Source organism: Chiloscyllium punctatum, chromosome 11, assembly GCF_047496795.1.
Source record: "Chiloscyllium punctatum isolate Juve2018m chromosome 11, sChiPun1.3, whole genome shotgun sequence".
NCBI classification, from domain to species: domain Eukaryota; kingdom Metazoa; phylum Chordata; class Chondrichthyes; order Orectolobiformes; family Hemiscylliidae; genus Chiloscyllium; species Chiloscyllium punctatum.
The window spans coordinates 74161492-74233580 of NC_092749.1; the positions used below are offsets into that span (position 1 = coordinate 74161492).

Below are 72089 nucleotides of genomic sequence, written 5' to 3' on the forward strand. Positions count from 1 at the left end.
TTTAAGAGTAAGAGACAACGTTTTAAATAGACCACCAAAGTCATTTTAGGCCAGATATGGGTCCAACCCATGGCAATATGGTTGACTCTCAACTGGCCTCAGGCCAACTAGGGGTAGGCAATAAATGCTGCCCAGCCAGTGATGCCCACATCCCATGAATGAATAAAAAAAGAACAGCAACAGCTGCTGCACAGCCTCCAGAAGCAGGAGATGATGATCCACCAAGGAGATGGTAGAGAAGGATGAGTCAGAGTATCCACATATCCCATCCTAGTGACTGTAAAAGTCACAATATCCCTAAATACTTATACCAGCAACTCTTTTCAAGGATCAGCTGGGAATCTCTGTGTGGTACCTCCCAATCCTTGACTCATAAATGCATCTGGAATCTAACTAATGCCATTTAATTTTCCATATGGTGGTTATTCATTTCCTTGACCCTTGATGAGGAAAGTTAAGCAGTCTGTTCAGTAGGGATCTCTACTGACTTTCCTCAGGTGTAAAATGCTAAAGACTGCACTAACATTGCTTTGACAGCCACCTAGCATCAACGTATAGTGTTCATCAAAGTGAAAGGCGTCCACTCCATCAATGTTCAATTTATATTTCACCATTGATGCTAAATCTTTATGACATCTGTATCAGACAGGTGCAGCAACAGTGAAGAAGTCAAATGGTATGTTGGTCTTTATAATGAGAGGATTCAAATGCAGAATCAGGGATGTCTTGTTGCAATTATACAGGATCTTGGTGAGACCACACGTGGAATATTGTGTGCAATTTGGTTACCTTATCTGAGGAAGGATATTTTCGGTATGAAGAGGGTCCTACAAAGGTTTAGCAGACCAGTTCGTGGAATGGTAAGACTAATGTATGAAAACAGGCTGGGTTGGTTAGAACTGTATCACTAGAGTTTAGAAGAATGAGTAAATTCTCATAGAAACCTATAAAAGTATAACATGACTGGACAGCATAAATGCAGGAAAATTGTTCCAGAACTATCAATCACATCTAATGTTATGGAGTCGGCCATTTAAGACTAAAATAAGGAGAAATGTGAGTGATGAGCCCATAGAATTCTCTGCCACAGAAAGTGCTTGAGGCCAAAACTTTGAATGTTTTCAAGAAAAAGGGACCAAAGGATATGGGGAGAAAGCAGGAACAGGGTCCTGAGTTGGATGATTAGCCATGATCATGTTGAATAGCGGTGCAGGCTCAAGGGGCTGAATGGCTACTCTTGCTCTTATTTTCTATGTTTCTATATACTGGGAGCATGACTATTTTAGACTAGAAAATTGATAGGTTTCGGCATCTTAGTCACACAGAGATAAAAACCTCAGACTGACACCAATTAAAAATAAAATCCTGCTCACTCTTCCTGGGCTCTAGTGGAACAGACTTCTTTAGGTGTGGCTATGATACCTGGACTGGTCCAGCATGACGTTGTAGTTTAGCTCAAAACAGTGTACTGCATCATCATGGGTGTGCCATTTATAGCTAGAGCTGACAAAGAGAAGGTAGGGGGGACTTTTCTGGATGCAGAAGAAATGGGGGATCAAGATAAATCTGAGGATGAAGATTAGGATCAGAACGTTTACAAGTATGACAGACCAACACATCATTGAATTTGAAAAGCCTTACAGATTTTCATTGAAACCTGCTTCTGGAATAAATGAACTGGGTGTGAACTTGGTTTAATTGTTGAAACGTCTGTTAAGAATCTGGGAAGCAGCCCTTGCTTAGTGCAAAGGACATGCAGTTCTTTTTATTGTTATGCATCTTGTTGGTCCAGTGCTTGAACTTTTCTGTTCTCAACAAGTGTCTATTTATCATTCTGACAATGTACTTAATATCTTTGGATGATACCAGTTTCAAGTATCAATTACAAATTCTGCTGACCAGAAAGGACTAAACAACAGTCACTAAGAGGGTGAACTCACATGTGGTGCTAATGTTAGGTAGTACACTAAGGCTTCAGTGAGCATACCAAATCTGAGTATTGCACATTGAAGTCTCTCATAATACTTAACAGATTGAGAGGAATCCTGAGGGATCTTCTTTTGTCATTTCTATAATTGGTAACCCCTCAATGTTTGGCATGCTTTCTTTGTATGTTCCTGTAAATTTGATGACTTTTGGGTAAAGTGACTTTGGTCAATTAAAATGTTGTGTCATTCTTAAATCATTTTTATTTCAACTCTAATGTTCAAGACTTTTAGGTTAGTCAATGATATTTTAAAGAAAATAGTCTACATTTTATACCAATAGTGACATAAGGCATTTATAAATGGTGAAATGTGAACCCAACTCAGATTCTTTGAGGGTGCTACTAATCACAAAATGATAATAATCGCAAATTGACAATTATCCTAAATGATTCTGTATCCATGTCAAAGATTATCTTCAATTGTACACCCTTTTTTTTAAAGTTTCATATTGTCTCTTAGTTTTTTTGTTGACCCAAGCTTGTTCGGTACTCAAGTACATTCCCTGGAGGTGAATACAGATTCTAAATAAAATCCTTATTTGAATACCTCACACTCTTCATCTATGTTTTCATCTATTATCATTTCTCCTTAGTTAAGTGCCTCATTCCTGAAAATGTAAGCATTCCTCAATTCAAAACTTTTGTTCATGCCTCACCTTTTGCCCTCTCAGATCTAATATTGATGTTAGGAATCTAGATCATGTCTGCAAAGAAGCTACCCTGCCCATTGATTTGAGAATCTCTCATAATAAACACTTACATTTTCTTAATTCCTGTATTATTTCCTAAAATGACAATCACTTTCTTTTGCGTGCTTTGCAGTTCCTGGTGCGAGCTTCAACTCATTTATCAAGATAATGTCTTGAGCTAAGCAGGACACTTCAGAGGTTTGCTAGTTCCCAAATGTGTAGCCAAAAATTACCAAAATTATCTGTGATAAGATTTAAAGCGCATGTTTCAATTTTTTTCTAAATGTTATTCTTACAAATATTTCACACATTTGTAAGGCAATTTATGTGCAAGTAGTGAAGTTGTAACTTTTGCTCTGTGAATTGATTTGGAAAATTAACTTTGGATTTGAATATTCAAATAAAACTTTATTTTCAATACAGCATCTTTTTGTTGCAGACACGATTGGTTAATCATGATGATGGTTATGATGTTTCTAAATTTTATCATCATTCCACTTGGAATCAGCTTCTTCAGTGAACCAATCTACACAGGAGGCATCTGGATCTCATACATTGTATTAAGTGATGTTATATCTATAGTCGATCTGATGTTAAATTTCTACATTGGATATGTAGATGAAAAGGAGGAGGTACGAATGAATTTATTTCTAAAATGTTTCTAGAAATGTCCATACAGGCAAAGAATCATTCACGTCTACAGCACAGAAAAAGGCCCTTCAGGCCATCAATTCTACATTGGTCAAAAATAAGCACTTACTGTTCTAATCCAATTTTCCAGCAGTTGATCCACAACCTTGTCTGGCTTGGTGACCACCCTTACAAGCAGTGAGTTCCAAACTTTAAGGCTTATTTTCAAAGTGGAAATCATAGCTTAAAATGCATTTGGCAAATCGGACTGACAGGCAACTCGATAGCCACATCAGCCAAAGTTTCAAGTGAAGCTTATTATTACGACTATGGTTCACAAACAAGAAGAGGTTATGGAAGCAAAGTAGAGCCAGGTAATTATGGAACCTGGCAGTAAACACCAGAAATGGAGTGAAGGCTGTGTCTGAGTAAATTAACAGATAGATATTCTCTCATTGAATTGGGTAGCAAGACTTTCAGAGATTTATAATGATTTTGTTGTAAATATACAGATGAACAAAAAGACCAGTTTCCACCTTTCCAATCTGATCCTTTCCCTTGATCACAGCCAACTGCTCAATAGGAAGAGTCAAGCTTTTTTTTTAGTTTTAATACCTTCCACCAAATTATCTACTTGGAGTGGGCCCACAGGTGGTTCACAAGGATGATCCCAGGATTGAAAGGATTCTGTACTATACTCGATGAAGTTTAGAAGGATGAGGGGGAGTATGATTAAAACCTATAGAATACTGAACCGCCTGGACAGATTGGACATTGGAAAGATGTTTCCATTGGCAGGAGAGACAAGGATCTGAGGGCACAGCTTTAGAGTAAAGGGAAGACTCTTTACCACGGAGACAAGGAGGAACTTCTTTAGTCAGAGAGTGGTGAATCTTTGGAATTCATTGCCACAAAGGACTGTGGAGGCCAGATAATTGAATATATTTAAAACAGAGTTCTTGATTTCCAATGGGACCAAAGTTTATGGGGCAAAAACAGGACATTGGGATTGAAAAGCCTATCAGTCATGATCAAAAATGGACTGAAAGGCCTAATTTCTGCTACTGTGGTCTTAATTACCTAATTAAACAAATAACAAATGAAAGCACTGGCCATGGGGACATTTTAACAATAATGAAAGTCAAGGAAGAGAAAGAAGGAGGGACTAAATCAAAACATAGTTGGTAAGGGTGATAGTGCACCCCAATCATGGAGTAAGAACCTAGCTCTTTTTTTTGATCCAAAGATGCTATATCGTACTTCTGTATGTTTTTCTTTTTAATCACTACCGAATAATGTGTCATAGAGTCACAAAGATGTACAGCACGGACACAGACCTTTGGTCCAACTTGTCCATGCCGACCAGATATTCTAACCTAATCTAATCCCATTTGCCAGCACTTGGCCCATATCCCTCTAAGTCCTTCCTATTCATATACCCATCCATATGCCTTTTAAATTTGTAATTGTACCGGCCTCCACCACTTCCCCTGCCAGCTCATTCCATACAGGTACCATACTTTACTTGAAAAAGTTGCCCCTTAGGTGCTTTCTAAATTTTTTCCCTCTGACCTTAAGCCAATGTCCTCTAGTTCTGGGCTCCCCCACCCCAAGAAAAAGATATTGTCTATTTATCCTATCCAAGCCCCTTATGATCTTATAAACCTCTATAAGGTCACCCCTCAGCCTCTGGTGTTCCAGGGAAAACAGCCTCTCCCCATAGTTCAAACCCTCCAACCCTTGCAACATTCTTGTAAATCTTTTCTGAACCCTTTCACGTTTCACAACATCCTTCCTAAAGGAGGGAAACCAGAATTGCAAATATTCCAAAAGTGGCCGAACCAATTCCCATACCTCTGCAATATGACCTCTCAACTTTTATACTTGATGCTCTGACCAATAAAGGAAAGCATACCAAACACCTTATTTTTGTTTTGTAAATATATTTATTAGCAAATTTTTTTTAACTTTACAAACGTATAAAATTATTGAAAAATACAATCAATAACAAATATCAGTATAATAAAAAGAAAAAAAGCACGAATTACAGTACAACTATTGCCTCCTAACTATTAACCTTCCCTCTAATACAAAACAAACCCTAACATTGTGCAAAGCAACACCAAAAAAAAAGAAAGAAAAGCAAAAAAACCCCACAAAATACAGAACAGCTATGCTCGGCACAAAGCTCCCAAACAAAGGAACAGGAGCATTGTATATATACCTGTATTAACTCAGGAGACCCCCTCCAGGGCCCAGGGCTTGACAAATCTAACCATCCTGGTTAAACAAACGCCCTAGTTAAGACAACTGACAAATCTATTTCCAAATAACTCAAGTAGGGCTATCATGTTTTATAAAAATAGTCTGTTGTGTGGTGCACCATGTTTGTAAAAAAAATCCAAGGGAATGTGCTCCATAATTAATTTCTACCATCCCAGCAAGCCTGGCAGGTTCTCAGACACCCAATTCATCAGAATATTCTTCCGTGTACAGTATGCAAGAATATTAAATAGTTTCTTCCCATGCCAGTCTAAAGATGGTAAATTTGATAAACCTAAGAGAGAGATATCAGATCTACTTTGACTTCAGTCCTCAATACCCTCCCTATCTCTCCTGCCACAGCGCTGCAGCAAAAAACAGAGCTTGTGGCATGTCCAGAAGCAATGGGTAAGAGTACCTACACTTATTTTACATTTGGGGCACATTGAAGATGCCCCTTTTTTAAACTTCGCCTGACGGTCTGGTGCCAGATGAGCCCTGTGCAGAACTTTTAACTGCGTAATGCATGTCCTATTACAGATTGAGATCTTTCGAGTATTCTCCCATGTTTCAGAAGAAATCTCCACTCCTAGCTCTTGCTCCCAAAGCAACAACCTCTCTGTATTGGGCTTATAGGACTTAGTGAGAAGTGTAGTCTTCTTCTGGATAGAATCCAGGTTAGGTGAATTGACCATGCTAAATTGCCTGAAGTGTTAGGTGCAGGGGTAAATGTAAGGGAATGGGTCTGGGTGGGTTGCTCTTTGGAGAGTCGGTGTGGACTTGTTGGGCTGAAGGGCCTGTTTCCACACTGGAGGGAATCTAAGAAAAACATACTGGATAAAGAGCAGTTATCATTTTGTGGGTGGCACAGTGGTTAGCATTGCTGCCTCGCAGCGCTAGAGACCCGGGTTCAATTCCCATCTCAGGCAACTGTTTGGAGTTTTCTGTGTGGGTTTCCTCCGGGTGGTCCGGTTTCCTCCCACAGTCCAAAAAATGTGCAGGTCAGGTGAATTTGCCATGCTAAATTGCCCACAATGTTAGGTGAATGGGTAAATGTAGGGGAATGGGTCTGGGTGGGTTGCTTTTCGGAAAATGCCTCGGTATCGGAACCCTGCCCGTGACCACTTAAAAGGGAACTTAGGGCCACCTTCAACTTCTGGCACATCCTTAAGGTTAGGCATAGCCTCCAATTTTGCAAAGTTAATCTTATATCCTGAAATAGTCCCAAATGAATTGATACATTGTATCAAATAGGGTATGGAGATTATTGGGTTCGATAAAAACAGAAGGACATCATTCGGACTTGGTGGGCCGAAGGGCCTGTTTCCCTGCTGTGGCACGGTGGCACAGTGGTTAGCACTGCTGCCTCACAGCGCCAGAGATCCGGGTTCATTTCCCGCCTCAGGCGACTCTCTGTGTGGAGTTTGCACGTTCTCCCCGTGTCTGCGTGGGTTTCCTCCGGGTGCTCCGGTTTCCTCCCACACTCCAAAGATGTGCTGGTCAGGTGAATTGGCCATGCTAAATTGCCCGTAGTGTTAGGTAAGGGGTAAATGTAGGGGTATGGGTGGGTTGCGCTTCGGCGGGTGCGGTGTGGACTTGTTGGGCCGAAGGGCCTGTTTCCACACTGTAAATAATCTAATCTAATCTAATCTAATCTAAAATCCCTAACCTGAAAAAAACGGAAAAGATCACTGGGTAACCCATATTTGCAGCTCAGTTGCTCAAAAGACATCATAACCTCCCCTTCAAACAAGTCTCCCAAACTAGAAAGTCCTCTTGCTGCCCATAGTTTGAACCCTGAGTCCATCATCTCTGGTCGGAACCCTGGCATGTCAACTATAGATGTAAGTGGCGAAGTCTTGGATAAACAACCCTCACTCTGACGCATAGTCCTCCAAGCCTTGACTGTACTAATGATAATGGGGTTCCGGCAGTGGTCCATAACTGTCCTCATCTTATCCATGAACAACAGGTTAATAAAAGGGCACTTTGCTTGGGAGGCCTCAATATCCAGCCATATTGAGTTTGGATCGTTACCTACCCAATCGCAGACAAAGGACAGCAGGGAACTCAATTGATACCATCTGATGTCTGGGAAATCAACTCCTCCCCCTCCTTGAGGCAACTGCAATTTAGTAAGCTTGATGAGGGGCCACCCACAATGCCAGACAAAGGAACCAAACCATCCCATAAGCTTCCGCAGTGTTGACCTGGGAAACATCATAGGGGGCATACGCATGGGATAAAGCAAACGAGGAAGTACATTCATCTTAATGAGAAATATTTGGCCCAGCCATGAAATTGGAAGAGCCTCCCATCTCTGGAGATCTCTAATATTGTCGAGCAAGTGAGCAAAGTTAGTCCAAAATAACATATCAAACTTGGGGGTAATGAAAATGCCTCGGTATCGGAACCCTGCCCGTGACCACTTAAAAGGGAACTTAGGGCCACCTTCAACTTCTGGCACATCCTTAAGGTTAGGCATAGCCTCCAATTTTGCAAAGTTAATCTTATATCCTGAAATAGTCCCAAATGAATTGATACATTGTATCAAATAGGGTATGGAGATTATTGGGTTCGATAAAAACAGAAGGACATCATCCGCATACAGTGTAATCTTGTGTGCCCTCGATCCCACTTCCGGAGCAGTTATGTGGACGTTCTGACGAATAGCCTCTGCCAGCAGCACTATCACCAACATAAACAACAACGGTGAGAGGGGGCAGCCTTACCTATTACCCCTACCAATCGTAAACTTGTTGTGGTTCTGTTCGCCGAGCTGGGAATTTGTGTTGCAGACGTTTCGTCCCCTGTCTAGGTGACATCCTCAGTGCTTGGGAGCCTCCTGTGAAGCGCTTCTGTGATGTTTCCTCTGGCATTTATAGTGGCTTGTCTCTGCCGCTTCCGGTTGTCAGTTCCAGCTGTCCGCTGCAGTAGCCGGTATATTGGGTCAAGGTCGATGTGCTTATTGATTGAATCTGTGGATGAGTGCCATGCCTCTAGGAATTCCCTGGCTGTTCTTTGTTTGGCTTGCCCTATAATAGTAGTGTTGTCCCAGTTGAATTCATGTTGCTTGTCATCTGCATGTGTGGCTACTAAGGATAGCTGGTCATGTCGTTTTGTGGCTAGTTGATGTTCATGGATGTGGATCGTTAGCTGTCTTCCTGTTTGTCCTATGTAGTGTTTTGTGCAGTCCTTGCACAAACACATTGACCTGGACCCAATATACCAGCCACTACAGCGGACAGCTGGAACTAACAACTGGAAGCGGCAGAGACAGGCCACTATAAATGCCGGAGGAAAGATCACAGAAGCGCTTCACAGGAGGGTCCCAAGCACTGAGGATGTCACCTAGACAGGGGACGAAACATTTGCAACACAAATTCTAAGCTCGGCGAACAGAACTACAACAACGACCACCCGAGCTACAAATCTTCTCCCAAACTTTGAATTGTAAACTTCTCAGACTTCACCCCGTTGGTGATGACCAAGGCCAGAGGGTGGTGATATAAAACCTCCACCCACCTAGCAAAGGCTCCACCTAACCCAAACTGTTCTGAGACATAAAAAAAGATATGGCCATTCCACCTGGTCAAATGCTTTCTCTGCTTCTAAGGAAATCATCAAGCCCTGAATTGATCGTTGCTGACAAACCTGGAACATTCAGCAGCCTTCTAATATTATTAGAGGACCTACGGCCCCTTATGAAGCCTGTCTGGTCCTCTTTAATAATATAGGGAAACACCCTTTCTAGTCTCAGTGCCAGGATCTTAGAAAGAGTCTTGAAATCTGAATTTAATAGAGAGATGGGCTGTATGAGGCAGGAACCTTCCCCTTAAGAATTAAGGAAATATTAGCTTCTCTCAAAGATGGTGGTAGGCATTCATGCATTTGGAGTGATTGTACATCTCCAACATTGGCCCTGACAGAATCCCTATAAACTCCTGATAAAACTCATCCGGAGTGCTTTCAGGGCCAGGTGCTTTCCCACTCTGAAGTTGCCTAGCTGCCTCCTGTATTTCCTGAACTATTATGGGGACCTTAAGGAGAGAGGCCTGTTCCAAGGTTACCCCTGGGAGGTCCAGGTTCTTAAAAAAGGTCTCCATTTTAGCCCTCCTGTTTTCGCAACCTTCAGACCGATACAATTCAAAGTAAAAACTCCGAAAAGCCTCTTTAATCTTTTTAGCATTGTATATAAGGATCCCAGCGCTGTCTCTGATTGATTGCAGTAATGGATTGGGGAGCACAGTTTTTCCTAGTCAGGTACGCTAAATACTTCTCTGACCTATCCCCATATTCGAACAGCCTTTGTCTCGCAAAAGCAAGTTCTTTCTTTGTGTTTTGTGACCAAACACCTTCTTGACTATCCTATCCACTTGCGACTCCACTTTAGAACTGTGAACCTGTACTCCAAAGTCTCTTTGTTCAGCAACACTCCCCAGGACCTTACCTTAAACGTATAAGTCATGCCCTGATTTGCCTTTCCAAATGCAGCACCTCAGATTTATCTAAATTAAACTCCATCTGCCACTCCTCGGCTCTTGGCCCATCTGATCAAGATCCCATTATACACTGCAGTAACCTTGTTCACTGTCCACTACACTTCCAATTTTGATGTTATCTGCAAACTTACTAACTATACTTCTTATGTTCGAATCTAAATCATTTACATTAATGACAAAAAGCAGTGGACCCAGCAGTGATCCTTGTGGCACACCACTAGTCACAGGCCTCCAGTCTGAAAGGCAACCCTCCACCACCACCCTCTGTCTTCTATCTTCGAGCCAGTTTTGCATCCAAATGGCTAGTTCTCCCTGTATTCCATGTGATCTAACCTTGCTAACCAGTCTCCCATGAGGAACCTTGTCGAACGCCTTACTGAAGTCCATATAGATCACATCTACTGCTCTGCCCTCATCAACCCTCTTTATTACTTCTTCAAAAAACTCAGTCGAGTTAATGAGACATGATGTTCCACTGTGTTTCTAGATAAATTACCAATTTATATTGACAGACTGGGATACTAACCATTATATTAATGAGGAACTCGCATGAAGAACCTGAAATAACTCCGCAGAGGCCAGTATCCCAACATCAAGTCACCACTTATTTACACATGGAAAGTTCTTGACTCTGGAAATGATCTCATCAGAGTCAGCACCCAGAATTTCAGAGTGTTTTACACTCCTCTTTTTTATCTGTCAGTCAGTGTTCCCTGATTGGACTACATTAACAACTCAAGTCAGGGAATTCATATTGTATGCAATCCAGCTAACTGACCATGTTACAGTCACTGCAGAAGACAGCTTCTTAATGGTTCTCACCACCATCAAATCACCTGTGTTTCTAATTGGATGAAAACTTTGAGAACTGCCCAACAAGGGCAGCACAACAGCAATAAAAGTGAGGAAAGGTAGGTAGAGAGGGAGGAGCCAAAATTAAAATAGAGTTGGAGGGGGAAATAAGGCACTCCACCCCTCATGGTGCCCACCTCCCTCTGAAAGCTTCAAGAGTATTCATGGACACCATGTGCTCCCTCTCTAAGAATATCCTAGTAGGATCATAGCCATGGAAGAGAGGCAGGCAGGAAATATGACCCCTTCCACTGCTTGCGGCCTAGACCTGTTGATGACAACTTTAGCCAGGTCCAGGAGCATGCCCGCAAGAGATCCTATAGTCTTTCTTTTCATCAGGAAGTACTATCACATTCAACCAAAGGGCTTTGACTACCACCAAATCATCTATGGCCCTTTTTCTTTAGATTAGATTCCCTACAGTATGGAGACAGGCCCTTTGGCCCAACAAGTCCATACCGACCTACCAAAGAGCGACCCACCCAGACCCATTTCCCTACCCTACACTTACCCCTGACTAATGCACCTAACACTATGGGCAATTTAACATGGCCAATTCACCTGACCTGGATTGTGGGAGGAAACTGGAGCACCCGGAGGAAACCCACGCAGACAAGGGGAGAATGTGCAAACTCCACACAGTCACCCAAGGTGGGAATTGAATCTGGGTCCCTGGCACTGTGAGGCAGCAGTGCTAACCACTCAGCCACTGCGCCGCTCCTTTTTTAAGTAAAGAAAGATCAGATAGGGAACAAGACATGTTTTTATACACGTGTATCTGTGTGGGAATTCAATCAGTTCCATCCAACACCGTGTCTTGTACTCCCTCTAGTGGAAATTCCCCACACTCACTCTGTCCCCTCAGTTCTGCATTTCTCTCTGATCCTTATCTCTCCATCATCTTTTCTCGATGATTATATCAAATATTGCAGTGATTGTAGTGACTAGTTCAATCACAATAATTTTCATCTATTAACTACCACCAGTAAATCATCCATGTTTCCAATTCCCCAATTTATATTCAGAGCCCATTAAGGGCAATACAATAACACCAAAGATTAAGCAGGAACAGGGAGAGGGATGGAATTGAAAGGGAAAGAACGCAGCTTTTTTTTTCCCCTTTTATATCCAGAAATGCTCTTACACATAACTGAACAGTTGTTCAGAATCTAGCTCCTTTTTAAAACTTTTCTAATCAACCTGTTCACAGATATTATCATATGCTCTGAAGTAGATGGTTCCTGCACTTTCTGGTCCAGAGCTAAGGACACTGCCAATGTGCCACATGGGCCACTTTAAGAACCTAGCTCTTTTTGTTTTCATATCCAGATGTGTTTTTAATATTTTTTTTCCCATTATCAAATTACCCATGGAACTTTCTATCTATTAACCTGACCAGTAATTCCCCTGTTTTCCAAATGGGAAATTTACATACAAATCCCGTTAAGGGTAATGCAGACCATCAAAGGTGAGGGAGAGGTAGAAAGAAAGGGAGGTATAGAACTCAACATTTTCTTTACGCCCGGAACTGCTTTCACACACAAATGGCTTTTGCACCAACAAAATGCCTAGGTATTTAGACTGTAAGACCATAGGAAGTAGGAACAGGTGTAGGGCCTGGTCTGCCATTCAAAGTCTGGAAAAGATGTCTTCACCATCAGCATCACCTTGAAGCAGGCTGGACAGAGTATCCATGCAGTCAGTACCACAGTAAAGCAGTGTGGGAAGGATGTCCTCATACTCAGTGCCACATTGAAGCAGTGTGGGAAAGATCAAAGAATGTGTCCAGACTCCTGAGTGAGGAAAAAGCAGTGACAGTGGTGAAGTTGAATCACAGAAAAGCTGTGATCTGATTGGTTGTAAGAGACCTACATTAGGGACCACTTTAATTATTAGTAGATTCTGAAAGGAGTATAACAGTTTAGGAACTGAGAATAAGGTTTTTAAACAATAAATAAGATCTAATGAACTATATCAGAAGTAGCAGTACAGGTGATATGTTGTTCTTGTATGATATGGGAGCTGGTGGATCCTGTTATAAGACATTCTGACCATATCTGCACTAAATGTCTGCAGCTCGAGGAACTCTGGTTCCGAGTTATTGAACTGGAAGATAAACTTCAGACAATGCAGCACATTTAGGAGAGGGATAATTGCATTGATATGGTGTTCCCTGTCACACCCTGTATCTTAAATATTTCAAATTTAGCCACTGGTCAGAGGCAGGATGATGTAACAATCAGTGAGGCAGGTAGAAGGATCCTGAACTTAGCATTGGAGGAGCCTCAGCTCTTGACATTGTCCAACAGATATGCGGTACTTGCTCCAAGTTTGGTTGAGGAAAGAGTCTGCAGGGAGGATGGTTCAGAAGTCTATTCATAGACTCAGTGTTGTACAGCATAAAATCAGACTGTTTTGGTCCAACTTGTCCATGCTGACCAGAAATTAATTTAATCTAATAAATAATAATGTAATAGTAATAAATAGATTAATAAATTAATCTAGAGACATTTGCCAGCATTTGACCCTCTAAATCCTTCCAATTAATGTACCGTCCAGATGCCTTTTAAATGTTGTTATTGTACCAGCCTCAACCACCTCTTCTGGCAGCATTACTGCATTACATGCATTACTCTCTGTGTGAAGACGTTCCCTCTTATGCCCCTTTTTTATCTTTCCTCTCTCACCTTAAACCTATGCCTTCTAGTTTTGGACTCCCCAATCCTGGGGAAAAGACCTTGACTATTCGTCCATGCCCCTCATGGTTTTATAAACCTCTATAAGACCATAAGACATAGGAGTGGAAGTAAGGCCATTCAGTCCATCGAGTCCACTATAAGATCACCCCTCGGTCTCTGACGGTCCAGGGAAAATAGCCCCAGTCCTATTCAGCCTCTCCCTGTAGCTCAAACCCTCCAGCCCTGGCAACATCCTTGTAAATCTTTTCAGACCCTTCTCAAGTTTAACAACATCCTTCCAATAGTAAGGAGACCAGAATTGAATGCAGTATTCCAAAAGGGGCCTGACCAATGCTCTATATAGCCACAACATGACATCCCAATTCCTATACTTAATGCATTGATTAATAAAGGAGAAAGTGACGACTGCAGGTGCTGAATCCCGATGAAGGGCTTATGCCTGAAATGTCGACTCTCCTGCTCCTTGGATGCTGCCTGATCTGCTGTGCTTTTCCAGCGCCACACTTTTTGAATGCAATGACCAAAAAAGGCAAGTGTACCACACACCTTCTTCACTACCTTTTCTACCTGTGACTCCACCTTCAAGGAACTATGTGAGCATAAAGAAAAGTGATAGTGGTAGGGGGTCCTATAATTAGAGAGGCAGATAGATAGCATCCTTTGTTACCAGGATTGTGAGTCCCACATAGTGTCTTGCCTACTTGCTCCCAAAGTGAAGGACATTTCAAGTGAGCTTGAAAGGATCCTGGAGAGGGAAGAGTAGGATTCATTTGTTGTGGTCCATATTGGCACCAACATAGGCAAGAGGTCCTGTTTGGGGAAAATCAGGAGTTAAGAACAAAACTAAAAACAATTCAAAGGTTGTAATCTCTAAATTACTATCTGAGCCATAGGCAAATTGGCAAACAAGGAAGATGATTGGGGAAGTAAACATGTGGCTAAAGGAGTGGTGTGAGAAAGAGATGTTCCATTTTGTTGGGCACTGGCTTCAATATTGGGACAAGAGGGAACTGAACCATTGGTGTAGATTCAACCTGCACTAATCTGGTACCAGGACCTGGTGAAAAGGCTAAATAGGATGGTCACAGGGCTTTAGATTAGTTAACGGTGGGGGCAAGATTCAAGAGAGGTTATTAAAGTTTCCAGAACAAGTAATAGGCAAGAAAATATGGAAACAATGATGAGTACAACTTCAGGTATAACAGATAAGGGGCAACTATGAGAAGGGTATGGTCAATGCAGGACTGAGAGTGTTGTATGTAAATGTGTACAGTATTTGAAATAAGGTAAATGAGATTGTTGAGTAGATTGAAATTGGCAGGTATGATGTTGTGGGCTTTGCAGAGACATGCTGCAAGTGCCTCAGGACTGGGAACTAAATATCCAAGGACGCGCATCCTATTGAAGGACAAGCACATAGACAGACAGGTTGGGGTTACCTTGTTCATAAGATGAGGAGGTAACAAGCAAGTTAGATAAAGAAGAGTGAATGGATGTGATCTACTTGGATTTTCATAAGGCCTCTGACAAAGTGCCGCACAGGAGGCTGCTAAAAAAGACCAGTCCATGGTGTTAGGAGCAAAGAACTGGCATGGATAAAGAATTGACTGAATGGCTGAAAGCAGAGAGTGGAGATAAAGGGGTCTTTTTCAGGATGGCAGCTGGTGACTAGTGGAGTCCCACAGGGGTCAGTGTTGGGACCACAACATTATACATTAACAATCTGGATGAAGGAACTAAGAGCAATGTTGCTATGTTTGCAGAACACACAAACATAGGATGAGGGATAGGTATTGTTGAGGAAGCAGGGAGGCTGCAGAAGGACTTGGACAAGCTGGGAGAGTAGGTAAAGAGGTGTGTGCTGGAATACAATGTAAGAAAGATTAAAGACATAGACTATTTTCTGAATAGAAAAAGCTTCAGAAATCTGAAGTTCAGAGGGGCTTAGGTGTCCTAGTTTAGCAAGGCAAATGCAATGGTAGAGGGCCGGAATAAAATAAAACAAGGGTGTACTTTTGAGGGTGTATAAGGCTCTGGTCTGACTGCATTTGAAAAATGTGAGCAGTTTTGGCCCCATATTTAAGGAAGGATATACTGGCCTTGGGATCCGGAGCACATTCAAAAGAATGATCCCATGAATGTCAAAGGAGTGGTTGAGGACTCTAGATGGATGAAGGGGCGATCTGATTGAATTTAACAAAAAGCTAAGAGCCCTAGATAGAGTGGATGTGGAAAAGATGTTTCCACTAGTAGGACAGACTAGGATCAGAAGGCACATTAGGATTAGGAACTGAGGTGGTGAGGAATTTCTTCAGCCAAAGGGTGGTGAATACATTGCCTCACATGGCTATGGAAGCAAAGTCATTGAGCTTATTTAAGACAGAGATAGCTAGATATCAGCCATGATTGACTGGTAGAGCAGACTCAGTTGGACAAATGCCCTAATTCTGCTTCCATATCTTATGGTCTTATTTGGATCATGGCTGATCTGATCCTCACATCCATTTTTCTGCCCTTTCCCCACAATCCTTGATTCCTTGTGCATACTTAAGACTGAGATAGGTAGATTCTTGATCAATAGGAGACTCTAATCCACAGCTGTCTGTAGCAAGGAGTTCGAAAGACCTAGAACCCTCTGACAGAATAAATTCCTCTTCATCTCAGTCTTAAATTGGCACCCTTTAATCTGAGAGTATGCTCTCTAGTTCTAGACTCTCCCATAAGGACAAACATCCTCTCAACTTTTATTTTGTCAAGCCTCTTAAGAATCCTAAATGTCTCAATGTGATCACCTCTCATTCTTCTAAATTCCTATGAGTAGAGCTCCAACCTATTTAGCCTTGGCTCGTAAGACAATCCCTACAATATCAAGGATCACCTTAGTAAAATTTCTCTGAACTGCCTCCAATGAAATAATGTGTTCCTTCAATAAGGGTACCCAAACTGCTCACAGTACTCTATATGTGGTCTTACCACCAACTTGCACAGTTGCAGTCAGACTTCTCTACTCTTATACTTCAATCCCCTTGAAATAATGACCACCATTCCATTAACCTTCATGATTACCAGTTGCATCTGTGTGCTAGCTTTCTGTGTTTTGTGCACCAGTTTCTCAAAGTCTCTTTGTATTGTAGCTTTCTGAAGTTTTTTTCTATTTAACTAATATGCTATACTTTTTCTTTCTCTCTTTCAAATTTCCACAACTTTGCGTTTTCCCACCTCACACTCCATTTCTTAACTTTTTTGCCCACTTGTTTATCCTATCAATATCATTTTATAATCTGGTTGTCTTTCCACCTGGCATTTTTGTGTCAGCTACAGATTTGGCTATAGTATATCTGCTCCCTTCCTCCGAATCATTACTATATCGTAAGCTGTTGTGTTCCCAGCGCTGGTCCCTGTGGAACCCCACTAGTCATAGGTCGCATATGTGAAAAAGAACCCCTGAGCCCCACTTACTGTTTCCTGCCCATTTTCCATATCTCTATCCATGCCAATATACTACTTCAGCTTTTATTTTATGACTTAGCCTTTTGTGAGATACTTGTCAAATGTCTTTTGGAAGTCCAAATGCAATACATCTACAGGTTCCCCTCTATCTGCTTGAGACTTCCTCAAAGAACTCTAATAAATTACTCAGACACAATTTCCCTTTCATGAAGCTATGCTGACTGCTCAATTAGATCATGATTTTCCAAATGTATTATTAATTGCTTAATAATTGATTCAAATGGTTTTCCAACAATAGATGTTAGCTAATTGGTCTATACTTAACCACTTTTTGCCTCCTTCCCATCTTGAATAAATGTGTCTCATTGACAGTTTTCCAATCCTTTGGTACTTCTCCAGAATCCAAGTAATTTTGGAAAATTACAACCAATGCAATTATTGTCTCTTTTGCTCCCTCTTAGAATGCAAGCCATCAAGGCCAGGGGTCTTATCTGCCTTTAGCCTCAGTACTTTATCTAAGACTACTTCTTTCATGATGGTGATGGGTATATTGTTCCTCCCCCATATTCTCTAGTGTTAATAGCATGTTTGATGTATCTTCTACCATAAAGACTGATGCAAAATATCTGTTTAACTCCTCTGCTATTTTCTCATTCCCTGTAATCATCTCCCCAAATTCATTTTATAAGGGGCTAACATTCACTTTGAACTTGCTCTTCCTTTTTATATATTTGAAAAAGTTCTTCTTTTCAGTTTTTATATTCCTCACTAGTTTGTCCTCATAGTTTATTTTCTCTCTGTTTATTATCTTTTTAGCCTTCCTTTGTTGGATTCTAAATTTATCCTCGTCTTTGGGGCTATCATTGAATTTTGCTTCATTAGATATGTTATCTTTCAACTTAATACCTCCTTAACTTCCTTGGTCAGCTTGGTTGGTCTATCCCTCACGTAGAATCTTTCCTCCTTACTGAGATGTATTTTTGCTGAAAGTCATGAACTACCTCCTTAAATATTAGCCACTGTTTGCTTACTGTCATTCCTGGTAATATACTGCCCAATTCACCTTATTAGCTGTATCCTCATTTCATTGTAATTCTCTTTATTTAAATTAAACAAATTGTTTCTGAGGCATGTTTTTCACTTAATCTGAATATTAAATTCAATCATGTTATGATTACTGCATCCTAGGGGAGCTTTTATTCAGAGGTCATTTCAGAGTGGCATGATGGCTCAGTGGTTAGCACTGCAGCCTCACAATGCCAAGGACCTGGGTCTAATTCCACTCAGGTGACTGTCTGTGTGGAGTTTACACATTCTCCCTATGTTTGCGTGGGTTTCCTCCCAAAGTCCAAAGATGTATAGGTTAGGTGGATTGGCCTTACTAAATTGCCCATAGTGTTTAGGAATGTGCAGGCTAGATGGGTTAGCCATGGGAAATGCAGGTTTATAGGGTAGGAGGGGTGGGTCTGGATGGGATGCTGTTTGGAGGGATGGTGCGAACGCAAATGGCCTGCTTCCACACTGTTGGGATTTTATGATTTACTAAACCAGCTTCATTACCCATCACCAGAATGAAGGTGGCCTAACGTCTGGTTGGCTCCATGACATATTACTTTAGGAGACTATTTCTTATGCACTCTATGAATTCATGATCATAGCTATCCTTTCCAATTTGATTAACCCAATCAACATGAAGCTTAAAGTCACCCATAGTTGTTGCTCTACTGTTTTTACATGTTCCTATTATTTATTGATTTATAGCCTTTCCTAAAGAGTAATTACTGTTTGTGCTCTGTACTTTACTCCTACCGATGTATTTGTTCTCTTGTTGTCTTTTTTATCTCCGCCCAAATGGAGTGTACGTTATCCGAACCTCAGTCATCTGTCACAGCTGTCCTCATTTCATTTCTTATTAACACTGCTACCCCAACACATTCTTCAACTCTCCTTTTTCTCCATAATGGTCAAATATCCCTGAATATTAAGTTCCCAGTTGGATCTTCTTGTAACCATGTTTCCATAACGGCTATGACATCATATTCATTTTCCTCACTTTGCACATCATTTCATCTACCTGTTAAGGGCCAGGCCAGAACCCCTTAAATCATTTCAAGAAAGTAGCCCGAACCCTTACTTTGCTAATCATTTTAAGCCGGTGTAAACTGAATATTTCAGGAGAGGTGCAACTGATCAAACCACTTAGTTGTAAACAAAACAGAATTTATTTACAAGATTACCGAATGAAACACAAACAAAAGAGAATAGAATACTGAATAACTTAACCTATCCAAAAGCCTAACTGATTATTCCAACTTAATGATGCTGTTCCAAATTCCTGCAACAACCCCAAAATCCCTTGGCAAAAAAGGGTCAAATCAAACACCGGGTATTATAGGAGAGAAAGAGAGAGATGACAGAGACTCAGTGTGGCAAACTTTCTTCCTAGTAGTTGTTTCTTCAACCTGCAGCCTCAAACTAACTGACTGCCTGTTTTCAGTGAACAGCCAGACTCTAAAAACCAAACCAGAGAAAAGCTGAGTAGGGAGAACTGGCCACTCCTGTTTCATTGTACAAGTTTTTTTTTAAACTTGAAAGTATTCTCAAGTAGATCAACCCCAGATGTTTCGGAGTCTGTGTCTTTATGACATTTTGGAAAAAACCTAACCTTGTTAAAGGAGCAGCAGCATCACATACCTTATTCCAAATGTTTCATGCATTAAGATACAAAGCCTTTAAGTTTGTTCTGCTATCAAATTTCATGCACTCTGTCCTTACCTTTTATTTTCTGGTAACAATCAATTCCATCACTAACTTGCAATCCTATCTTCTCCTTTGTCTGTGATTTTCTAATCTTCCATGCAACATTACCATTATTTAGTTTAAAAATCTAGCCAGAGCCCTATTTATATGATTCACAAGTATTCTGGTCCCAGTATGATTTTGGTAGAGCCCACTTCATTGGAACACCCCTGTCTTCCCCCGATACTGATGCAAATGTTGCGTGAATTTGAACACATTTCTTCCACACCAATCTTTGAGCCACACGTTTACCTCTTTAGTCTTGTTGATTCCTGGAGATTACTACCTTTTTGGTTCTGATTTCTAATTTAGCCCTTAGCTGCTCATATTCCCTCAGCAGAATCTTCTTCCTTTTTTTACCTGTGTTGTAAAACAGGGCAACAACATAGTCAATTTCTCCCATCCAACTCCAAATTTTCTGCAGCTAAGGTGAGATATCCTGAATCTAAGCACTAGGTAGTCAAAACAGCCTTTGTGACTCTTAATATTCCACAGGGAATAGTACCTATTCTCTTGACTATATTATCCCCATACCATGGTGCTACTGGACAGTTTACTCATCATGTTGGAAAAGCACAGCAGGCTAGGCAGCCTCCAAGGAGCAGGAGAATCGACGTTTCAGGCATGAGCCCTCCTTCATTTACTATAAACCGACTGACTCCCACAGCTACCTAGACTACACCTCCTCCCACCCTGCCCCTTGTAAAAATGCCATCCCAAAAAAAAACAAATTTTCAGCTCTGATCTCCAGCATCTGCCACCCTCACTTTCTCCTAGTTTGCTCATCATCCCTAGGACACCTCCTTTCTCATCCGTACAAGGAGCAAGAATGTCAAACCTGTTAGTCAAGCTCAAGGGTTGAGGCTCCTTCAGCACTCCGACCAAGATTCCTCTATCTGCCTCACTTGTAGTCACACCCTCCTGTTCCTGACCATGGCCAAATTCGAGGTTGTTCATTTCCAGAGTGTGACTGCCTCCTGAATCCAATTCACAGAATCCAGTTAACTCTCCCCCTGCCTGATGTGTCACATTTGTAGTTATTGTCGTGGTGAAAATGTAGAGAATCACTAGGAGATGCAGACAGTTCTTCAAGGAGAAGGTCTTTTATTTGCAAACAAAAACCTGTGACACTCCGAAAGCAGATTCTTGAATGCCCACAAACCTCAGGGTCTGTGCTTCTTTATATCTTTTTATCATATTTTTGTTAGCTTATCAGCATGTCCAACTGTGTTAATCAAAATTACCTCACTCCAGCTATACAATAAACCAGTGATGTTAGTTTCCATTATCTCTTCAGTTGTGCCAATATAGTTTTTCCTACATTCTACTTAAGGTTATTCTAATGTCATGATTAGATATTTAGTATCAGCTCTACAGCAATGGTCTTTCATCCCAGACCCCACTTAATGTTTCTAATGCCATGATTAGATATTTTACCGTCAAGGGTCTCAAGCAGACTGACTCTACTAATTATTAATTAGATATTTAATGTCATGTCCCAAAAATTTATTATTACAACCTGTTTCAAACCTGCCACGATGATCTTTAGCAGGCCAGGCTGACTTTACTAACTGTGTTATTTCATCCTGCCATCGTGACCTTTCAGCCTCAACTTTACTTTACTGATTGGCGTAAAAGCATTCCACTATTCTTATCCCATTCTGCCACAGTGACCTTTTGACTAGTGTAGCATTCCACAGACCCCTTGCAACAGATCGCCAGTGGTCTTCATGCTTTAACCCTTCCAACGCTTTCATGCTCTTTATAGATTAGATTAGATTACTTACAGTGTGGAAACAGGCCCTTCGGCCCAACAAGTCCACACCGACCCGCCGAAGCGCAACCCACCCATACCCCTCCATCTACCCCTTACCTAACACTACGGGCAATTTATCATGGCCAATTCACCTGACCTGCACATTTTTGGACTGTGGGAGGAAACCGGAGCACCCGAAGGAAACCCACGCAGACACGGGGAGAACGTGCAAACTCCACACAGTCAGTCGCCTGAGGCGGGAATTGAACCCGGGTCTCTGGCGCTGTGAGGCAGCAGTGCTAACCACTGTGCCACCGTGCCGCCCACTATTTTCCATATTATGTCAAGTCATATATGATGTTATGTAATTTGAACTCAGTGACCAAATAGCTTATAAGAATAGATTCAGGAATGAGGAAGTTCAGCTTTGGAAAGATTTTATTTGATTGCCATTTTAAATTTCAGACTAGAGACCCCTGTTTCCCATACCTTAGAAAACCTGTTTAAGATTAAGGAAAGATGAAGGTTGCTCAATCAAGCAGCCAAATGCCTTTTCATATATCTGTTAATCCAGCATATCTACTGCACCAATTCATTTATCTTTCTACTGCCTGATTATTCATATCTTTTTCCACCATTCTCCCCTTCCCTGTCCCCAGTGCTTAAAATCTCCAATCTGTTCTCCAACCTGACCTCCCAGCACAACATTGCTACCAATCTGTGCCCCTCCCAATCACATCACTCCCCTCTCTTGTCTCTAAAATTGCCTGTTTCATGCTGTCGCGGACCTTCTCACTGAATAGCTCATCAGCCTCAACATCTGGTTGTGATTGGGAAATTTAAAACAAATAATTTTGATCTAGGTCTACTGTCAAATTTGGAAAGACCTGAGGGATACAATATTTACCAGTGGTGAAATGATTAACCCGCTTTTATCTGTGTCACTTCCACAAATCCTTCCCTCCCAGCTTTAAAGTAGACATTAGGGTTTGCATGTCAGATTGCTGTAAATCACCAGCTAACCCATATACAATGCTTTTCTCAGATATTGAAGGAATGACCAGGTTAGACAGTAGCAAAGAAATCTGATTGGATGTGATGAATCTGAGCATGAGTGCTAGCAACCTATTCAATCTTCTGAGCATCTAACCCATATTCGCATGTCGTCTGCTTTCACATTTATCATCATCTACCTCAGCCCATGTGACACTGCTGTCTTCATCCATGTCATTGCCATCTCCAGGTTTTACCATGCCCATTTGGCCAGCTTCTATAAATTTAAGGGAAGCAAGACAGTTGAATCTTAAGACCTTTGATAACATCTATCTTCTTGAAATCTTTTCACTAATCTCCAAATGTCTATAACAGCTCAATGTCTGTTTTTCTTTTATACTTCTGAAATATCATGAGACATTTTTAATGTTAATAGTTGCTTTATTAATAGTTGTGTTTTGCTTATTTAGTTGCTATAATTGCAGACTTCATATTATACTCTGAAAGATGTGATGCACCCACCCGCCATTACAATAAAACCTATCTTCTGAATACTAGCTATGAATAATGAAATAGGAGATCTGTCAGTGTATATAGGAAGGAAGGAGAGCTTTTTTTTCCTTCTTATGCAAAAGATTTATATATTCTGTCAACACTATATATGATTAGATTTCCTACAGTGTCGAAATAGGCCCTTTGGCCCAATAAGTTCAAACCAACCCTCCAAAGAGTAACCCACCCAGACCCATTTCCCTCTGACTAATGATTCTAACGCTATGGGCAGTTTAGCATGGCCAATTTACCTGATCTGAACATCTTTGGACTGTGGGAGGAGACCCACACAGGTACAGGGAGAATGTGCAAACTCCATTCAGTCGCCTGAGGCTGGAATCAAACCCAGGTCTCTGGTGTTGTGAGGCGGGAGCCATCATGCTGCCCCTATAATTGCGTGGTTAATAAACTTGCTAAAAGGAAGAATGCTTGTTGCATTTCCCACTATTTAAGATGTTCAGTTGGATGTGGGCGGCACGGTGGCACAGTGGTTAGCACTGCTGCCTCACAGCGCCAGAGATCCGGGTTCAATTCCCGCCTCAGGCGACTAACTGTGTGGAGTTTGCACGTTCTCCCCGTGTCTGCGTGGGTTTCCTCCGGGTGCTCCGGTTTCCTCCCACAGTCTAAAAGATGTGCAGGTCAGGTGAATTGGCCATGCTAAATTGCCCGTAGTGTTAGGTAAAGGGGTAAATGTAGTGGTATGGGTGGGTTGCGCTTCGGCGGGGCGGTGTGGACTTGTTGGGCCAAAGGGCCTGTTTCCACACTGTAAGTAATCTAATCTAAACATTTCCTGGATAACATTGACACGTTATATCTTTGAGGAAAGCCCGGTAAATACCTTACTCTTTAAATTTGTTTCATGAACTATTTGGCAACTTCCTATTTGGGGCATCTTGCAGGATGTGACCACCAAACTCTTCTTATTTTGACATTTGAACGTAGGCATAGGAATAGACTGCTTAGCACTTTGATCATGCTCCATCATTCATTGAAAGTATTACTGTTTCGTGATCTAACTCTTACCATGAATATTATCATCTTTGATTAATAGAACGATCAATTTCAGATTAAAAGTTAACAACTGATCCAATATCAACTTGTGATTTGTGAAAGAATATTTCACTCATTACATAGCAATATGTTTCCTAACTTTACTCCTGAAAGACCTGACTTAATACGTAGGCCGTACATCTTAGCACTAAAGGCCCCAACTAGCAGTTATTGTTTTTCTCCATCAGTCTCCCAGAACATCTTAAGAGCTGTAACCAGATCATCCTGGAGCTTCTAATTCTAAGAAGTGAAATCCTAGTTGTCTTCACCAACATTCAGAATGGTATTTTCCTGTTGAAATTTGAAATTGTATTATTTTAGTCGGTCTCACATTTTGCGCTGTTTTGCAATGGAGAAATCTTAATTATGGCTGTGAATTTGTTGCAGCTAGAATTTCACACTCCATCTCACAAAGAATTTGTAACATTTCTGTAATCCAGGAAAGCTTAGTTGCAAGTTAGCTTTGAAATCCCCTGGGCAGAGTGGATGTAGGGAAGATATTTCCATTGGTCAGAGAGACTAGGACCCGAGGGCACAGCCTAAGAGTGAAAGGGAAGACCTTTTAGAACAGAGATAAGGAGAAACTTCTTCAGCCAGAGAGTGGTGAATCTATGAATTCATTGCCACAGAAGGCTGTGGAGGCCATGTCATTGGGTGTATTTAAGACAGATAGATAGGTTCTTGATTGTCAATTGGATCAAGGGTTATGGGGAGAAAGCGGAGAATGGGGCTGAGAAACTTACCAGCCATGATTGAATGGAGGAGCAGACTCAATGGGCTGAATGGCCTAACTTATGCTTCTATGTCTTATTGTCTTAAGATAGTTAGGGGTGACTTTGGAGGTGAATTAGCTAGAACCATAAATTTACCAGGACAATGAATTAAAAGGATTCCCCTGGTTATTCATACTGGGCTCCCTTGCATTGCTTTTGTATTAACTAGGAAGAATGGTAGTTTTGATTGATGGGTTTATCCACTCCAACTCACAAACTAGGCTGAATGACCAACATCCTGATAATGTTTAGGATTTGACATGCTTGAATTTTGGATTACTGAACCACCCACTTTGTCACACGTGTCATTTTGAAGTTAACACACTTCTAATGTGTTATATTTTGTGAAGTTCTGCTCTGGAAGCTTGACCAGTTTGAAGTTTGTAAGAAATCTGCCTTTTTTTTTAATTGCCTGATTTATTAGTTAATATACAAAAAAGGACACTTTGAAATCCAGTATCTACCTATATTAGTTCATGCTAACATATATGCAGTTTTCTTTTCTCATCAATAGATTATTATAATGGATCGAAAGAAGATCAAAAACCATTATCTGAAAACTTGGTTTACCGTGGATCTGATTGGTATCATGCCTGTTGATTATGTTTTTCTGTGTGCAAAAGTAAGTCATAATGTACGTAAATAATCGCTCTATCCCGAGAATGAGACATTCTAGAGTGACTTCACCGATAATATTCACCTTGATCCAATCAATAACTTTCTTGTCTCTGTTTTTGAAGCACATTGATAGTTACAGCTGAAGTCCAAAACTAGAGATAACAGAGATGGGTTAATAGCTTGAATGCTAAAATTTGATTTCCGGTTGAAAATTCATTGCAAATCTTGATAACCTTTGACCAAGAAAACAGAAAAAAAATCCAAAAATGATCAAAATGCTTAGCAGATTAGAAGGGAGCAACACAGTTAATATTTCAGGTTGATGACCTATTATTAGAACTGAAAAAGAAATCAGAAGTGTAATAGCTAAGATGAATGGAATATGGAAGAAGAACAAGACAAGGAATGTGATTGGTAGAAAACAGAAAGTATTAAATGACAAAAGACATAGTGGTACAGGGCCAAAAGGAGTAGGAATGGCAGCAGTAACGAAGAAACAAAAGATGTGTCTAGAGAAGGTTTGAATGGCAGATAGATAAACATTTGTTGTTTAAAAGGAAAAGCAAGAAAATAGTGAATATTAAATGAAATTTGCAAAGAGAAAGGAAACAAAATACGAGCAGAAATTATGCTCTGGAATTGTTTTATTGAGTCCAGAGATTAGGTTCAGCTTCATTGAGACACTGCAGAAGGATAAGGACAAAAGAGGGCGTGGAGAGCAAGGTGGAGATTAGATTGGAGATCAGATAGCTCTTGACCTAAGTGTTGTTCAGCATGGAGGAGTACTGATTCAACAGCTGAGGGAGGATGGTATGTGGTAATCAGTAGGACATTTCCTTGACCATATTTCCTTGACCTAAAGCCACAAGGCTTATGAAGTCTGGAGTCAATACTGAAGACTGCCAGGGCAATTCCCTCCCAACTGTATACCACTGTGTCACCACCTCTGCTGGGTCTGTCCTGCTGATGGGACAGAAAATATCCAAGGATGGTGAAGATGGTGCCTGGGACATTGTCTGTAAGGTGTGATTCTGTGAGTATCACCATGTCAGGCTGTTGCTTGGCTAGTCTGTGAGACAGCTCTCTCAAATTGGCACTAGTCCCCAGATGTTAGTAAGGAGGACTTTGGAGGGTTGACAGGACTGCTTCTGCTGTTGTCTTTTCAGGTACCGAGGGTGATGCCAGGTGTTCCATCTGGTTTCATTTCTTTGATATGTTGAAGGCATTGGCACAATTGAATAGCTTGTTAGGCTATTTCAGAGGGCAATTGAGAGTCACCCACATTGCTGTGGGTCTGGAGTCACATGTAGGTCAGACTTCCTTCCCTGAAGACTATTAGTAAACCAGATGGATTTTTTTCATGGTCATCAGTAGATTCTTAATTCCAGATTTTTTCAATTCAATTCAAATTCCACCATCTGCTATGGATGGTCACCAGAAGATTAGCTGAGTTTCTGGATTAATAGGAGAAAGTGAGGACTGCAGATGCTGGAGATCAGAGCTGAAAATGTGTTGCTGGAAAAGTGCAGCAGGTCAGGCAGCATCCAAGGAGCAGGAGAATCAACATTTCGGGCATGAGCCCTTCTTCAGGAATGAGGAGAGTGTGCCAAGCAGGCTAAGATAAAAGGTAGGGAGGAGGGACTTGGGGGAGGGGCGTTGGAAATGCAATAGGTGGAAGGAGGTTAAGGTGAGGGTGATAGGCTGGAGTGGGGGTGGGGGCGGAGAGGTCAGGAAGAAGATTGCAGGTTAGGAAGGTGGTGCTGAGTTTAAGGGTTGGGACTGAGACAAGGTGGGGGGAGCGGAAATAAGGAAACTGGAGAAATCTGAGTTCATCCCTTGTGGTTGGAGGGTTCCTAGGCGGAAGATGAGGCGCTCTTCCTCCAGCCGTCGTGTTGCTATGGTCTGGCGATGGAGGAGTCCAAGGGCCTGCATGTCCTTGGTGGAGTGGGAGGGGGAGTTGAAGTGTTGAACCACGGGGTGGTTGGGTTGGTTGGTCCGGGTGTCCCAGAGATGTTCTCTGAAACGTTCAGCAAATAGGCGGCCTGGATTAATAGGCTAATGATAATACCATTAGGCCATCAACTCGCCATAATTATTCCCCAATAATTTAATTATTCTTCCTATGGATTTTTCCTTGTTTCTTTTTCCCACAGGCAAGCTAAACCTTACGATATAATGTTCACCATCCCCTATGTGTTCCCCTGATGGCACTTGATCCACATGATCCACATGGTTCATCTCATTCCCGAGAATCAGGTTCAGCAGTGCCACCATGCTCATTGGACCGGAATTAGAAAATTCTACTGAACTCACTTCAGCACCTATTGCTTCTCCCTATCCATTGCACTACTATTTGATAATTAAAATTCACCATTATGACTACTCTGTAATTCTTGCACCTTTCTAATTTTCTTGTAAATTTGCCAATAGTTGATGGCGTGTAGACAACACACTGACTACTTTATCTACACTGCTCTTGTTGCTTGACTCTCCCCAAAAACATCTATCCTTTCACACTTCTCAGCACTGGACTGTTTTTATTAATCAATATGACACTTCCATCCTTTTCCTGAACACCTTATCCAGATATAACTAATATTAAATCCTACTCTTCTTTGAATCATGACTCCAATTTAGCCACAGCGTTGGCTAATCACATTTGGATGTATACACATCTTATTTATCTCGCTGTATGCATTCACATGGATCATATGCACAGTAACTAATTTATTTTAATGTTTTCTTCCTTAGTCTAATAACTTATGTTGTTCCTGCCACACAGTGTGTTTAAGTTCACTAAAAGAACTGAGAGTTGACTCTTATGGACAATAATATTTGTTTATTGAACACAATTAATATTAGAACAATAAAGTATGTTATAAGCTAACAAGAAAATATTACAAACTATCTTATGCTTTAACTTAACGTTTTATGATCATGTACCACCACACTAGATCTTGGACGGGCTCCACGTGGTGATGTCTTCTTCTTCCGATGGTCTTGGAGATGTTTTCTCTTTCGGTGGTTATTCTTGAATAACTGCCCTGAGTGGCATTTTGCAGCAATTCTTACCCTTCTGAGACTTTGCGCTCTTTTGGGAGAGTCTCTAGAATCTGTCAATAGATTGATCAGGTTCAATTACCCTGATCAATCAGACCCAACCAAGTGTTTGCACATTGATGGCAGGGTGGCCCTTAGGTGTCCTTTATGGTAGGTGCTGGGTGCATGTAGCTTTCTCCAGACAAGGGTGCTAGGTGCCTCTGTGTCCAGCGAATGATTCACCGCTCCTGATTGTCCTGAGGACGTCATTCCATTGTCCCATTCAAGTCCAACTTGAGGTGTGTATTGCAGGGTCTGCACCTAGGAGAAAGTGAGGATTCCAGATGTTGAAGATCAGAGTTAAAACGTGTGGTGCTGGAAAAGTTTGTCTGCAAACTGTATGTAGACAGCTACAATCTGTCTGGATTCTGCAGCACATGGATTAGCATAGTCACTGCAGTTAAGCCTAGATTCTATTTCTCCTGCATGCTTTAATCATTGTCCATCTTTTTTAACTCCATGGTATGTTTATTATTGTCTGTTATAAGTTCATTATTTTGGGTGGCCTGTCTGGCTACACTTATTTGTTCCAGTCTACTTCTGTCTGTTTCTCCCAACACAGTACTCATCTCTTTTATTAACTGCTGATTCCCACATCCTGCTTAGTTAATTTAAGCCTTCACCAATAGCAGTAGCAAAGGTGAAAACCTGTATGGGTCCTAATTTACCATCAGCTGATTCCAGTGTCACAGAATTCTAAAATCCTTCTCTGTGGGTCATGTATAAATTGGTTCTGGGTAATTGCAGCTCCTTTTTAGTTATTTGATAGATTTTTTGCTGTGCTTTTGGTTATACTTCAGCCCCATTCTTCTGATCTTTGGGCATCTGGTGTGGAAGGATATGTGCAAGTCTGTGGATCTCCTTGTGGGTCTGTTCCTTGCCAAGTTAGCCATTAACAGGTCCAGGCAGAGGGCTGTAACTGTTTGCCTCTTTTCCATGGCTATGCTTAAGTCCCGGTATCCTTGGAAAGGGATCATGCAGTCTTCACCAATACTCTCTATGCCTTTAGAAAGAGAGGACGCTGTAGGGCAAAGTGTGCTTTATTTTCCCCTCCAACAATATTTTGATTTATCTCCTTACCCCTCTCCCTAACCTTTTGATAGTTTGCATTGTCCATAATGGGCTTTGCATGTAAATATTCAATTGGCTACATGGGGGATTTCTGGTGGTGGTTATTAGTTAAAAGCAAAACTAATAGTCACAGTGATTTTCTCGTATAAAAATTGTTCGCTTATGTGTGATAGCACTTCCAGACATATAAGGAATGTCCTCCCACCGGCACCATCTTTCAAGGTATGCTTTATTCTCCTAGTTCTATACTCACTCTTCGTATCTGTAGTAATCTTGGATTACTATTTTTGGGATGCTGCTTGCAAAATGTTTGCACAGCTCTGTAAACTCTGATTGCAGAACCACATTACTCTGTTTACCCATTTGACTGGATTTGTATAATGATGGCTGATTGTTCACCTTCATCATTCAGGGTGATCTACAGCTGTTCTAAGAAATCTTTGATCTTGGGGTCAGGCCACAGAAATTTATGTCTGTTCCCTTAAATATGAAATCTCTTTTTACTTTGCAGTTCCAGTTTTCTTTCTTCTTTCCTGTATTATGCCATTCCCTTGCCAGTTCATGAAATATAAAACTGGACGTTAATATCAATCTTGACAATAAATTTATTTGCAGTATGCAACAACACATTTTTATGCTTCTTACTTACTACAACCGTCTTCCAGCAGTTTCTCTTTATAAGAACCCCAGAGATATTTTTCTGATCAATCTGTTCAAAGATGTTGTTACACAACTTTGGAGCAGGTGGGACCTGAAACCAGGCTCAGAGGCAGGGACATTGCCACTGCCCACAAGACCCCTATAAGTGCTCCAGATTCTGAAGAAAATAAGGCCCCCACCTGCTTATCTCAACAATTTAATTAATATACCATTAACAGACTCTCCTTTCTTTAAAACAAACTATATAAACCATCAAAGACCAGCTCACACTAAGAATTATTTTCAGATTAACAGACTTCAACTCAAGTCATATACATAGAAATCTAAGAGTCGATTGATGAGTTTGTCACAAGATGCTGCAGCAAAGGGCATGAGTGTGATTTTTCCAAACAAATTTCAGAGAGGCTAATTGAATTAATAATCACCTCTACACTGATTAAAGCCTTTAGGAAGGATTTTCTAGGCAAGGGAGAAGGCACCTTTCCATACCATTGGCACCTTATTTGAAAATGGACACTAACATGGTGGCAGGACTGGGTACTGCAGATGCTGGAGATTAGAGTGGTACTGGAAAAGCACAGCAGGTCAGGCTGCATCCAAGGAGCAGGAAAATCAATGTTTCGGGCAAAAGCCCTTCATCAGGAATCATGATCCTGTTGAAGGGTTTTTGCCCAAAACGTCGATTTTCATGCTCCTCAGATGCTGCCTGACCAGTTGTGCTTTTCTAGCACCCCTCCAATCTTGACTAACATCGTGGCAGTCCAACAACAATTGCACTCATCAGATGCAGCCAATAAAATTCCTACTGTCAGCAAAGCGAGAAGATCTCTAACATGCGGTTTACCACAACTACTCAAAAGCTATTTAACTTTTATTCAAATTGGTCAAGTGGCACCAAAAGGCATTGAACACACATGTGCAAGAAGCTTGGTTCCAAAAGCCAAGCCAGTCCCCAGAATAGAACAGGTGACCCACAATCCATAACAACACTACAACATTGTCAACAAGACAAATAGAGTCATTGAGTCATAGAGATGTACAGCATAGAAACAGACCCTTCGGTCCAACCCGTCCATGCCGACCAGATATCCCAACCCAATCTAGTCCCACATCTGCCAGCACCCGGCCCATATCCCTCCAAATCCTTCCTATTTATATACCCAGCCAAATGCCTCTTAAATGTTGCAATTGTACTAGCCTCCACCACTTCCTCTGGCAGCTCATTCCATACCCGTACCACCCTCTATGTGAAAACGTTGCTCCTTCGGTCTCTTTTATATCTTGCCCCTCTCACCCTAAACCTATGCCCTCTAGTTCTGGACTCCCTGACCCAGGAAAAAGACTTTGTCTATTAATCCTAACCATACCCCTCATAATTTTGTAAACCTCTATAACGTCACCCCTCAGCCTCCGATGCTCCAGGGAAAACAGCCCCACCCTGTTCAGCCTCTCCCTGTAGCTCAGATCCTCTTAAGAACATTCACAAATGCAGACATATAAATGCTCAATTAAATGAGCACAAGTCACATTTTAGAAGATGACAAAGTTTTCCATATTGCTAACCTCATACAGCATGTTGATGTTGTAAGGCGATCTGTATTCTAAAAGATATCATGTCTCATTAACTTGAATGAGTTTTTTGAAGAAGTGACGAAGAAGATTGATGAAGACACAGTGGTGGATGTTGTCTATATAGACTTCACCAAAGTGTTTGACAAGGCTTCACATGGTAGACTGGTTAGCAAGGTTAGATGACATGGAATACAGGGAGAACTAGCCATTTAGATACAAAATTGGCTTAAAGGCAGGAGACACAGAGTTAGGTGGTGGACGGTTGCTTTTCAGACTAGAGGCCTGTGACCAGAGGTGTGCCACAAAGATTGGTGCTGATGTTATGAAACTGAGGCAAACTCCTCTGTTAATTAAACCAAACACCAATAAAAGCTCACCTCGCCTTCTACTCTGTTAAAATAGAGTGACAGAGAACCCCTAAATTCCACTATTTAAAGAAACGGATATTTTTCTAAACCTAATAGGGAACATTAAACAACAAAAATAATCACACATGCAAGCCTCCCTTCTCTTTACTACTTACTATCTGACTCCAGCTCTATAAAAATAATATCTGTTCCGATAAGTCACTTACTGAAATTACATTAAGTTAATCTCAAAATCACACAGTTTTTGTCTTCTCCGCTGTCTTCAGTTTCCCTGTTGCTGATCTGAGTATGTTTCACATGAAAAGGTATCTTTGATAGAGAGTGTTTTTTAATTTCCTTGTGAGCAAGATGTTAAATGGGCAATTAGTTCTCCAGTTTTGCTCTCTACAACAGTTGCTCCCTGACTATTTTCAAAATGTCCACATTCTTATACCCCAACATTGGATCGTCTCATTGGTTCAATGTTAGCAAAACAATAAATTTAAACTCGATTTGGTTTTAGAATCCTGTGGCATCATTTAAACTGATTGGTTAAATTTGATTTATTGTCAAAACAGCAACCAAATCAAATGTTACATATTTTCAAGTTCCCAGTACACTCTGGGACTGCCGACTAGTCATATACACAGGTGCTTGTAATCTCTCAGTTCAGAATAGCATTTTGTCTCTATTAAAGGTACTGTACATGCCTTGAACTTCATATCACTGGGTCCACTGCTTTTTCTCATTTATAACAATGATTTGAATGTAAAATAGGAGGTGTGGTTAGTAAGTTTGCAGATGACAACAAAATTGGTGGTGTGGACCGTGAGGAAGGTTACCTCAGAGTACAATGGGGCGTTGATCATCTGGGCAAATAGGCGAAGGAGTGACAGATGGAGTTAATTTAAATAAATGTGAGGTGCTACATTTTGGTAGGGCAAATCAGGACAGGACTTATACATTTAATGCTAAGATCCTGCAGAGTGTTGCCGAACAAAGATCCCTCAAGGTGCAGGTTCATAGTTCCGTGAAAGCGGAGTCATAGGTGTACAGGGTAATGAAGAAGGAGTTTGGTACGCTTGCCCTTACTGGTTAGTGCATTGAGTATCGGAGTTGGGAGGTCATGTTGTGGCTGAGCAAGACATTGGTTAGGCCACTTTTGAAATACTGCATTTAATTTTGAATCTCCTAGTTATAGGTAAGGTGTGAAACGTGAAAAGGTTCAGCAAAGATTTACAAGGATGTTGCCAGGGTTGGAGAAGGTGAATTGGCTGGGGCTATTTTTCCTCAACAGTTGGATGCTGTGGGGTGACCTTATAGAACTTTACAAAATTATGAAAGGCAAGGTTAGAGTGAATAGTCAGGGTCTTTTCCCCAGAGTAGTTGAGTCCAAAACCAGAGGGCATAGGTTTGTAGTGAGATGGCAAGATTTAAAAAGGACCTAAGGGGCAACTTTTTCAAGGTTAGGGTAGTGCGTATATGGAAAGAGCTACCAGGTGGTAGAGGCTGGTACAATAACAACATTTAAAAGGCATCTGGATCGGTATGTGAATAGGAGGGATGGGGTCAGATGATGGCAAATGGGACTAGATTAATTTAGGACATCTGGTTGGCATGGACGAGTTGCACCAAACTGTCTGTTTCCATGCTGAACATCTCTATGACCCTATGACCATATGATAGAGAGCAAATGGCACTCCAAGGCACAACCAATGAGAGCACAACAGACCATGAAGATTTGATCCCCAGGAGGGGACCTGTTGGTTTTGCGATCGGTCAAAAGAGTCATTAGGAGTATGGTCTGTTTAAAGCAAGATTACTAGTTTAATAACATAAGGCAGCCTGGCGCAGATCTGTCCAGCAACACAGAGGTTAAACTTTTCTGTGTTCTGTGGAGAAATTGCGCAATTACAATTGAACAATAAGCAAATTTTATATGTTTTTGTTTAAGAGACAGTACAGCCTTAATTACAAGGAAAGACCAATCAAATGTAATAAGGTGACATAATTGACAGCAGGTTAATCCAATGATATTTCCTGGGAAATGGTATTGTCTTACACACATCATCGACTCATATTCGCAGTTCAAGGTTAGTTCGAGTGCTCAGTTAATTTGTCTGCTTTATCTTCTAATTCAGCTAACTCAGTAAAGCAGAAATGCAGGTTCACAGTGTCAAATCATAACTTGAAGCCATTTTGTTGTGTTATTTTAAATTGAAGAGCCATTTTATGGTTAATAAAAGCCTGCGTACACTTGTTGCTCCTGACAACAGCCTAAATTCAAATTTTAAATCCTCATCTCCCCCCTTTGGTCATTCTATGACCACACTATAAATGGAAGGCATGGATCGGAAATCGCCCCCTGTCAATATAAAAAGGTCAGAGTTCAACAACTCCGGAAATCGCCAACCATCATTATAAAAAAGGTCGGAGTTCAACAAATCCAGAAATTGGCCACCATCAATATAAAAAAGGTCGGAGTTCAACAACTCTGGAAATCACCAACCGTCAATATAAAAAAGGTCAGAGTTCAACAAGCCCGGTTGGAATTCAACAACTCCGGAAATCGCCCACTGTCAATATAAAAAGGTTGGTGTTCAACAACCCTGGTCGGAGTTCAACAACTCCTGAAATCGCCAACCGTCAATATAAAAATGGTTGGAGTTCAACAACTCCGGAAATCGCCCACCATCAATATAAAAAAGGTTGGAGTTCAACAACCCTGGTCGGAGTTCAACAACTCCAGAAATCACCCACCATCAATATAAAAAAGGTCGGAGTTCAACAATTCCAGAAATCACCCATGTCAATATTGAAAGGTCGGAGTTCAACAACTCAGGAAATTGCCAACCGTCAATATAAAAAAGGTCAGAGTTCAACAAGCCCGGTTGGAATTCAACAACTCCGGAAATCGCCCACTGTCAATATAAAAAGGTTGGTGTTCAACAACCCTGGTTGGAGTTCAACAACTTCTGAAATCGCCAACCGTCAGTATAAAAATGGTTGGAGTTCAACAACTCCGGAAATCGCCCACCATCAATATAAAAAAGGTCGGAGTTCAACAATTCCAGAAATCACCCATGTCAATATTGAAAGATCGGAGTTCAACAACTCCGGAAATTGCCAACTATCAATATAAAAAAGCTCGGAGTATAACAACTCCAGAAATCACCCACTGTCGATATAAAAAGGTCGGAGTTCAACAACTCGGGAAATCACCCAGCGTCAATATAGAAAGGTTGGAGTTGAACAACTCCGGAAATCGCCAACGTCAATATAAAAACGTTTGGAGTTCAACAACCATGGTCAGAGTTCAATAACTCCGGAAATCGCCAACCATCAATATGAAAAAAGTTTGAGTTCAACAACCACGGCTACAGTTCAACAAATCCAGAAATCGCCCACTATCTATATAAAAAGGTTGGAGTTCGACAGCCCCGGTCGAAGTTCAGCAACTTTGGAAATCGCCCACCATCAATATAAAAAAGGTCGGAGTTTGACAACCCTGGTCGGAGTTCAACAACTCTGAAAATCGCCAACTGTCAATACAAAAAAGGTCAAAGTTCAACAACTCTGGAAATTGCCCACTGGAAATTGCCCACTGTCAATATAAAAAGGTGGAAGTTCAACAACCCTGGTCAGAGTTCAACAACTCTGGAAATCGCCAACCATCAATATAGAAAAGGTTGGATTTAAACAGCCCCGGTCGGAGTTCAACATCTCCGGAAATCACCAACCGTAAATATAAAAAAGGTCAGAGGTCAATAACCCTGGTTGGAGTTCGACACCTCCAGAAATCGCCCACCATCAATACAAAAAGGTTGGAGTTCAACAACTTTGGAAATGGCCCACTGTCAATATAAAAAGGTGAAAGTTCAACAACCCCGGTCAGAGTTCAACGTCTCCGGAAATTGCCAACCATCAATATAAAAAAGGTCAGAGTTCAACAATCCCGGTTGGAGTTCAACAACTCCAGAAATTGCTCACCGTCAATATAAAAAAGGTCAGAGTTCAACAACCCTGGTCAGAGTTCAACAACTCCAGAAATCAGCCACAATCAATATAAAATATTAACTCCGCAAATCGCCAAACATGAATATTAAAAAGGTCGGAGTTCAACAACCCTGGTCGGGTTCAACAACTCACGAAATTGCCCACAATCAATATACAAATATTGGAGTTCACCAACTCTGGAAATTGCCAACCATCAATATAAAAAAGGTTGGAGTTCAACAATTCCGGAAATCACCCACCATCAATATAAAAATGGTCAGAGTTCAACAACTCTAGTCGGAGTTCAACAGTTCCGGAATCTCCAAACATCAATATGAAAAAAGTCAGAGTTCAACAATCCTGGTCAGATTTCAACAACTCCTGAAATCGCCCACCATTGATATAAAAAAGGAAACAACTTCGATACAACTTCAGAAATTGCCAGCCGTCAATGTAAAAAAGGTCAGAGCTATAGAGTCGTAGAGATGTATAGTGTGGAAACAGACCTTTTGGTCCAACCCGTCCGTGCCGACCAGATATCCCAACCCAATTTGTCCCACCTGCCAGCACCCAGCCCATATCCCTCCAAACCCTTCCTATTTATATACCCATCCAAATGTCTCTTAAATGTTGCAATTGTACCAGCCTCCACCACTTCCTCTGGCAGCTCATTCCATACACGTACCACCCTCTATGTGAAAACGTTGCCCCTTAGGTCTCTTTTATATCTTTCCCCCCTCACCCTAAACCTATGCCCTCTTGTTTTGGACTCCCTGACCCCAGGAAAAAGACTTTGCCTATTTACCCTATCCGTGCCCCTCATAATTTTGTAAACCTCTATAACGTCACCCCTCAGCCTCCAACGCTCCAGGGAAAACAGCCCAGCCTGTTCAGCCTCTCCCTATAGCTCAAATCCTCCAACCCTGGCAACATCCTTGTAAATCTTTTCTGAACCATTTCAAGTTTCACAACATCTTTCCGATAGGAAGGAGACAAAATTGCATGCAATATATCAACAGTGGCCGAAACAATGTCCTGTACAGCCACAACATGACCTCCCAACTCCTGTACTCAATACTCTGACCAATAAAAGAAAGCATACCAAACGCCTTCTTCACACTCCTTTCTACCTGCAACTCCACTTTCAAGAAGCTATGAACCTGCAATCCAAGGTCTCTTTGTTCAGCAACACTCCCTAGGACCTAAGTTTTGCTTTCCCAAAATGCAGCACCTTGCATTTATCTGAATTAAACTCCATCTACCACTTCTCAGCCCATTGGCTCATCTGGTCAAAATTCTGTTGTAATCATAGGTAACCCTCTTCGCTGTCCACTACACCTCCAATTTTCATGTCATCTGCAAACTTACTAACTATACCTCTTATGCTCGCATCCAAATCATTTATGTAAATGACAAAAGGTAGAAGACCCAGCACCGATCCTTGTGGCACTCCACTGGTTACAGGCCTCCAGTCTGAAAAACAACCCTCTACCACCACCCTCTGTCTTCTACCTTTCAGCCAGTTCTGTATCCAAATGGCTAGTTCTCCCTGTATTCCATGAGATCTAACGTCCCATCAATCTCCCATGGGGAACCTTAAAAGATGCCTTCCTGAAGTCCATATAGATCACATCTACTGCTCTGCCCTCATCACTCCTCTTTGTTACTTCTTCAGAAAACTTAATCAAATTTGTGAGACATGATTTCCCACGCACAAAGCCATGTTGACTATCCCTAATCAGTCCTTGCCTTTCCAAATGCATGTACATCCTGTCCCTCAGGATTCCCAACTTGTCCACCACCGAGGTCAGGCTCACTAGTCTGCAATTCCCTGGCTTGTCCTTACCACCCTTCTTAAACAGTGGCACCATGTTTGCTAACCTCCAGTCTCGGGCACCTTACCTGTGACTATCGATGATACAACTATCTCAGCAAGAGGCCCAGCAATCACTTCTCTAACTTCTCACAGAGTTCTAGGGTACACCTGATCATGTCCTGGGGATTTATCCACCTTTACCCGTTTCAAGACATCCACTACTTCCTCCTCTGTAATTAGACTAGATTAGATTACTTAGATTAGACTAGATTACTTACAGTGTGGAAACAGGCCCTTCGGGCCAACAAGTCCACACCGCCCCGCCGAAGCACAACCCACCCATACCCCTATATCTACCCCTTACCTAACACTACGGACAATTTAGCATGGCCAATTCATCTGACCTGCACAATTTTGGAGTGTGGGAGGAAACCGGAGCACCCGGAGGAAACCCACGCAGACACGGGGAGAATGTGCAAACTCCACACAGTCATTCGCCTGAGGCAGGAATTGAACCCGGGTCTCTGGTGCTGTGAGGCAGCAGTGCTAACCACTGTGCCACTGTACCACCGTGCCGTAATCTGGACATTTTGCAAGATGTCATCATCTGTCCACACCCTACAGTCTATATCTTCCATATCCTTTTCCACAGTAAATACTGATGCAAAATACTCATTTAGTATCTCCCCATTTTCTGCAGCTCCATATAAAGTCTGCCTTGCTGATCTTTGAGGGGCCCTGTTCTCTCCCTAGTTATCCTTTTGTCCTTAATATATTTGTAAAAACCCTTTGGATTTTCCTTAATTCTATTTGCCAAAGCTATCTCATGTCCCCTTTTTGCCCTCCTGATTTCCTTCTTAAGTATACTCCTACTTCCTTTCTACTCTTCTAAGGATTCATTCCTGTCTATACCTTACATATGTTTCCTTCTTTTTCTTTACCAAACCCTCAATTTCTTTAGGTAAAAACAATGGCTGCAGATGCTGGAAACCAGATTCTGGATTAGTGGTGCTGGAAGAGCACAGCAGTTCAGGCAGCATCCAAGGAGCCTCAATTTCTTTAGTCATCCAGCATTCCCTCTACCTACCAGCCTTTCCTTTCACCTTGACAGGAATATACTTTCTCTGGATTCTCGTTATCTCATTTCTGAAGGCTTCCCATTTTCCAGCCGTCCCTTTCCCTGCAAATATCTGCCCCCAATCAACTTTCGAAAGTTCTTGCCTAATACCATCAAAATTGGCCTTTCTCCAATCTAGAACTTCAACTTTTAGATCTGGTCTATCCTTTTCCATCACTATTTTAAATCTAATAGAATTATGATTGCTGTCCCAAAGTGCTCCCCCACTGACACCTCAGATACCTGCCCTCCCTTATTTCCCAAGTTTTGCACCTTCTTTGTAGGTACATCCACATACTGAATCAGAAAATTGTCTTGTACGCACTTAACAAATTCCTCTCCATCTAAATCTTTAACACTATGGCAGTCCCAGTCTATGTTTGAAAAGTTAAAATCCCCTACCATAACCACCCTATTATTCTTACAGATAGCTGAGATCTCCTTACAAGTTTGATTCTCAATTTCCCTCTGACTGTTGGGGGGGGTCTATCATACAATCCCTATAAGGTGATCATCCCTTTCTTATTTCTCAGTTCCACCCAAATAACTTCCCTGTATGTATTTCCAGGAATATCCTCCCTCAACACAGCTGTAATACTATCCCTTTTCAAAATGCCACTCCCCCTCTTCTCTTGCCTCCCTTTCTATCCTTCCTGTAGCATTTGTATCCTGGAACATTAAGCTGCCAGTCCTGCCCATCCCTGAGCCATGTTTCTGTAATTGCTATGATATCCCAGTCCCACGTTCCTAACCATGCCCTGAGTTCATCTGCCTTCCCTGTTAGGCCCATTGCATTGAAATAAATGCAGTTTAATTTATTAGTCCTACCTTGTCCCTGCTTGCCCTGACTGTTTGACTTGGTTCTGTTCTCAACTGTATCAGTCTCAGATTGATCTCTTTCCTCACTAACTCCCTGGGTTCTACCTCCCCCACCTTACTAGTTTAAATCCTTCCAAGCAGCTCCAGCAAGTTTCCCTGCCAGTGAATTAGTCCCCTTCCAATTTAGATGCAATCCATCTTTCTTGTACAGGTCACTTCTACCCCAAAGGAGATTCCAATGATCCAAAAATGTGAATCCTTCTCCCATACATCAGCTCCTCAGGCATGCATTCATCTGCTCTATCCTCCTATTCCTGCCCTCACTAGCTCATAGCACTGGGAGTAATCCAGATATTACTACTCTCTGTAATCTTCCTTCAGAATCTCAAAGCCTTTTCCCTTCCTATGTCGTTAGTTCCAATGTGGATAATGACCTCTTGCTGGCCCCTCTCCCCCTTGAGAACACCCTCTCTGAGACATCCTTGATCCAGGAGTTCAACAATTCCAGAAATCACTCACCATCAATATAAAAAAGGTCGGAGTTCAACAACTCCAGAAATTGCCCACCGTCAATATAAAAAGGTCGGAGCTCAACAACTCCAGAAATCGCCCACCGTCAATATAAAAAGGTCGGAGCTCAACAACTCCAGAAATCACCCACCATCAATATAAAAAGGTCGGAGCTCAACAACTCTGGAAATTGCGAACTTTCAATATAAAAAGGGTCGAGTTCAACAAGTCTGGAAATTGCCCACCATCCATATAAAAAGGTCACTTCACTTCACTTCACTTATTTTCCCCCCCTTTTTTAATATAGGGTTCTCTTGACCCTTTCCTTGCTAAGACCGATCCTTTCCGGCTGGAACAGAAAATAGACAGCAAGGGGTCAGGTCGAACACAACTTGAATGAGAGGAAAACCAAACGTATATAAAGTACTCTCATATGGCTGGCCGAATTCCTTAACACTCAAAAGTGAAGGACTCAAGGCTCTTACACCGCTGTCCACGATCCGTCCATGCCAAACCACGAGTCACGGCATCCCAGAAGATCTGGATCCCCAGTAGGGGACCTCTCGGTTTCACGATCGGTCAAAAGAATCACTTGGAGTATAGTCTGTTTACAGCAAGATTACCAGTTTAATAAAATAAGGCAGCCTGGCACAGATTTGTCCAGCAACACAGAGGTTAAATGTTTCTGTGTTCCGTGGAGAAATTGTGCAATTACAATTGAGCAATAAACAAATTTTATATGTTTTTTTAAGGGACAGTAGGATCTTAATTACAAGTAAAGACCAATCAAATGTAATAAGGTGATATGATTGACAGCAGGTTAATCCAATAATATTTCCTGGGAAATAGTATTGTCTTATGTACATCATCATCTCATATTCGCAGTTCAAGGTTAGTTCGAGTGGTCAGTTTATGCCTTATGATTCATTTTTAGAAGACTGCTTTATCTCCTAATTCAGCTAACTCAGCAAAGCAAAATGCAGGTTCAGTGTCAAATCATAACTTGAGGCCATTTTGTTGTGTTATTTTAAATTGAAAAGCCATTTTGTGGTTAATAAAAGCCTACGTACACTTTTTGCTCCTGACAACAGCCTAAATTCAAATTTTAAATCCTCAACCACCAATATGTCAAGAGTGGCAGGTTTACCAGAATACGCAAATCTTCGCAGAGTCACAATTCAGGAGATTTGAGCCACATCCTCTGTGGTGCAACAGACCATATGTGAGTCAATTGAATTAGCTGAAGTTGAAGACTTTCTTAATATAGATCTGTTATACTTTGATTAGAACCACTCTCAAAAAGTTGCAGTTAACCAAGAATGAACAATTACCAGTTATTATTATTCAGGGAATGCTTGACAGTGTAAAATAAAATTTGAAAATGTTTGCTCATTTTGGCTACACATAGACAAACTTGGTATATTTCAGCCAGTCATTTTCAAAAGGAAAACAAGTCCTAATACCAGAAGTTCTATGTCAAGGTATCATGACAATGTTACACCATGATCACATGGGTATTGAATGCACAAGAGAGCTATCATGTATGCTGACCAGGAATGAGTTGGGATATTCAATGACTTCTGAATATACTTGAGACATACAAATTGTACTAACCCTAGCAGCATAGGAGCCTTTACATCTACACAATGTTCTATCGACTCCTCAGATGAAAATAGCAAAAAACTTACTCATAGTGAGTGGGGAAAATTACATCTTTGTAATGGATTACTTCTCCAAATTCCTCATTTTCAATGACTTAGTAACATGATAAGTGCAACCATCACAAGTATGAAGACCACTATTTTCACTTTATCCAGAACGAATAATACCTGACAATAGACTGCAGTTCACTGGCAAACTGTTTTAAGGCATGCAGTAAATGGAAAGTCACCCATATCGCATCCTCACTCAAAGACTTTAGGCAAACACATGGTATTATTACCAATCTATAGTTAAAACTGGCAAGCAGATAGAAAACTACCACAACTAGATATTGGGCAGAGTATGAATCAGAAATCCAGTTACAAATACTTGGTCATCATCAAAGTATTCTAAAATATGTAACCAACAAAGATCACAGGCAGTGATTGATCATAGCGTTATGTTGCGAAGGAATGGATGCCACCTCAAACCAATGTATGACACACCAATTATGCACAAGGAGATTGAGGAAGGAAACATCAATGATGCCTGTGCTATGTGAAAACAATCAGAAGCAAGGCAACCAAGTTACCACACAAGAGCAATCATGTGCAACTCATCAAATAAGGGCAGGTTGCCAAACTGGCAAAAAAATTACATTAAAATTTGAATTATTAGTTGTGTTAACTTTGCTTTCACTTGTTTGTGTAAATACAAAATTTACAACACATGCCTATGAACAACAATGTTTATCAGTTTGGAATTCTTTTTGTTTTTTGAAATAATGTTATGTCTCACTGCTAGTATGCAATATATCTTTAAGAAACATACTTATGATACATTACTGTATCAAAGCTTTTGATGTCGGGATATAGTGACCTGAGTCTCCAACTTAACTGGGGCTTAAAGCACAGCATGCTGGTTAAAGCTTTGTATTAGCCCAGGCACTTGCCTGTGACAGTAGTATATGCATATACTGGGAGCTCTAATAAATGTCTATTGAATCTTTCAGTCCATTTTTACCCAGGTGTATTTTTTATTTTATAGGAATGAACAAATGTATTGCCTCAACAGGTACAAATACTCTGCTGAAGGCAAAAGCCCACAACGTGATGACAGATCAGATGGAACCCGAACAGAATATCAGTAAGCAGGTTAAGATTTACTAAGTGCTGCTTGATAGCACTCTCAATTACATATTTCGTTACTTTACTAATGATTAAGAATAGATTGATAGATTGTATTAATTCGGCAGGGTTGGATTTGTTCTGCTTCTTGTGGACAGGATATGTTGCTGAGTAGATGCTGACGTTGTAACTGTACTGGAACAGCTTGGTTAGAGGCATAACTGGTGCTAGACCACAAGTCTTCAGTAAGTTTTGCATGGTCAGGAAGGAGAGATCCCAACCAGAGTGAGACACAGCCCAAATGAGAATGGAGATCAGGGAATTTGGAGGGAATTCAGTGCAGAAGGGAAGATGTGCTTTTTGCTTGCTTTTTAGCTTGGCCCAGAAATGGTGGCAATCAGCTTCAGGAGATTTCCTTGGTCATACTTAACCTGTTACTTTGAGAATTAATGGGATAGTAAGTCAATGTTCCCTTAATTTAAAATTCCTTTTAGATTTCGTAGTCATTGTTGCACCTGCAAATCTTGCAAGGTCAATTTAGAATCGACAAGATTGTATACTAGATTAGGTCAACCCAAGTATAGCTGATGGATTTTCTTCCATGGCATTAGTCAATCTGATAGGATTTTATGGTGAACATGGTTCTTTTAGGCTATCTTTTAATTCCAGATTTTTAATTCAATTTAACTTCCACCAGCTGGCATGGTGGGATTTGATACCATCTCTCTACAGTATAAACCTGTGGTTCAGGATAACTAGTCCAGTTATCATTGCACATAAAGTTCCTTGTGTAAGCAACATATGCACTGGAAAAGGGGAACCAATGGATGTATTATTTTAAAGTATTAGCTTAAGTGTCACATCAAAGGTTATTGTTGAAAATAAGAGCCTTTTGTGTTGGTGTAAAAAATTGGCAGAGATCGAGGATTTGTTAGCTAACAGGAACAAGTGAGTAGGTGTAAATGGGTCATTCTTCAGGTTGGCAAGATATAACAAGTGGTGTGCTGGGTACTGGAATCAAAGCTGGGACCTCAATTGTTTACACCTTATATATGCGATTTAAATAAAGGAATGGAGGATATGGTTGCCACTTTTGCTGAGGAGACACGGGTATATTGAAATAAATTCTGAAAAGGATGTAAGGATGCTACAAAGAGATGTAGTTAGGGCTATTGAGTGGGCAAAAATTTGGAAAAGTACATAGATAAGCTGCAGAGCTGGGCTGAGAGTTTAATACAGACAAGTGTGAGGTGATTCACTTTGGTCAGAGTAACCGGAATGCAAAGTACTGGGCTATTGGTAAGATTCTTGGTACTGTAGATGAGCAGAGAGATCTCTGTGTCGAGGTACACAGATCCTTGAAAGTTGCCACCCAGGTTGACAAGGTTGTTAAGAAGGCATACAGTGTTTTAGCTTTTATTAATGGAGGGATCGAGTTCCGGAACCATGAGGTTATGCTACAGCTGTACGAAACTCTGGTGCAGCTGCACTTGGAGTATTGTGTACAGTTCTGGTCACTGCATTATAAGAAGGATGTGGAAGCTTTGAAAAGGGTGCAGAGGAGGTTTACTAGGATGTTGCCTAGTATGGAGGGAAGGTCTTATGAGGAAAGGCTGAGGGACTTGAGGCTGTTTTCGTTAGAGAGAAGAAGGTTGAGAGGTGACTTAATAGAGATATATAAGATAATCAGAGGGTTAGATAGGGTGGACAGGGTGAGCTTTTTTCCAAGTATGGTGACGGCGAGCACGAGGGGGCATAGCTTTAAACTGAGGGGTGATAGATATAGGACAGGTGTCAGAGGTAGTTTCTTTACTCAGAGAGTAGTAAGGATATGGAATACTTTGCCTGCAACGGTAGTAGATTCGCCAACTTTAAGTACATTTAAGTCATCATTGGACAAGCATATGGATGTACATGGAATAGTGTTGGTTAGATGGGCTTCAGATTGGTATGACAGGTCAGCGCAACATCGAGGGCCGAAGGGCCTGTACTGCGCTGTTTTGTTCTATGTTATGTTATTACAGTGGGCAACTCTGAAACATTAGGCCTGGAGGTCTGTAAACAATGTTCATTCATCCTTTAATATTCCAAACTTCCCATCTTCCAGAATTCATTTTTTTTCTTTGGTGGCCCTATATGCTGAATCTGATAATCTCATAAGGCATGATTCTTCAATCTTCCATCTTCTGTAATATCGCCATATGTCCCATTTGTGTCATGAATGGCAACTTGTCCAGTCATTTCTTTAAATCATCAGATATCTGATCCAAACTATGTCTCTTTCTAAGAAACTAACTCCAGCTATGATCCAACAATTATAAAGCAATCACTAGACAATGCATTTCCTTGAATTTCTGTAGTCTTTATTGTTGTCTACTAAACTCCATGACATACAACTCTATGGAATAACTGTTGGCCTTTCTAAATCTATCAAAACCTTGTAGTCATTTAATAGATGGTATTACTTATACATTTTATCCATGAAACTTAACAGAACATTCAACTTTCATCCATTTCTAAGAGCTCACAGTTCACCAAACACTTTTTTGCTGCTGTTTTTAATTTTGTCAGAAAGTGAAAATGACACTGCCATAGCTTGTTTTCTCTTCATTAAAGCAGTCACCTGTATCCTATTATTGACTCTACTTTCCCAATAGTCATAAAGCTTAAGTTCAAAGAACAGCACAGGTTAACAATACTTGCTTTCAGATATTTTACACATCTTTCAGATTACTATTTATAAAAAAATCTTAGTTTCTAATTTTTACCTTTAGACAACCATCATCTGCTACAATATTAAGTTGACTCAAGCCAGTTCGTATAGTATCAAACTAGACAATAAAACTTTTCCTGATAATAGATTTATTTATGAAATACAGCACTATTTATGTCTGTTCCTACTTATTAGCCCTGTGTCCAGCACACTCTCTTTATAAGTTTTCCAGATACTTAACTAAACAATTAAGCACTCTCCAGATGAACCTACACTTTCATCAGCATTCAGAACTGTATACTGACTTGAGAATGAGATGCATTCAGGCGAGTTCACAGCATCTGCTTATTTTCTTATGACTGCCTGGTGGTAACACTTGGCCGCATCTATAAACACATTCTTCTCAAAGATAAACATCTTATAAGTGTGGCCCAGTGATGTCAGCTGCTGCCTCAAGCTTTGAAACCTAAAGTTTGAACTAATGATAATTCTTGTACACATGGTTACACAGGATACATGAAATGTCCTGGAGTTCCCATATAACATAGCAAGTACCCAAGATATTGGAGCTGCCTGCCAAATCTCTATCTCTTGGATAATAAACTGTGCTACTATTAAAATAAACCTTAATGTTACTATTATATCTTACTACTTAAAAATAGAGAAATATTCATCAATTACTCACTTCCTTTCAATTGATGTCACTTGCAGGTAAACTGAATGCATTATCTAATCCTTATTGAAGCAAATATTTCACTAGTTGCTTAAACTAACTCCCTGACTTTGTAGAAAGGGAAACACAATCCCGGTACTCACCAGAAAATCAAACTGCTTTTTTGTTATGGCAGGATTTTTTTTTCACTCTTTCAAACTACGGTGTCCTTCTAGCTCTTGATTCTCTCCTCTGGTATGCCGCATTTACACAGCAATAACCATGTTCACTGGCACTCAGTTTGGGTTCCACCAGGTATACCTGGCTCAAAACCGTATTACAACCTTTGTCTAAACATAGTCAAGAGTGTGGTGCTGGTAAAGCACAGCAGGTCAGGCAGCATCCAAGGAACAGGAGAATCGATGTATCAGGCATAAGGCCTTCATCAGGAATGAGGATGTGCTTGGATGCTGCCTGAGTCGCTGTGTTTTTCCAGCACCACGCTCTTGACTCTGATATCCAGCTTCTGCAGTCCTCACTTTCTCCCTTTGTCTAAACATAGGCAAAATGTCTGAATTCAAGGGTTGAAGTGAGAGTGACTGACCTTAGTATTAAATCAAAATAAAACCAACTGAGGCATTAAACAGCCCAAGCAAAACTGAAGTCAAAAAGAATCTAGTAGAAAGCTCAAGACTGATTAATACCTTGTCTAGCAGAATGAAAATGCCAGTCATCTCAACCCCAGAAAATTACTGCAAAAATTCTTTTCACTTGTGTCCTAGGCTCACTTCCTGCATCATTTACCATAAGTTCAAAATGTTCACTAATCACACAATGTAGAGACCATTCATGATTCATCAAATCCTGAAGCAGTCTGTGACCATACACAACTATCCCTGGAAAATGTTTAGACTTAGGTTGATAAGTGGCAAGTCATATTCATGCCAGAAAAGTGCCAGGCAATAATCATCCCCACCACTTTAACATTCTCCCCTCACTGAATCTATCAGCAGAAACATTCTGCGGGTTAACTCTTACCAGAGGTTGGACATTGTGAGGCAAGTCACTCACTTTTCCACTGTCCAAAGCCTATCTATGGTCTACAAGGCTCAGATCAGGTGTGTGATGGAATATTCTCCATTTGAGAATGCATTTAATTAAGCTTATAAATAGATGATAGAGTACTAAAACAAAGAAATTGTGAAAAGTAATTATAGACAAATGTGGTATGGCCTGAATTGGTGTAGGTATCCTGTTCTGAGCACCACACAGTAATGAGGACATTCTGTAAAGTGAATAGGTTAGAGAGGTAAGAGCTAGTCTCCATGTATGCAATGTAAAAGTTCGAGTGTTTGGTGGAGGCATTTAGGGAATTCATTACTTTAAATATATGCTGTGACCTAGACCAATATATGGTCTATATTGAAATTCTGCTTTCAGAGTGGGACTTACCTGCAGAGTTGTGATTTGTAGAGGAAAGAACGCAAGAGGGACAATCATCGATTCTTCCGATGCTGATACCTCCAGTTCCTCCAATTTCAGGATGCCGCTCCTCCCACTCTTGCTGCTCCTCAAGAGAAATAATCTATGATTGTTGGAATTGTAAAGGCAGGTGGGGGAGGGGGAGAAGGAACCCAAGATGGGGGCTTAAAAGAGCAGTCATCTGGCCAGTTCCATTGCTGCTATGTGGAGAGTTTTAACTACACTGCACCAATTGTTTTTCAACTAACTGCTGCAAGACAAGGCTGAGGAGAAGCAAACAAGAAAAAAAAGAGGATGGTGTCTCAAAGCCTGGAAAGTCTGTGCCAGTAATGAGACCTGGAACTGGCCCCAGAGAAGCTGTTAGTCAGCCTTGTGCCAGCCTGCACCCACCTGTCTATTGGTTAGTATTGATAGATTTAAAAAAGTAAAGTCGTCATTGTCCTACTTCCTTATTAAAATGAGATGACTGATAGTAGTATAACCTAAGGATCTCCACATCTCAGGTGAGGTTGAGAAGATGAGAACTTTATAGTGACTTCAGCTAGTACAAGAATTGAATACTGTTGGTGTGGTACTGCTTTGCAAACCAGTTTTACAACGAATTGAATTAACTGACCATTACTGAGGTTTGCTAGCACTCTTCGGGGGGGTTTAAACTAATTTGGCAGGGGGATGGGATCCGGACTTGTAGTCCAGCAAGTAAGCTAGCTGTGTGTCAGGATGTCCAAGACTGTAGGGAGGCTGTGGAGAAGGTAGCACTGACAGGGACTACTTGCAGACACAGAGATGGGCTCAAGTGCGTATACTTCAACGCAAGGAGTATCAGAAATAAGGTGGGTGAACTTAAGGCGTGGATCGGTACCTGGGACTACGATGTTGTGGCCATCACGGAAACATGGATAGATGAGGGACAGGAATGGCTGTTGGAGGTTCCTGGTTACAGATGTTTCAGTAAGATTAGGGAGGGTGGTAAAAAAGGAGGGGGGGTGGCATTGCTAATTAGAAATGGTACAACGGCTGCAGAAAGGAAGTTTGAGGGGGATCTGCCTCTGGAGGTAGTATGGGCTGAAGTCAGAAATAGGAAAGGTGCAGTCACCTTGTTGGATGTTTATTATAGGCCCCCCAATAGCAGCAGAGATGTGGAGAAACAGATTGGGAAACAGATTTTGGAAAGGTGCAGAAGCCACAGCGTCGTAGTCATGGGCGACTTCAACTTCCCAAATATTGATTGGAAGCTCTTTAGATCAAGTAGATTGGACGGGGCAGTGTTTGTGCAGTGTGTCCAGGAAGCTTTTCTAACGCAGTATGTAGATTGTCCAACCAGAGGGGAGGCCATATTGGATTTGGTACTCGGTAACGAACCGGGACAAGTGGTGGGCTTGTTAGTGGGTGAACATTTTGGTGATGGCGACCACAATTCTGTAACTTTCACCTTGGTTATGGAGAGAGATAGGTGCGCACAACAAGGAAGTTTTTACAATTGGGGGAAGGGAAATTACGATGCTGTAAGACAGGATTTGAGGAGCATACGTTGGGAGCATAGGCTGTCAGGGAAGGATGTGGTGGAAATGTGGGACTTTTTCAAGGAGCAGATACGACGTGTCCTTGATATGTATGTACCGATCAGGCAGGAAAGAAATGGTCGTGTGAGGGAGCCTTGGTTGACGAGGGAGGTTGAATGTCTAGTAAAGAGGAAGAAGGAGGCTTACATAAGGTTGAGGAAACAGGGTTCAGACAGAGCAGTGGAGGGATACAGGATAGCCAGAAGGGACCTGAAGAAAGGGATTAGGAGAGCTAAGAGAGGGCATGAAAAATCCCTGGCGGATAGGATCAAGGATAACCCCAAGGCATTCTATGCGTATGTGAGAAACCTGAGAATGACGAGAACGAGGGTAGGTCCGATCAAGGACAGTGGTGGGAGACTGTGTATTGAGTAGGAAGAGATAGGAGAGGTCTTGAACAAGTACTTCTCTTCAGTATTTACGAACGAGAGGGACCGTATTGTTGAAGAGGAGAGTGTGAAACGGACTGATAAGCTAGAAGAGATACCTGTTAGGAAGGAAGATGTGTTGGACATTTTGAACAACTTGAGGATAGACAAGTCCCCCAGGCCTGACGGGATATATCCTAGGATTATGTGGGAAGCAAGAGAGGAAATTGCAGTACCGTTGGCAATGATCTTCTCGTCTTCACTGGCAACTGGGGTGGTACCAGGGGACTGGAGAGTTGCGAATGTTGTGCCCCTGTTCAAAAAAGGGAATAGGGATAACCCCGGGAATTACAGGCCAGTTAGTCTTACTTCTGTGGTAGGCAAAGTAATGGAAAGGGTACTGAGGGATAGGATTTACGAGTATCTGGAAAGACACTGCTTGATTAGGGACAGCCAGCACGGATTTGTGAAGGGTAGGTCTTGCCTTACAAGTCTTATTGAATTCTTCGAGGCGGTGACCAAGCATGTGGATGAGGGTAGAGCAGTGGATGTAGTGTACATGGATTTTAGTAAGGCATTTGATAAGGTTCCCCATGGTAGGCTTATGCAGAAAGTCAGGAGGCATGGGATAGAGGGAAATTTGGCCAATTGGATAGAAAACTGGCTAACCGGTCGAAGTCAGAGAGTGGTGGTAGATGGTAAATATTCAGCATGGAGTCCAGTTACAAGTGGAGTTCCGCAGGGATCAGTTCTGGGTCCTCTGCTGTTTGTAATTTTTATTAATGACTTAGATGAGGGAGTCGAAGGGTGGGTCAGTAAATTTGCAGATGATACAAAGATAGGTGGAGTTGTGGACAGTGAGGAGGGCTGTTGTCGGCTGCAGAGGGACTTAGATATGATGCAGAGCTGGGCTGAGGAGTGGCAGATGGAGTTCAACCCTGCCAAGTGTGAAGTTGTCCATTTTGGAAGAACAAATAAGAATGCGGAATACAGGGTTAATGGTAGGGTTCTTGGTCAGGTGGAGGAACAGAGGGATCTTGGGGTCTATGTACATAGATCTTTGAAGGTTGCCACTCAGGTGGATAGAGTTTGTAAGAAGGCCTATGGAGTATTATCGTTCATTAGCAGAGGGATTGAATTCAAGAGTCGTGAGGTGATGTTGCAGCTGTACAGGACTTTGGTTAGGCCACATTTGGAGTACTGTGTGCAGTTCTGGTCGCCTCACTTTAGGAAAGATGTGGAAGCTTTGGAGAGGGTGCAGAGAAGATTTACCAGGATGTTGCCTGGAATGGAGAGTAGGTCGTACGAGGATAGGTTGAGAGTTCTCGGCCTTTTCTCGTTGGAACGGCGAAGGATGAGGGGTGACTTGATAGAGGTTTATAAGATGATCAGAGGAATAGATAGAGTAGACAGTCAGAAACTTTTTGCCCGGGTACAACAGAGTGTTACAAGGGGACATAAATTTAAGGTGAAGGGTGGAAGGTATAGGGGAGATGTCAGGGGTGGGTTCTTTACCCAGAGAGTGGTGGGGGCATGTAATGCGCTGCCCGAGGGAGTGGTAGAGTCAGATTCATTGGTGACCTTTAAGCGGCATTTGGATAGGTACATGGATGGGTGCTTAATCTAGGATAGAAGTTCGGCACAACATCGTGGGCCGAAGGGCCTGTTCTGTGCTGTATTGTTCTATGTTCTATGTTCTATGTTCTAACGCCGAATTGTTGGATATGCAGTATTTGGAAACAAGACTGAGATTAAGAAGTGAGGGAATGTAAAACTGATAATGGAGCAGTAATGTGGAGTCCAGTATTGTCAGAAGACTAGGAGTGAGAAAGCACTACACTGTTCTCTATACACTAAAAACGTATTGCAGTATTGTGGTGAGGGTACTAAAAGTACATGATAAATAACAATAAATCACTGTGCTACCAAAGAAAGAGTACTGAGGGATTTGTGCAATGTTCGAGTTTAAATATTGATCAAATGTGGCAAGGCTGGGGTGCAGTTTGGAGGGACAACTGCTCTGTCTGACTACTGCTCTGCACTCCTGTGAAGCTAGTATTAATGGCTTGGATACTCCGATAGCCAAATAGTAACGGGAGCAGCACAGATTGGAGTTGTGCATTGGAACCATGCAGAATTTCAGGTTCTGTGGGAATTGCTTGAGAATCAGCAGGAACTCTCCTTGCCCATGTTTAACTTGATGCCATGAGACTTCAATGGGTTAAAAGTCGCAAAGGCAATTCCCTCCTGGACCATGCACTACTATACCATCACCTCTGGTGAGTTTATCCTGCTGATGAGACAGGTCATACCTGACTATGATAGGTGGATATTTGACTAGTCCGTGGGACAGTTTTCCAAATGTTCAATCCCAGGCAGAGGAAGGTGGGTAGTGTTGGAGAGTGGTGGCACCTCCATTACATGAAAATATGGAAATATTTGACTTTATCGTGAAAACAAAATTAGTCTTTGATTGTAATGACAAAGCCTACAAGGGCTTTTGCCCGAAACGTTGATTTCGCTGCTCGTTGGATGCTGCCTGAACTGCTGTGCTCTTCCAGCACTACTAATCCAGTATTTGGTTTTCAGCATCTGCAGTCATTGTTTTTACCTTACAGATGAAGAGGTCAAGCGCTCCAATATTGGGTTAATAGGATGTGTCACAAAGCTGGTCCTTTTTTCTAAAAGTTGTTCCTTTTCTCAAGGATATTGTGTCCTTGGTTTTTTCCAGAGGGTTTAGAAATCACTTAGGCTTCAAATCGACTGGTTTGGTACAGGAGATGAAAGGCCTTTTTGTTTATACGTAAACAGATGAGACTTCAGGCCAAAGCTTTTATGCTTTTAGAAGTAACTTGTATAAATCAAGGGGGCATAGCCAGTTTTCTAGCTGAGCAGTTTAGTTCAGAACTTTACTTAGAAGTTCAGCAACGGGCTGTATGGAAACAGGCTGCTAGACTTCTCTCCTTCTGCCCTTATAACTTCAACCTTTCACCCTTCGTTTCATTTTACTGTGTTTAAGGAGTTTATTTATTGGGACTGTTGTGTATATTTGGTTCAGCATAATTAAGTCTAGTTTGGATAGACTGAGTTCTGTTCTTTATTCTGTTCTTTGTGTTTCATTCCATAATTTTGTGAATAAATTTTTGTCTGTTTTACAACCTGTTAGTCAACCTAGCTAACTTACTCTGGGTACTTTTCACTGTACACTGACCGAAACAAATTGCAAAGTTACTGTCTGCACTGCCTGCTTAAGAATGTTTTGAGTAGTCTGGCCTAGTCCATAACAGATCACTGAGGTCATACATACATATTGAATAACGTTTCTGATGAAGTAATAAGGAAATGGGAAATAACTCCAGAGGTCGGTATCCCATCACCAATTCACCCTTTATTTACACGTGGAGAGTCCTTGACACTGATCCAGCTCCCTTAGAGCCAGTTGGCAGAGTGAACAGAATCCTCTTTTTTTATATTTTATTAACCAGTGCAAATTGCAAACAGTTAACATTAAAAGCTGTATTCAAGAAACAACAATTTAAAGGGGAAAGAGTCAGCAAAGCCAAACCCCAAATCCCACCGTACAATCAGTTCACGGGGAAACAAGGACAAACTTTGAAATCCACCTTACATCAATCAAGAAGGAAACAGTAAACGCTATCACATACAAACAGTCCGATAAACTGAACAATAAAACAGTGCATACATCATAGACACCTATGGCAACCCAGCAAACCACCCATCCCTCCCACCTTCTGGCCACTCAAAGGCAGCCCACCCCTACACCCCTTATGGCTCTCAGTCCTCCCATGTCCCTTCCGGCTCTTGGTCTACACTGACACACCTTACAGCCACCTCTAGGACAGCCTGTCCTGCTACCCCATTCCACCCCCATGACGACAGCGATCAAGATGACGATCCACTTTCCAGTTTCCCTAACTATCCTCTTGCGCCTTCCGGCCACCTCTAGGACAGCCCACCCAGTACCTGCCCAGGGTTACAGCGCTGAGGACAGCCTACCTGCCATCTGGCTGTTGGTCTGCCCCTACACAACATCTGGATCTCGCCCACCCCGACACACCATTCGGCATGTGGACTGATTTGACGCACCTTCCAGCTATCTCTAGGACAACCTATTCCCCTCCCTGGAATGATGGCGCACAGGGAGGCCCACAAACCATCTGGATCTCAGCCTGCCCCTACGCACCTTCTGGCTCTCGACTGCTGCAACACACCTTCCAGCTACCTCTAGGACAACCCAAATACCACTTCCTTGGGACGACAGTGCTCAGAACAGCCTACCCACTTTCCAGCTCTCAGGGCGACTGGCATCAGGGTAGCCTACCCACCTTCTGGTTCACAGAATGGCCTACCCACCCTCCAGCTCTCGGGGTGACAGCTTTTGGGACGACTATTAACCTCCTAGCTCACAGTGAGACCTGCCCAATGCAGGAAGATGCAAGACAGTGCAGGTGATAAACCTAACAAGCAAGAAGACAAAGTCAGTTACCAACAAACAGTGTCCTTTCTGGCATACAGAGTCCATTACCGTAAACAGTTCTCTTCAAAATGCAGAGTCTATTCCCAGGAACAGAATCCAGTCCAGTATGCAGAATGCATTATCAGAGATAAAGTCCACAGCCAAAGGCAGAGTCCACTCCGGGATGCAGAGTCCACTCCTGAAGGCAGTAAATGCACACCCCACAGCACACACACAGGTGTTCAGTCTCCATAGAGGCCTGTTTTGGGACTTTGTCTCCACAAAGACTTTGTGGTGGTCACTCCTTATGATACTGTCATGGGCAAGTGTAGGTAGATTGTTGAGGACAAGGTCAATTAATTTCTTCCATCTCGTTGACTCCTATATCACTTAAACTCAGCTTAGTCTGTAGTTGTCCTTATAATGATGGGCATTGTTATCCCCATCCAGAGTATGTTCGGTGCCCTTGACACCCTCAGTGCATCCTTCAATCACTACAATTTCAAAAAAGACAAATAATAGAAGGGTAGAAGCAAATTACTGCGGATGCTGTTTTCTCTCCTTACAGATGCTGCCAGACCTGCTGAGATTGTCCAGCATTTTCTCTTTTGAATACAAGGGTAGATCTGAGGTTAAGGTGAGGGTAATAGGCCGGAGAGGGGGTGGGGGCAGAGAGGTCGGGAAGAAGATTGCAGATTGGGGTCTGGCTTTGACCTGCAATCTTCTTCCCAACCTCTCCGCCCCCACCCCCACTCCGGCCTATCACCCTCACCTTAACCTCCTTCCACCTATCGCATTCCCAACACCCTTCCCCAAGTCCCTCCTCCCTACCTTTTACCTTAGCCTGTTTGGCACACCTTCCTCATTCCTGAAGAAGGGCTTATGCCCGAAACGTCGATTCTCCTCCTTCGATGCTGCCTGACCTGCTGCGCTTTTCCAGCAACACATTTTTCAGCTCTGATCTCCAGCATCTGCAGTCCTCACTTTCTCCTAGATCTGTTTCAGAACCTTGATTTTAGCTTTGAAGAATATTTTTCCTGAGATTTCATCATGAAACAATGACCTCAGGAAGGATAACGTTTGATCGTTCTTCTTATTCCATGTTTTCTCCTGAATTATTCTTTTCAGATGATCAAAACTGAACTTCTAATAATAATCAGAAAAACAAAGATTCTTTTCTATTTGAAGTAACATTGTGTGAGTCAGAACTAATTTACCTGGAAAATTACTGGATTAACATTGAATTAACCCATAAAATAAAGGAACAGAATTTTACCATTTGGTCATGATGATATATTTCTCAACCTCTTCTCCTGCCTTTTCCCCATAACCCTTACTAATCAAAAACCTGTCTATCTCATCCTTAAATACACTTAATGATTTGGCCTCCACAGGCTCTGCAACAATCAGTTCCACAGAGTCACCATCTTCTGACTGAAGAAATTCCTCCTCTTTTTCTCAGTTCGAAAGGGTCGTCCCTTCACTCTGAGGCAGTACCCTTGGGTCTTAGTCTCTCCTACTCGCAGAAACATATTTTCCATATCCACTCTATCAGGCCTCTCAGTATTCCATTGAGTACAGTCTCAGAATTCTCAACTGTTCCTCATATGATAAGCCAATCGTCCCCTGGATCATTCTTGTAAACCTTCTGCAGACCCACTCCAAGCTAACAGATTTTTCCTTAGAAACGGTGCCCAAAACTACTCTCAATATTCCAAATGCAATCTGACCACAGCCTCAGCAGTACATCTCTGCTCTTGTATTCTAGCCCTCTTGAAATGAATATTAACATTGTATTTACCTTTCTGCCAACTGAACCTGCATGTTATCCTTAACAGAATCTTGAACTAAAACTCCCAAATCTCTGCAATTCAGTTTTCCGAAGCCTTTCCCCATTTAGAAAATAGTCTATACCTCTATTCTTCCTAAGAAAGTGCATAACCCCCCACATGTATTCCATCTGCTACTTCGTTTGCCCACTCTCCTAGCTTGTCCAAATCCTTCTGAAACACCCCCATTTCCTCAACAATACCTGTCCCACCACTTACGTTGTGTCACCTGTAAACTTATTAACAATGCCTTCACTTGCTTTATCTAGATCGCGAATGTATAATGCGAGCAGTCATGATACCAACATGGACCTCTGTGGAACTCCACTAGTCGCTGGCTGTAATCCTGAAAAAGACCACTCTATCCCCACACTCTGCCTTCTGACAGTCAGCCAATCCTGTATCCACGCCAGTACCTTGCTCCTAATGGCATAGGTGTGAGAATCAAAAATTTGAACTTAGGTTATTATTTGAAGCAACAAGTTTATGTAGATTTTTACTAACCACAAAATGGTTGTTCAATTTAAAACAATACAAGAAAATGGCTGAGAGTAGTGATTGAACCCTGTGAACTTGTACTGCTGTTTTTCAGAATTAAGCTGAAATTCAAGGATAAGAGGACAATAGAGTTTTCATAAAATGAATACTAACACATTAATTTACCATTTGAACTAACCTTGAACCGCTACAATGGCATAATGATTTATGTAAATCAGTCCCAGGAAATATCATTGAATTAACATGCTGCAAATCATGCCACCTTATTACATGTGATTGTTTTTTTTGTAATTAAGGCTGTACTACCTCTTAAAAAGCATATCAATAATGTGTAATTTTTGAATGTAATTGTGCAACTTCAGCACGGAACACAGAAGCTTTAACCTCTGTGTTGCTGGATAGAATTGCGACAAGGTACCTTAATTCAAAAAACTAATGACCCTTGCTTTTGAACAGACCGCATTTGTTGATTCTTATGACCGATCTCGAACCAAGAGCCCCTCTTGAGGGGTCGTAAATCTTCGGGTGTTCTTATCTTATTTAGCAATAGTGAGTTTTGAGAAGATATTTTCCTGTCCAACATCTTGTCAAAGGCCTTCTGGAACTCCAAATAGATTGTTTTTGGGTGGGGTGGGGGGGGGGGGGGTGGTGGTGACCTTATAGAGATTTATAAAATCATGAGGGCATGGAGAGGGTAAATAGACAAGGTCTTTTCCCTGGGTTAGGGGAGCCCAGAACTAGAGGGCATAGGTTTAGGATAAGAGTAGGAGGATTTAAAAGTGACCTAAAGGGCAATCTTTTCACGCAAAGGGTGGTACATGGATGGCATGAACTGCTAAAGGAAGTGATGGAAGCTGGTACAACTACAACATTCTAAAGGCATCTGGATGGGTATATGAATAGGAAGGATTTAGAGGAAATATGGGCCAAATGCTGGCAAATATGACTAGATTGATTTAGGATATTTGGTTGGCATGGGCGAGTTGGACCAAAGAGTCTGTTTCCATGCTGTACATGTTTAGGTCTCTATGTCCACTAGTTCTAACTTGCTCATTACCTCCTCAAAGAATTATAACCAATTTGTAAGGCATGACCTCCCTTTGACGAAACCATGCTGACTTTGCCGATTTTTACCATGCACTTTCAAGTGCTTTGCTATCTCATCCTGAACAGTGAACGCTAAAATCTGTATTGATTTCTGTCTTCTGTCTTCCTCCCTTCCTTAACAGGGATGTTAAATTAGCCATTTTCCAGTTCTCTTTCACTCTCCCTGACTCCAGTGATTCCTGAAAGATCACCACCAATGCATCAATAATCTCCTCAGCTAGTTCCTTCAAAACTCTGGAGTTTAATCCATCTGAGTGATTTATTTACTTCACACTTTCAGCTTCCCCATCCCATTTTCCTTAGTAAGCAAAAGTGAGGACTGCAGATGCTGGAGATCAGAGCTGAAAAATGTGTTGCTGGAAAAGCGCAGCAGGTCAGGCAGCATCAAAGGAGAAGGAGAATCGACGTTTCCTGAAGAAGGGCTTATGCCCGAAATGTCGATCCTCCTTCTCATTTTCCTTATACCACTATACCAACCTTTGCCTCTTGAAGTTCTGGTATGCTGCCAGTGTCTAAGACTGATGCAAAGTACATGTTCAGTACCTCTGCCACTTCTTTGTTCTCCATTACTACTTCTTCAGCCTCATTTCCCAGTGGGTCAATGTTCACTTTCGTATGTATCTTACTTTTAGATATCTGGAAAACACTTGCAATATTCTTTTACATTAATTGCTTGCTTACTGTCATATTTCATCTTCTCCCCCCTTTTAGCTTTTTCAATTATCTTCTGATGGTTTTAATGCTTCCCAAAGCTCTTGCTTCCTACTAATCTTCATCACATTGTATGCTTTTTCTTTTGCTTTTATACTGGGCTCCCCTTCCAATCAATTCTGGCAAGTTCCTCATTCATGCCTTTGTAGTTACCTTTCCTGATTGTTATTCCATTATATCTGATTTCAGCTTCTCCCTTTCAAACTACAGGATGGATTCTGTTATATTATGGTCACTGTCCCCTAAGAGTTTCTTCACCTTAAGCTCCCGAATCAAGTTTGCCTAATTACACATCACTAAATCCAGAATTGCCTGTTCCTATTGTGCTCTACCACAAGCTGCTCCAATAGACTATCTTGTAGACCTTCCACAAATTCCTTTTGTTGGGATCCACAACCAACCTGATTTTCATAGTCCACATGCATATTGAAGTTCCCCATGATTATCAGTTTCTTCTTACATGATTTTTCTGTCTACTGATTTATTTTCTGCCTACATCTTGACTTCTGCTAGGAGGCCTGTACATAACTCCCATAAGGGGCTTTTTTCCTTTTCAGTTCCTCAACTGTACTCACACAAGTTCTACATTTTCCAACTCTATATCATTACTTACTCTAGATTTAATTTCATTTCTTACTAACAAGGCAACCCTTTCCCCTCTGCCCATCTGCCTAACCTTTCATTAGGATGCATATCCTTGCAACTTTAATTTAATACAAGGTATAAATGCAAACTGTTTGGTTCTCATTCTACACAGTATTCTAATGTAACTAACTACAGTTTTCATTTTTGAGAGCTGTTTTAAAACAAATTTTAGATACTTACCAATTTGAGTTAAATCTAGTATAATTTTCCTTTCATCATATGAACTGTTCAGAGATTTATATTAACAAAAAGAAAACCTGAAAATTTGCCTACAAAACAAAACTATCTGAGAAATTTGAATCAATTAATCTTCAATGTTACTGTTTCTTCCAAAAACAGCCTTCAAACAATCAACATCTTAGGTAATATCGGAACACATTAACTTTGAGTTGCAGCTCTGAGAAATTATTTTTCTGTAGTCTTTGTATTGATATATTGTTGCAACTTGTGGGTTTTCCATCAATGCAGCCCAAATTTTAAATGTATAATATTAAGTTGCTGTATTTGTGCAGTACATACAAATTCAACCCTTTAATAACGTGGTAACTACTATTTTTGCCAAGTAGCCACTTTGTCATTGAAAGTTAACAAATATTAATGCAGAAGTGGGCGGCACGGTGGCACAGTGGTTAGCATTGCTGCCTCACAGCGCCGGAGACCCGGGTTCAATTCCCGCCTCAGGCGACTGACTGTGTGGAGTTTGCACGTTCTCCCCGTGTCTGCGTGGGTTTCCTCCGGGTGCTCCGGTTTCCTCCCACAGTCCAAAAAAAAATGTGCAGGTCAGGTGAATTGGCTATGCTAAATTGCCCGTAGTGTTAGGTAAGGGGTAGATGTAGATGTAGGGGTATGGGTGGGTTACGCTTCGGCGGGGCGGTGTGGACTTGTTGGGCCGAAGGGCCTGTTTCCACACTGTAAGTAATCTAATCAAATCTAAAAAAAAGTAAATTCAAAAAATTTTAATTCCTTATGCTGACAACCAATTTAAGATTTTAAAAATGTGTTGCTGGAAAAGTGCAGTAGGTCAGGCAGCATCATGATGCTGCCTGACCTGCTGCGCTTTTCCAGCAACACATTTTTAAGCTCTGATCTCCAGCATCTGCAGTCCTCACTTTCTCCTAACCAATTTAAGATTGCCAATTCAACTTGCATCATGGCACACTTTTGTGTAACGGAAGGTATATACATATAGCCAGGTTATTTGTAGACAGAAGGAACATATAGATGTTCTCTGCCTATTTCAATTTAAGCAAAGATGACAGAAATTTGCTGGTCCATTTCTCAGGGCAATGCTTTGACTGGTCAGAGTCAACCTACCTGATTTAGAATTTAAACAAAAAGCCTCAGTTTCTTGTCAATCATTCTTAACTTGCGCATTTTCCATGGTGATGCCTCTACCAATCAGAACCTACTTGCCTTTCTTCTCTCATATAGCATAAATATTGATTTTTCCTTAAATTGGTATTCTTGTGAATTCCCCAAATAAGTGCAAGATGTAAAGCTTCAACAAATGTCTTTTTTTCAGCTATACTCAAGTACTGAACTACTCTACTAGTAACCAAAAGTTTTAATCGCTGGATATTTTAAAAATATAAATTTTAAACTCTTTTTTTGTACATTCACTTTCTGTATTTTTGTTTCTCTAGATCCAATCTTTCTTTTCCTCTCTTTTTTTCTGTACCTGATTTGGTGTTGAATTCAACCACTCTAATTTCCACATCCTTTTCAGTAATTAAGCTGCTAATTTTATTACACAAAAGTGAGGACTGCAGATGCTGGAGATCAGAGTCAAGATTAGAGTGGTGCCAGCAGGTCAGGCACTATCCGAGGAGCAGGATTGTCCATGAAACTGATTACTTCAGGAGATAGCCAATTGTTTGCCCAGTTTCCCTCACTGTGGCACTATTGGATTGCATTTCCAATAGCTTTCCAAGTAAAATGTTAAATCCGTAAAATCCGAGGACATGTCTAGCAGCCCTTAGAGTTTAAATTTTATATTTTAAACATATCCAGCGATTAAAACTTTTGGTTACAGTACAGTAGTACAGTACTTGAGTATAGTTGAGAAAAAGACATTTGTCGAGGCATTGCATCTTGCACTTATTTGGGGAATTCAGAAGAATACCAATTTAAGGAAAAATCAATATTTATGCTGTATGAGAGAAGAAAGGCAAGTAGGTACTGCTGGAAGTAATGTCTAATATATTCCTTATACACTATGTAACATTCAATATTAGTGTCATGGGATTTATTATTGTCATGTGATTTATTTTCGACAAAAAAGTTGTAATTATTTTGAATATTGTTCCTGTCTTGAAAGTATGTAGGTGGTGTTGACGTCCCTCCTGTAGGATATGCTACTTCCCGATTAGTTCGCCTCATTAAGCTAACTAGAATAATGAGCTTACTACGTCTGTTGCGTTTCTCAAACCTTATGAGATATGTGCGATACTGGAAAGAGGTATGTGCTATTTTGCACTAAATGGTACAAATAGCTTTGTAAATATACTTATATCAAAATCTAGCTTGACACCTATGAACTTATAGATCAAATTGAGATATATTTAATTTTGAAATAGGCATTTGAACTAGAACTGTATAAATTTACACCAAAAAGGTGACCATGTTGTCTTTTTTACTTGAGCAATGTAAAGCCAAAGAAATTTCCCCTCCCAGGAGTGGTGTGAACAATGAGTACAAAAGTGAGAAAGTACAGAGAATTGTCACATTATTTCAGAAGAGGCATACAGGTTTCAAAATGTTAATTCTGTTTTTTGCCCCTCACAAATGCTGCCAGATCTGCTGAGTTTCTCCAGCATTCTTTGTTTTTATTACATCCTCTGAGAGTTTACTAACTTCCAACTTTGAGGCAGAGGTGGAGCTAAGGTTTTCTATGCTAGCATCTTTGTGGAAGTTCTCTGCCTAACTCTAATAAGAGAAGAAAGAATTAGTTGTTGAAAAGAGATAAATGTTTTTTCAGATTAATAATGAGTTAGTATTGATGTTATGGGAGAGCAGTGCAGCACAAGAAAATGAAACTTACTGGGTTCGTTTGCCGCTGGGGTCTCCTCGTCCTCACAAGATCAGTGGTGATCATCTCTGGTTAATACGAGAAATTTTGCCTCAGTGTGAGGAGTCTGATGTCCATCAACATCTTGTGGGCCAGTTACTGACCACTTTTACCTGCAATAATACATCAGGATGAAGTGAATATAATAGAAGTGTTCAGAAGAGCGGTTAATGGTGATTAAGGGGGAACAGGGGTAATGATGTGTCCCCAGTGTATGAATGGAAAGCACAGAGCGTAGAAAGGGTTAGTACCTTGGGAGGATGATGGGGGTAGTAACCATTGAATAGATATGATGTATGCAATATTAAGAGTTGTAATCCATGACATGTGAGTTAGAATGAGTGATGGCCCTGTGGGCATGAGATTCCAGGGAGAAGATAGTGGCACATAACTTTGCAGGGCACAGAAGACTGGTGATTTTCTTGCACTGATGGATATCCCCGCTGAATTGGAACACACCATTCACCTGGGCTGTTATTTGGGTCCAGGCTGGTTTGGCCTGGTGGAACAGCTTCCTGTGGCGAGCAAGAGGTAAGTCACTGGATCTACTCTCCATCAGCCCAACCACCAACACGAATATATTTCTGTCTGTGAGCGTGACGTTCTTCTGGGCCATAATGTTTGAGCACCACAATGTAAAGAGTAGTTCACAGCTTGCAGCATTTGAAGTGGTGAGCAGATTCCCTACAGTGTGGAAACAGGCTCTTCGGCCCAACAAGTCCACACCTCCGAAGAGTAACCCACCCAGACCCATTTCCCTCTGACGAATGCACCTAACACAATGGGCAACTTAGCATGGCCAGTTCACCTGGCCTGCACATCTTTGGACTGTGGGACGAAACTGGAGAAACCCTCGCAGAGATGAGGAGAATGTGTAAACTCCACACAGATGGTCACCTGAGGCTGGAATCGAACCTGGGTCCCTGGCGCTGTGAGGCAGCAGTGCTAAACACTGTGCCACCCCTATGGCAGGTGTGTCTGGAACCCAAACCTTTTGATTAAGGCATGAGTGTTAGACACTTAATTGTATTAAGTCAAGATCTAATTTGTTTTTTTTATATTTGCTTTTTAACATCCCTCCAAACTCCTACTTACCGATATGAAAGAAACTTAATCATAAAGTGCAATATCATTATGATTTTGAAGGTTAGCTCTCCAATAAGGTACTGGTCCATTACTTTCAGGTTCATTTCTATGATTTCTGACTCAAGTAATCAACAAGATAAAAGCCAAATGCCCAGACTTTAGATTGTCCCCACTGTTCCAGCATGAACCCAGCAGTGACCATAATAGAACTGTTGAAAACATTGGTGCTGTTTTGTCATTAACATGTAACTGATGTTCTGGATATGCTCATTAGATTCCATATTACTAGGGCCATGTCAGCTGGTATGAATGCTACCACAGAACACTGTAATCCAGACGATTGGGATGATAAGGAATACTGGCCTACAATTACATTTTAGATCCAGGAAGAGCACACAACATTATAATCTTAGATTTAGACACAGGGCTGTTTGAGTTACATTCTGCGTAATCTTATAAGGACCTGAATGACATAGCTCATGGTGAGAAATGTGGCAGAATCACACAAGAAGTCCAGCAAGGCTTACCTTGATGTTGGGAATACTTGCTGCATCTTTTCACTACCTTCCAAGCATAGAGGCAAGACTCTTACGAGGTAGCGCTGCTTTGCCTGTTATGGGAGATTTTTGCTTGTTAACATGATTATTATCTGCAGATCTCACCTCTAAGATATTTTTTTCCCTTGTAGGATGCAGGTGTTGTTGGCTGGTCGACATTTCTCGCTGTTTCTAGTCACCATTGAGAAAATGGTAGTGAGTTGCATTCTTGAACCATGTGGTGTAAAAGACCCACAATACAGTTAGGAGGGAATTCCACGATTTTCACCAAGTGACAGTGAAGGAATGTTGATATATTTCCAAATCAAGATGGTGAGATATTTGGAGAGGATATTGCAGTGGTGGTGTTCCCATGTATGGAAGTGGTTGTGGATTTGGAAGGTGCTATCTAAGGATCTTTGGTGAATTTTTGTAGGGCATCTTGTCAGATGGTGCACATTGCTGAGTATTATGGAAATTCTGGAATTCTGGAAAGCGTGAAAATAGATAAGTCCCCTGGGCCAGATGGAATTTATTTTAGGATTCTCTGGGAATCAAGGGAAGAGATTGCAGAGTCTTTGGCTTTGATCTTTATGTCATCATTGTCTACAGGAATAGTACCAGAAAATGGGAGGATAGCAAATGTTGTCCCCTTGTTCAAGAAGGGGAGTAGAGACAACCCTAGTAATTATAGACCACTTCAGTTGTGGGTAAAGTGTGAGAAAAGATTATAAGAGATAGGATTTATAATCATCTAGAGAGGAATAAGTTAATTAGGAATAGTCAACATGGTTTTGTGAAGGGTAAGTTATGCCTCATAAATCTTATTGAGTTCTTTATAAGACGACCAAACAGGTGGATGAGGGTAAAGCTGTTGATGTGGTGTATATGGATTTCAGTAAAGCATTTAATAAAGTTCCCCATGGTAGGCTATTGCAGAAAATACGGAGGCATGGGATTGAGGGTGATTTCACGGTTTGGATCAGAAATTGGCTAGCTGAAAGAAGACAGAGGGTGGTGGTTGATGGGAAATGTTTATCCTGGAGTTCAGATACTAGTGATGTACTGCAAGGATCTGTTTTGGGTCCACTGCTGTTGTCGTTTTTATAAATGACCTAGATGAGGGCGTAGAAAGATGGGTTAGTAAATTTGCGGATGACACTGAGGTCGGTGGAGTTGTGGATTGTGCTGAGGAATGTTGCAGGTTACAGAGGGACCGGGACATAGATATGCTGCAGAGCTGGGATGAGAGATGGCAAATGGAGTTTAATGTGGAAAAGTGTGAGGAGATTCATTTCAGAAGGAGCAACAGGAATGCAGAGTACTGGACTAATAGTAGGGCTCTTGGTCACGTAGATGAGCATACAATCTCTGTGTCAAGGTACATAGATCCCTGAAAGTTGCCACCCAAGTTGATAGGGTTGTTAAGACGACATATGGTGTGTTAGCTTTTATTGGTAGAGGGATTGAGTTTTGAAGCCATGAGGTCATGTTGCAGCTGTACAAAACTCTGGTGTGTACAGTTCTGGTCACCGCATTAAAGGAAGGATGTAGAAGCTTTAGAAAGGGTGCAGAAGAGATTTACTAGGATGCTGTCTGGTATGGAGGGAAGGTTTTATGAGGAAAGGCTGAGGGACTTGAGACTGTTTTCTTTGGAGAGAAGAAGGTTGAGAGGTGACTTAATTGAGACATATCAGATATTCAGAGGGTTAGATAGGATGGACAGTGAGAGCCTTTTTTCCTCGGATGATGATGGCTAGCACAAGGGGACAAAGCTTTAAATTGAAGGGTGATAGATATAGGACAGATGTCAGAGGTAGTTTCTTTACTCAGAGAGTAGTAGGAGTGTAATAGTAGTAGATTTGCCAACTTTAAGGGCATTTAAGTGGTCATTGAATAAACATATGGATAAAAATGGAATAGTGTAGGATAGATAGGCTTCAGATTGGTTCCACAGGTTGGCGCAACATCAAGGGCCAAAGGGCCTATACTGCGCTGTAATGTTCCATGTTCTATCAGTGGTGATCGGAATGGATGTTTGTAGATGTGGTACTATTCAAGTGAGCTACCTTGTCTTGATTGGTGTCAAACGTCTTGAGTCTTGTTGAAGTGGCACTCATCCAGGCAAGTGAGGCATATTCCAACACACCCCTGATTTTTGCCTTGTACATGGTGGACAGTTTTAGGAGTCAGAAGGTGAGTTACTCGCTGCAGAATTCCTAGGTTCTGGCTTGCTCTGTGACCACCATATTTGTGTGGTGATTCCAGTGATTTTCTGATCAATGGTATCCCCAGGATGTGTAGGATTCAGTGACGACAATGCCATTGAATGTCGAGAGGCTTTGGTTAGATTGTCTCTTACTGGTGATGGTCATTGCCTGGCATTTGTGTGTAATGAATGTTATTTGCCAATTGTCAGCCTAAGCCTGCCTATTGTCCAGATCTTGCTGCATTTGAACATGGACTGCTTCACTATCTGTGGAATGCAGTCACTAGCGAATATCCCACATCTGACCTAATGATGGAGAGAAAGTCGTCGATGAAGCAGCTAAAGATTGTTTGAGCTAGGACACCCACCCTAAAGAACTCCTGCAGTGATGTCCTGGAGCTGAGATGACTGATCTCCAACAATCAAAACCATCTTTCCATGTGCTGAGGGTAACTGCCTCCTGATTCCCATTTATTCCAGTTTTGCTGGGGCTTCTTGATGCCCTACTTGATTAAACATGCCCTTGATTTCAAGGGCTGTTGCTCTCACGTCACCTCTAGAATTCAACTCTTTTGCCTATGTCTGAACTATGGCTGTAATGAGGTCAGGAGCTGAATGGCCCTGCCAGAACCTTTACTAAGCAGATTACTGTTGAGCAGGTGCCACTTGATAACTGTTGCCACCACCATTCATAATTTTTTCTGATGATTAAGAGTAGATTGATAAGGCAGTAATTGGCTGGGTTAGATTTGTCCTGGTGTTTGTACACAGGGCTTTTCTGGGCAATTTTCCACTTGCTCAGGTGGATGTCAGTGTTGTAGCTGTACTGGAACAGCTTGGCTGGTGGTGTGGCAGGTTCTGGAGCACAAGTCTTCGCTACTGTTGCTGGAATGTTATCAAGGCCCATAGACTTTATTGTAACTATTTCTTGATATCACATGGAATGATTCGAATTGGCTGAAGGATCACATGAGGCGGCCAAGATGGATTATCAACTTTGTAAATGCCTCAGCCTTATGCACTGAAGTGTTGGCTCTTTCATCATTGAGGATGGTGATATTTGTGGAGCCTCCTCCTGCAGTGAGTCTTTTAATTGTCCACCACCATTCATGAATGCGTGGCAGGACTGCAGAGCCTAGATCTAATCTATTGGCTGTGGATCGCTTCACTCTGTCTATCACTTCCAGCTTATTCTGTTTGACACCCAGGTAGTTCTATTTGGTAGCTTCATCAGGTTGACACCTCATCTTCAGGAATGTCTGCTGCTACTCCTGACATGCTATCCTGTACTTTCCGCTTAATGAGTATTGTTCCCTTGGCATGATGGTAATGGTTGAGTGGGGATATGCCAGACCATTCAGATTGTATTGGAATATGATTCAAATGCTGTGATGGTTCACAGTGCCTCATGGATGCCCACTCTTGAATTGCTAGATTGTTTGAAGCCCATCCCATTTAGCATGATGATAGTGCCACACAACACAATGGTGAATATTCTCAATGTAAAGTTCATCTCCACAAGGTGTGTGGGGTGGTCACTCTTACCGATACTGTCATGGGCAGATGCATCTGCTGCAGATGGATGAATGAGGCTGAGGTCGAGTATGTTTTTCCCTTCTCTTGGTTACTTCACTACTATCCACAGATCCAGTCTAGCAGCTATACAGTCCTTTAGGACACAACCAGTTTGATCAGTAGTGCTGCTGCCCAGCCATTAGATATGTGGTAATCAGCAGAAGGTTTTCTCGCCCATGTTTAACCTGATGCCATGAGACTTCATGCAGCCTGGAGTCACTGTTGGCCCAGGACAACTCCCTTTTGATTGTGTACCACTGTGCTGCCACATCTGCTAGGCCTGTACTATTGGTGGGGTAGGAAATTCCCAGGAATAGTGATAATAGTATCTAAGACATTGCCTGCAATGTTTGATTCCTTGAGTATGAATATGTCAGATATTGCTTGACTTGTCTGTGAGACAGCTCTCCCAATTTTGGCACGAGCCCCCAGACTTTGGAGTGGTAACAGGGCTGTTTCTGCTGTTGCCATTTCCAGTGCCTAGGTTGATGCTGAGCGATCCATTCAGTTTCATTTTTTTGTTGAGACTTCATGGCACTTAATCCATCTGATTGGCTCTCTCGGCAATTTCAAAGAGTAATTGAGAGTCAACATGATATCCTTCCTTGAAGGACATTAGTGAACCAGATGGAGTTTTCTGACAATCTACCATGATTTCATGGCCGTCATTCTAGATATTTAAAATTAAATTCACGATTTACCAACTACTGTGGCAGGATTCAAACGTGGCTCCCCTGAATTTTAGCTGTGTTTCTTGATTGATAGTCCTGCAGTAATACCACTAGGTCATTGCCTCCCCTAAATATGCAGCTTTATATTGTAGCACCCACTGTGACCAAGAATTCTCAATGTGTAAGTCAGAGCAGGTGTCTTTAGCTTGCGGCTTGCTAAAAGACCTCCAACCTGAAATCAGATGCCAACATTTCAGGCCACAATCATGGGCACAATCCAGGCACCTCATGCACCTGGACATTGGCCATAAGACAATAAGTAGTAGGAGCAGAAAGAGGTGATTTGGCCCTTTAAGTCTACTCTGCCATTCAATAAGATCTTGGTTGATTTGAAAATCCTCGATTACACACATTCCTGCCCTATCCCCATAATCGATTCCTTTACTGATTAAAAATGTGTCTATCCCAACTCTGAATAGCCTCAACAAAGGGGGCAATTAGGGATGATCAACCGAAGCTTATGTATTATCAAAGAATAAAAACAAAGTGTTGAAGTACAGTGACCCTGAGGGAGCTGAGGGAGTTGCCCTGTGAATCCTTGATCTATTGAGTCCCAGGGCTCAGGTCAAAGACAGGGAAGAAAACCTCCTGCTAAGATTTCCTACTGTCTGCTACCCACACCCTGGAATTAAGAATCTACTGATGACCATGAAACCATTGTTGATTGTCAAGAAAACCCGTCTGATTCACTAATGTTTTTCAGGGAAGGAAATCTACTATCCTCACCTAGTCTGGCCTACATGTGACTCCAAACCCACAACAATGTGATTAAATTGCAGTTATCCTCTGAAATGGCCCAGGAAGCCATTCAATTGTATCAATTGCTACGAAGTTTCAAAGGAATGAAATCGGACGGATAACCTGGCATTGACCTTGGCATCAGACAAGACAACAGCAGAAACAGCCCTGTTGACTCTGCAAAGTCCTCCTTATTAACATCTGGGGGCTAATCAAAATTGGGGCTAGTCAAGCAACAGCCTCATAGTCATACTCACAGTATCAAATCTTATAGACAATGTCCCAGACACTACCATAACCATCCCTGGGTATGTCCTGTTCCTTGGCAGGACAGGCCCAGCAGAGGTGATGGCACACTGGTCTACAGAGGGGAGGGAGTTTGCCCTGGAAGTCCTCAATGTTAATGATATTTCATGGCTTCAGGTTAATTATAGGCAAGGAAACCTCCTGCTGATAGCCATATACGATCCTCCCTTGGCTGATGAATTGGTACTCCTCCATGTTGAACAACATATAGAGGAAGCACTGAGAATGGCAAGGACACAAAATGGTGGATTTCAATCTCCATCATCAAGAGTAGCTTGGCAGCAGGACTACTGATTAAGCTGGTCAGGTCCTAAATGAGATAACTGCTAGACTGGGTCTGCAGTAGGTGGTGAGGAAACCGACAAGAAGGAAATACATACTTGACCTCATCCTTACCAATCTGTCAGCTGCAGATGCATCTGTCCATGACAGTATCGCTAAGACCGACCATCACACAGTCCTTCTGGAGGTGAAGTCCTGACTTCAAATTGAGAAGAACCTCCATCGTGTTGTATGGCACTATCACCGTGCTAAATGGGACAGACTTCAAACAGATCTAGCAACTCAAGACGATGCATCCATGAGGTGCTGTGGGCCATCAGCGGCATCGGAATTGTACTCCAGCACAATCTGTAACCTCATGGCGTGGCATATCATCCACTCAACCATTATCATCAAGCCAGGGGATCAACCCTGCTTCAATGGAGAGTGCAGGAGGCCATGCCAGGAACAGCAACAGGCATACCTGAAGATGAAGTGTCAACCTGGTGAAGTCACCAAACAGGACTACTTACATGCCAAACAGCATAAGCAGCAAGTGATAGAGTAAACAATTCCAAAACTAACAGATCAGATCTAAGCTCTGCAATCCTGCCACATCCAGTTGTGAATGGTGATGTACAATTAAACAACTCACTGGAGGGGGAGGCTCCACAAATATCCTCATCCTCAATGATGAAACAGCCCAGCACATTAGTGGGAATGATAAGGTTGAAGCCTCTTCCAGTGGTCCCCAGCAAAGAAATGGTTGGAGATACTGGGCACTTCAAAGGCTGTGGACTCTGACAACATATTGGCAATATTACTAAAGGCTTGTGCTCCAGAACTTGCCGCTCCCCCAGCCAAGCTGTTCTAGTATAGTTACCCAACATTGGGAAAAATTGCTCCTGTACATAAAAAGCAGAACAAATCCAACCCAGCCAATTGCTGCCCCATCAGTCTACTTTTTATCATCAGAAAAAATGATGGAAGCTATCATCAACAGTGCTATCACACACCATCTGCTCAGCAATAACCTGCTCAGTGATGCCCAGTTTGGGTTCCGCCAGGGCCACTCAGCTCCTGACCCATGACAAACTTGGTTCAATCATGGACAAAAAAGCCAAATTCCAAAGGGAAGGTGAGAGTGAGAGCCTAACACATCAAGGCTGCATTCAATCAATTGTGCCAACAAGGACCCCTAGCAAGACTTGAATCAATGGGTATTGGGGACAAACTCTGCACTGGTTGGTATCATACTTGGTCCATAGAAAACTGGGCATGGTTGTTGGAGGTCAGTCACCTCTGCTGCAGGACATCTCTGTAAGAGTTCTTCAGGGTAGTGTTCTACACTCAGTCATCTTCAGCTGCTTCTTTAATGACCTGTCTTCCATCATAAGGTCAGAAGTGAGGATGTTTGCTGATGATTGCACAATTTTCAGCACCATTTGCGACTCCTCAGGTACTGACACAATCCCTCCTGAAATGCAACAAGATCTGGACAATATGCAGGTTTGGGCTGACAAGTGGCAAGTAACATTTGTGCCACACAAATACCAGGCTCTGACCATCAGCAATGAGTTTCAATCTAATCACCACCCCTGACATTCAATGTGTTACCATCACTGATTCCCCCCACTGTTCACATCCTGGTGGTTATCATTGACCAGAAACTCAACTGGACTCACCACATAAACACTGGCTACAAGAACAGGTCAAAGGCTAGGAACACTGTCGCGAGTAACTCACCTCCTGACTCCCCATACTCTGTCCACCATCAACAAGGCACAAGTTAGGAGTGTGATGGATCAATCTCCACTAGCCTGGAAGACTCCAGCTCCAACAACACTCAAAAATATTGACACCATCTAGGACAAAGCAGCCTACTTGATTGACACTACATACACAAGCATCCACTCTATCTACCACTGACACTAAGTAGCAACAATGTGCACTATATACAAGATGCACTGCAGAAGTTCACCAAAGACCCTCAGACAACTTCTTCCAAACCCACAACCACTTCCATCTAGAAGGACAAGGGAGCAAATGCATGGGAACACCATCACCTTCAACGTCCCCTCCAAGTCACTCACCATCCTGACTTGGAAACATGTTGCCATTCCTCCACTGTCACTGGGTCAAAATCCTG

At 41.7% G+C, this 72089-nt stretch overlaps 1 protein-coding gene across 1 annotated transcript; it reads left to right on the forward strand.

Moving 5' to 3' along the window:
* Nucleotides 1-3123: 3123 nt before the first annotated feature.
* Nucleotides 3124-57182, forward strand: LOC140483106 (potassium/sodium hyperpolarization-activated cyclic nucleotide-gated channel 1-like). The gene is made up of 3 exons (XM_072581055.1): nucleotides 3124-3308; nucleotides 25509-25616; nucleotides 56740-57182. The coding sequence occupies exons 1-3, from the start codon at nucleotides 3132-3134 to the stop codon at nucleotides 56752-56754; spliced, it is 300 nt and encodes a 99-aa protein (XP_072437156.1). The 5' UTR covers nucleotides 3124-3131; the 3' UTR covers nucleotides 56755-57182.
* The last annotated feature ends 14907 nt before the right edge of the window (nucleotides 57183-72089 follow it).

Bases quoted from the DNA above. Each gene is read 5' to 3' on its own strand.
- LOC140483106 (XM_072581055.1), top strand. From the start codon at position 3,132: ATGATGATGGTTATGATGTTTCTAAATTTTATCATCATTCCACTTGGA. The intron at 3,309-25,508 runs GTACGAATGAAT...TCTCATCAATAG, and splicing joins ATGTAGATGAAAAGGAGGAG to ATTATTATAATGGATCGAAA.